This window comes from Humulus lupulus, chromosome 9 (genome assembly GCF_963169125.1).
Source record: "Humulus lupulus chromosome 9, drHumLupu1.1, whole genome shotgun sequence".
Taxonomy (NCBI): domain Eukaryota; kingdom Viridiplantae; phylum Streptophyta; class Magnoliopsida; order Rosales; family Cannabaceae; genus Humulus; species Humulus lupulus.
The window spans coordinates 155807257-155879345 of record NC_084801.1 but is presented as its reverse complement, the minus strand read 5'-3'; the positions used below and the strand labels follow the sequence as shown (position 1 = coordinate 155879345).

The following is a 72089-nucleotide window of genomic DNA, read 5'->3' as shown; positions in this document are numbered from 1 at the left end:
TGCCCGGGTTACAAAGGTGGAGATCTCTATCATTTGAACCCAGGATTGTTGCTGCCTCCTTCTCCTTGGGGTTTCTCTGCTCGATACTTTTTCAACTTTCCGGATCGGAGAAGAAATTCGATCTCATCCTTGAGGTGATTGCATTCATTCGTGTCATCACCATAATCTCCATGGAAACGACAAAACTTATTCATGTCTCTCTTACTCTTCTCTTTCCTTATGGGTGGAGGTTTTTTGTAGGGAACTTCTTCATGACTAGCAAGATATATTTCCGCCCGGCTAGCCGAGAGAGTTGTGTAATGAGTGAATGGAGGCTCATACTTGGTTGGATTTTTGGTTGAACTCGACTTAGCCTTCTTTTCTTCATGGCGGTCAGACCCGTTATTCCCACGTTTCTTTCCACCATTCTTAGGTGGGTCAGCTAATCCGCCCGGATTATTTATGCCATTCTCCTCTTTCTCAATTGCATCATCCAATTTCATATACTTGTCCGCTCGGTCAAGATATTATTGAAGTGTTGAAATTGGATTTCTACGTATACTATCCCACAAAGGGCTCCGGTAAGTGATTCCAGATGATATGGCAACCATCTTCCCCTCGTCTCCTAGAGCAGTTGCTCTATTGGCTTCTCTCATGAATTCTCTGTATATAATTCTTCAAAGACTCATCCTTTCCTTCTATGATATCTACCAAGTGATTGGCATAAACTGGTGGAGTCCAGGCAACGCTGAATTGTTCACAAAACTCATTCCTGAATGTTTCCCAAGAAGTAATGGAATTCAGCTTAAACATCCAACACCACTCCTGGGCAGTGTCTGACAATGTATTCAGGAAAACTCTACATCGATAATCGTCAATTACCCCGAGCAATTCCATCTAGGCCTCAAATTTCCCAACATGCCACCTTTTCTGTATATACCGGCAGCACCAATGCTTTATATTTTTCCGATGACTGGACTGCTCTAATCCGGGCACAAAATGGACTGCCACTCCTGTGGTCTACCACATCAATCCCGAAAGGTCGTTTTGACAAACCTTGCACTACAGCCGTTAGTGCATCAAGCTGGGTTTGGATGGCTGGTCCAAGTGACGAGGTTCCAAAATTTTGACTTCTCAATCGGGCATCTCCATCTGGTGCAATGTCGTCAAGTATTTCTACTTGATCGGTAGGGCGGGTCAGATCTTGCCCTTCGATCGGGATGATCTTCCTCTTGTTGGTGATAACGTCCCTTAGATCCTTCTGGGAAGTATGTTCTCCTACCCGGTCAAACACCGTGCTCTTAGATTTTTCAGAGGGCTTTCTATGCGGGACCAGCTCTCTCCCACTACACTGATGGCCGGGACGTAGTGGCGGCTTTTTGGTACGTCCCGGGCAGTCTTTTACTCCTTGTTGGTCGTTGCCCTCTTTTTCTTTTTCTTTTGACCGGTCGATCTGATGACTGTCACCCTCGTCTCGACCATGTCCATCTTTGTAGCCAGGAGTTTTTTTATCTCGAGGAGCTTTTGTTTGGTTGTTTCCAGGGGGAGTGTGCTTACTATCTGACCGATAACTCTTTGATCGTGAGGTTTCCGACCGGTGACTTCTGGAAGGGGATTTAGAGTTCTCCCTTTGTATTGATGCAGTTCTAGAGCAGACTTCGTCATTTGTCCAACCAGTCTGATTTCTTTGACTCTGGTCAGGTCCCCGAGAGTCCGTTCTTCCAGCAAGGGACTTCCATCTAACATTGTCCTTTCATGCTTCTTGGGTGGTTGCTCGTGCCGCGATTTGAGCATTGGGTTGGGCTAATTCAGTAGCCGCTTCTAGAGCAAGTGCTGCTTTACGATGTCTCCGGTCGACTTCCTCCTGTCGTTGTCAGATCTCTTCACTTCTGGCCTCCATATCGCGCCTTTGCTGTTCTGACGTAGCTCTCTTCCTGGCCATCTCTTCAGCGAAAGACTCTTGTTGGGCGTTAAATTGCATCATCTCCTGCTGGAATGCCCCTTGGCTTCTTGGATTTGTTCGACCTCTGGAGTCGTCTCCTCGAGAAAGACCTTGGGCTCAGTCTCAGGGTTCTGAGGTCCAGGACCTTCTGCTCCAGCAAACTCTTTTGATGTACCTGGCTTTTTGGAGGCCAATGCTAGTATTCTTGGGACCCATATTGGTAGGATAGTAGTGTATTTCTTCTATTAAGGCTCTCAATGAAAGCACCAAAAATGTTGACCACGATTTTGGCCAACTACGAGTAGATACAAAAACGACAATAAACCTTGAATAGAAAATAAATAACACAAGTAATTTTATAGTGGTTCATCCCCAATTTGTTGGAAATAGTCTAATCCACTTGGAGTAGTGATATATGTATCCTACACTTTAGATCATGAACCTAAGCCAACTGAGTTTCTTAAGTGTAAGTAGAAAAATACATACTTTCTCTCTCTAGAGAATACAAGCTTTCTCTCTCTAAGCTCTCTCAGAAAATGCCCCAAGAATGCCCCAAGTAATAGTCCCAAAGTCTCAAAATTAGAGAGTCTCCCAGTCTCAAAAAGATCAGATCCCCCCAAATGATGCCATGAGCCATTTATTTATAGGCTCAGGGATTGTACATGAGAAATATCCCGCTTTGACGGGGTCCTTGGTTGTTTCAACAACTTTAATTAATGAATAATAAACAAATTCAAATTACAACAACATAGCTATTATTCCAGGATGTTTGAGATATTCCCGCGGCAGTTGCGAATGATTCGGGTTGAAGATGTAAGTGAGGCTTTACCGAAAAGTCACTTAGATGGTAACTTCTGAGATTCTGATCAGTCGACCAAACAAATTCATCCCTGAAGTAACTAGTCAACCAAGAAACCGCCAAGCACACCACCAGTCGGCATAGGCAAAGCACACCTCTGGTCAGCAAAGCACACCACTGGTCGGGCATGGAACACCACCGGTCAGGCATGGCACACCACCGGTCGGCTAAACTTATTCCTGACCAGTAATATCACAACTCCTCAGGTCAATTCTCAACATTTTCACCTCTTTAAATAACACATTTACTGACTATTAAGGTGTCATTTATTGACCATGCCCTGCCACTTGTCCATCTGATTGCCACGTCATTGAACAAAATTTTGGGGATAACATACACCATAAGGGAAGATTGGTCGTTGCAAATATCCTTGATCGTAGAGAGTCTGTTATGATCGAAGATCTTAGGTATAAATTTACTGTACATTCTGGAAGCACAAAGATGTACCAAGACTTGAAAAGACAATACTGGTGGGAAGATATGAAGAGAGATGTGGCTAGCTTTGTAGCTGGTGGGAAATTATGAAGAGAGATTCGACTTGCTCCGGCGAGCCATCAACTGTTCAGAATTGTTAATCAAAGTTTTGGTCCGTCAACATTGACTGTGTTTTTCGGCCAACTCCGACCACCTCTCGACGAGTGGTTGGTTCCTTTGGAACCAGGGTGGAGAGAGGAACAAGACCCACTAAATCATTTCGATCAACTCGTCTTTTTTCTCCGACGAGATGTTTGGGTATCTTCACCACTTTCTAGCGACTTTCCGGCGAGTTTGAGAACTTTTAGGAAGGATGGTTGGAATGATCGTGATCTACTTTCCGATATGTTCATTTTTATATATGCCATGCCTACCTTCGTCGACATTTCTGATACACAGCTCATTGCCGGCACTATTCATGGCTTGGGTGAGCTTCGGAACTCGAAATTTTAAATATAGTCATATTATATGTCATTGGACACGATTTTGAATAAGGAATGCAATGATGATAATAAGCTCATTTGATGCACGTAGGAAAATCATGATATATAAAAAGGACTAAAGCACTCTAGGATCATCGTTAAGTTTAAGAGGCTCGCTTTGGACTCGAATTGAAAATTCTAAGGAGGTAGGGACTCAACTTGCCTATTGGACTTATTTTACTCGTATTGAATTGCATTAAACATATGCCAATTTTGATATTTATAAAATGTTCAAAAATTGAAATCTTAATCCACATGTTTTCTGATCTGTTCTAAGGGCACTGAGTGCCAAATATATTTTTGTTCACTTATTTATGCAGGTTATGATTTTTGGGTTTTATTCAAATGTAGCTGTTATGCTGGCCAATTTTCTAAAATGTAAAGAGAATATGTTTCTTTCTTTTCATGATCACATGCATTTTGTTATACTGATGAGAGCAATAATGATCATGATTTATGCATGTTGTTGTTTCACGACCTAGTCTCTGCGTCCTCATAGGTAGATCAAGTGTCCACTCACCTGTAGGTGTAAAGACCTAGCATCTGTATACATGAAGCGTTTTGAGCCTCCCCCTTATGGTGGTTATCATGTTCGACTACTCGGTTTAGGATGTCGATTTTCTATGGTGGGTAACAAGAACTAGGGATCTAGTGGACGGTGTGATGTGCATGTGTAGCAATGCTCTTGTGATCATGTGTGGCTTATCTCTGTTTTGGTTTATGCATGATGGTGTATGTTTTGTTTTCATAGCCAACCATGCAGGGGTTTCATTAAACTTTTTGGGTCCTATGTTATTAGTTGCTTTCCTATGGGGCTTCATAAGCTCACCCCCTATATCTCTCCCATTCCAGGAACCCAGTGATGCGAATGTGGAAGGTGAATTATTGATGGAGCCATTGTGTTTAGCCTAGTTCTATTTAGTGTCGTAGTCCTATCTTTTGAACATTATATATGTATTTGATTTGGAACCTTATGGTCTGTATCTCTAAATTAGCTATCTAAAAGTTAGGAATAAGGAATGATGGATGCTAATTATTATTTTGGTGTTTCATGACTTATTAAATTTAACTGTTTGGTGACTACATAACTGTAGAAATATTACTGATCTATGTACATTGATAGATGATATTGCTTTTATCACTAATATTTGTATATATAATTATAGGAGTTAATACATTATTTTTTATTTATAATTATAGTACTATTTGGAATAAACTAAAGGATCATTTATAATGATTATTTTCCAACAAGGGTTAAAGTTTGATATTTGACCACCCATATTTTGGATATTACAAATCTGCTACAGCATAGGGCTCAGGTCGTGACTCTTGTTCTTATCTTGTTCCTCTATTTCTTTTATTTTTACTTCTTGCTTCTTCTTCATATATTTATTTGTATTGTTATGCTTAGGGTTATATTTTCTATTTACTTCTTTTATTCTACATCTCTCTAGTTTAATATTTCTTTAATCATTTACTTTGTTCATTGTATTCTTTGCATAAAGTTATTTGGTTTTCACAATTTCCAAGCAATATTATTGTCTATAACAATATCAAGTGTGAAGAAGATATTATTTTCGTACAAGAGTTCTCAACACCTATACTCCCAAGAAAATTTCTGCTCAATTTGTTTAATCTTGTCAAAATTAAGTAACTTTCGTGGAAAAAATCGTGAAAGAGATTTTGTTGTCATAAATTTTTTTTTTTTTTTTTGGTCATGATTAATAAATACTCACTAATTAGTATGAATCAATTCAAAGCACTATTAAGATGGATTTAGATTTCAGAATGAATCATTAGTTCCCAGCCAGAAAAATATTGGTAAATATAAGTTAATAATAACATTTTATTTGTGGTGTTGGTCCCTAGCTACATACGAATATATGTCGACTCTATAATATTAAATTATTATGTAGGTGACATGTTATATTAGTTGGTGCCTCTTAGTAATTTCTGAATAATAATAGTTTAAAACAACATCAAACATGTTGATGGAACTAATTTCCAAAATGAAAGTAACAGTTAGTTAGTATATACTGAAGGAAAAAATGAATTAAATTAATTGTGTTTAATTTACTTTGTGAAAAGTTAGAAATATTGTTTGATCATTACAAAAATTTGTTATTATAAAATATAATCATATCTACATAATCACTAATAGAAAATGTCGGTGATTATAAATTTTAGTCACAAAATTATAATTTTATAGTGTGATTAATATGACAATGTTTGTTTATTATATATAGAAAAACGTTGCCACTTTATATTTATTATAATTTATGGAGAATTTTGATTTTCAATCACAAAAGAAAATTTTAATCATGAAAAAACTATGACTTGAAACTAGATCAAGTGATTTGGTAGGTTTGTGTAATTGGTGAGGTATAGCGAATATCTACCAGCAAAATATAATTTGAAATACAATATGAACATATTAAATCATATTAATTAATACACAGCTATTTATTTTCCCCTAGCTAGGGATTATTAATGCATGAAACACTACATATTTTACAAGCATAAAATTATGTCATCATGAAGCACTATGATGACATAAGTATCCAAAGTTTTGGGTTTGTAAGGAGCATAGATCTTTTTTTTTTTTTTTCACGGAGAAAGTATTCAAATGTACAGTAAAACTTTAATTCTGTTAGAGCTCCACCATTAGATCTGTAAATGAGCTGATTGGGAAGACACATGTCATGTTTTTATTAGTCTAAATCTTAATTTTTTTAAATTAAAAATACATTTAAATTCATATCAAATTAAATATTTAAATAAAAAAAGAAGAACAAATTTAAAATAATTGAAACTAAATAAAGATTTTTTTCAACAAAACTAAAATAAATAAATAAATAACTAAAAAGATGGTTCAAGAGAAATCAAGTAACAGAGGAACACAACTTGATCAAGAATGAGAAGGGAAAGAGAGATTGAGTAATGGGGTTTCGGGTTTAGGGATGGCAAACTCAACGTCGGCAGTGGGTTTTAAGTGACGGAAAGATTTCGACGCCAAGCATGGGGTTTAGGGTTCAGGGACAGCTTGATTTGGTGAAGCTCTTGGGTTGGGGCATCATGATTGTGCGAGATTTGGTGAAGCACTTGAGAGATCTGAAGCCTAAAAAGTCGGCAAGCATGAGCGGGGGCTTTAGTTATGACGTCACTGGCCTAAGTAGTGGCGGTGGCGCTAGGTATCACGAGAGTGGTGGTGGCGCTGGGTTTCAAGGGCGATTGGGTTGGTGGATGGACGGGAATGATTGAAGTCTGGGTTTATTTGCCTCTTGCTATAGTTTTTAGTCAAACTAACTAAGACTCATAATGCCAATATCTAGTTCGAAAAGCAGTCTTTGGTAGGGCTGTGCAAAAAAATTTACAACCCGCCCAACCCGAAAAAACCGCCAAAAAACGCAACCCGAATAAACCGACCAAAATTTAAACTGCCTAATTGTTACATTGGACGGGTTGAAAATAATTATCAACCCGCCCAATTAAGAATTTATTATTTTTAATATATTCAAATAAATATATAAATTAATTAAGTTTTGTTTTAATTTTTTTACTATAAATTTAAAATGTTGTTTTAAGCTTAAAAATATAAACTTTACACTATTAGTACTAGTATTTAAAAGAAAAAAATTACAAAAATGTTAAAAAAAAAAATACCACTTTTGTTTGGGCGGGTTGACCCGACCAACCCGCTAAAAAAAATATATAATTTTGGTTTGGGCGGGTTAACCCGACCAACCCGCCCAAATTATTGGACGGGTTAAAAAAAAATTTCTTAATTGGGCAAGTTACGGGTCACTTTTGCTAACCCGATTATGACATTGGACGGGTAAAAATGCCTTGTAACCCGACCAACCCGCCCAATGCTCAACCCTAGTCTTTGGTATATCTCCCTCCTTGGCTCTTAGTTGATGATAACCATATCAAAGGTCTATCTTAAATAATACCATTTTACCCTGCAACTGATCAAACAAATCATCTATCATTGGCAGATGATACTTGTTCTTAATTGTTAACTTATTCAGTTCTCTGTAATCAATACACATCCTTAGAGAACCATCTTCCTTCTTCACAAACAAAACTGGTACACCCCACGGTGAGAAACTAGGTCTGATAAAACCTAAGTTTAACAGCTCTTGTAGTTATACTTTCAGTTCTTTTAATTCTGCTGGGGCCATTCTGTAAGGTGCTCTAGACACTGGCTTCGTCCCTGGTGCCAATTCAATCACAAATTCAACCTTTTTGTGTGGTGGCAACCCTGGTAAATCTTCTGGAAACACATCCAGAAACTCACAGAATAGTTTGGTCTCCTCTGGTCCCACTGGCATGACCTGGGTGGTATCAACCACACTGGCTAAGAATCCTATGCAACCTCCTTGCAATAGATTACTAGCCCTCAACACATATATCATAGGTAAACAGGGTCCATGCACAGTGCCAACAAACACAAAAAGATCATCACCTTCAGGCTCAAAGGTTACCATCTTCCTTCTGCAATCTATAGTTGCCCCATACTTCACCAACCAATCCATACAAATAATCATGTCAAAGTCGGTCATAACCAACTCTATCAAATCAACTGATAACTCTCTGCCTTCCACTGTCATTGCTAATGATTTGACCCATCTCTTGGATACTCCCAACTCCCCAGTGGGTAATAAGGTCTCGAACCGCACCGCATAATAATCACATGGTCTACACAGTCTATCAATAATTCTTCTAGCAACAAAGGAATGTGTAGCACCAGAATCAATCAAAACAGTATAAGGGGTTCCAGCACTAAAAAGCTGACTTTTAAATACGGAGGGACAAGCCTCAACTTTTGCCTAAGTCAATGCAAACACGCGAGCTGTGGCCGAGCTGTCCGCCTTTCTTGGCTCTTCCTTTCTTGCTCTCGGGTAATCATTCTTCAAATCTCCCACTACTCTGCATAAGAAAAAAGCTCTTGCCTGACACTCCCCTATATGACGCCTCTTGCACCTAGGGCACTCAGGAAAAGTCCTCCAGACCTCAATGCCGCCCTGGCGATTGTAATACGTGGTCACCTGTCAGGGCCTGGAGCTGGAAAGGCATCAGGAGCCTTCCTCTTCTGATCACTGGGGCCTCCGCCCCTACCTGAATCCACAAATGGAGGTCCCACCCTCCTAGTGTCTCTCCTGGCTACATTGTCATGCCATATCTTGTTCTCTGCACTCTCAGTTGTGAGTGCCTTCTCAACCACCTGTGCATAATAAGTAACTCCAGACACAATAGTAATACATACATCACCGGCTATCCTAGGCTGCAGCCCCTGGAGAAACCTCTCCCTTCTGGTCCCATCAGTGGGCATTAGTTCCATTGCAAAATTTGCCAGTCTGTCAAACTTTAAAGCATACTCATTCATTGACAAACTTCCCTAAAATAGCTTGTTGAGCTCTTCAGCTTTTGCAGCTCTGATGGCATCATTATAGTACTTCTCATTGAACAGAGTCTAAAACTCTTCCTAACTCAGGGAATTAACATTTCTAGTCTGGGACATCACTTCCCACCAAATTCGGGCATCCTTCTGAAACATATATCTGGCACAAGCCACCCTCTCATTACCAGCCACCCTCATAAAGTTTAGGATGGTGGTAACTATGCTCATCCACTACTCAGCCTTGGCCGGATCTGCACTACCCTCAAAGACTGGAGGGTGTTGTTTCCTAAATCTTTCCTAAAGAGGTTTCCATTTACTTCCCGCCTCTGATGGTTGCTCAACTGTTGACACCGCTACAGGTGGTGCCTATGGTAAAACGTTCCCTGTAGGAACCTGTTGTTGTCTCAGGAGGTGAATTTCTTCTTCCTGCCTCGTTACTCTGGCTTGTAAATCAATAAGCAGCTACAACCAGTTATCAGGAGCTAGCTGAGGGGTCTGACTCTGGTCATTTTCCTGACCCTATCTATCATCCTGGCCCTGATCCTCTTGGCCAGCTGATGATTCTATCTGCCTTGGAAGCATACTTTCAACCTATACCTTGTTGCAATAATCAATGCGGCTAGTTAGGTAGTGATAACTAAACCTCTTGCTGCCTCACGGTCCAAGATCAAACAGAAGCCATCCTTGATGATAATAATCATGTCGATTCACGATCACAACATTTAACATTTAGCACTTAACAGTTGACAATTAACAATGCTAATAAGCATGTTCTAGCAATATCAATGCTAATAAGTACTGTTGACCCTCGATTTAGCCAACTGACACGGAGTCAAAATATGAATGATATAGACGAATATGTATAGATAATAACGTAATGACAAAAGTAAAGAAAACACAGTAATTTATAGTGGTTCGGCCCCAGGATCTGGTAATGACCTACGTCCACTTAGAATGATATTGATATGGGATCAAAAGTGTGATCAGAGAACTTGGGTTCAATGAGTTTCAACACTCCTCATAAACAATACAAGTCTTCTCAGATAAATTCTCTAATCTCTATGATTTCTGGGCTCAAAAAGTCCCCTTCTCATGAGCCATCCCCTGCTATTTATAGGCTCATGGAGGGTTGCCCAATATTGTTACAGATATTATCCCCTGAATCGTGGGATATTCAGAAGATTACATGAGATAAGTTCGGGATTCATAAGATCTTTCCATAAATGTTGCTTTGCCAGCGGAACCACCGACCAGTCTGGTCGTGGTAAAAACAGGTCTGTCCTGCTTCTGGTGTGTCTCCTGGTCGATACTCTAGCAGACGCTCCAGGTGTCAGCCACGTGTCAAGAGATTATTCGCCACGTCACAAATGCTAATTTATTGGATAACAAGTACGTTCTTGCTCATCATGCGGTAGTCAAGGGCCAGCCCTATTAGTGTATCTCATGTAGGCATATAGAGCATTTATATTCTATTTAAGCAGTTAAACCCATAATCACATGAATAGTTACCGAACCATGAGTCAAGCTTGTCTTCAGTGGCGAGTGTACATGCCCAGCCAGTCTACAGGAACCCTAAACCTTGGCATGCTCTGATACCAAGTTGTAATGCCCTGGTTAGCCAAGACCATCACATTGTGTACTTTAAATAATGCTTAACTCGATAAACGAGTCATTAGGCCATAAACGTGCATCTAAGTGTTATTAATGGGCCAGGGTGAAAATCTCGGTCAAAAGGAATTATATTTTACTAAAAACATTAAAATGTACGTGGGATCCCATAAAAGTGTTTACAAAGTTGTTTATAGTCCAAAGTGGTCATTACATTTCAAAAGATACAATCCACCGACCTAATCGGCAAAATTAAGGTTAAACCCTAATTCCCCTGAGAAACACCTTGGATGTGGTGGTCAAGCGGTCGCATATGAACACATCGCCACCTAAGCTCTCCACTCAAGGCTGGGTAAGCTTTTCCTTCCCTTTACTTGCACCACATAGAACCCATGAGCCAAGGCTCAGCAAGAAAACTTATTACTGCATGTATACAATATAAATAAATGATCATGTAATTGTTCTGGGGTCCTGTGCCCTGGATTGTTGACTATTAAGTCGTTCTAGGGACATTCGCCCTAAATAGATGACTAGTAAGTCATTCTGCTATCCTGCGCCCTAAATAGACGACTAATGAGTCTCTCTGGGGTCATGTGCCCTAAATAGATGACTAATAAGTCTCTCTTTAAGGTCCTGCGCCCTAAGCCATGTGACGTTCCAATCACATGAGCCTTTTAGCCCTGGCTCTGAGTAACTAGCCCTAGACTAGCAAAGTGCTTTAGTTTTCTTCGACCAATAGGTCAGTCAAGCATTTAATGCTTATGTTGATTAGATCTAATCATTTCGGCCTACGTTTAATATGCTAATATCGCTCTTAACTCATAAGTCAATTCCATACGAACAGCGCTTAGTACCATTGTTGATGATGACCAATAAGTCAGAGCTTCACGACCAGTATTAAACACCATTGTTGTTTCTGACTAATAAGTCAATGGCATTCACAAGTAAACAATGCTATCAGGCATTTACTATGCAACCAATTTCCATATATAGAGCACTCAACATGCCTCATCAATAATCATGTATGTCACATATTGGGTGCAATTTTCTTACCTCGGGTTCGAGCGTAAAATAAATAAAGAACGACCCTTGAGAATGATCATGTCTTTAGGTCCTTAGCGGTCACCTAATCATAATCAAATAGGAAATCCCATCAATAAAATGAGTAATAAAGGTTCATGGACTAAAACCCAGAACTCGGGACCTCGAATCCTACTAAAATGGTTAGTAGATTCGATCCTGAGCTTTGAGATTTGAAAACCAGCGCTCGAAACTGACTAAAACCCATCCTGGCTCAGAGAGGACAGACGAACCGCGACCTGCCCCCCAAGGGCTGCGACGCGCCCCCAAGAAAGAGAGCCCCCTGTCTGGGTGCCAGGGGTAGGCCGCGACTTGCCCCTAAGGCTCGCAGCACCCCTGCCAAGCAGAGCCCAAAGAAGGCTTTGGGTTCACTCAAGTCGCGACTTGCTTGAACTCGGTCTCGACTTGACCCCGGGAACCCAACTCCCCTACATTTTTCTCAATCTAAACTTCAACCAAAACTCATCAAACCAATCCCAATATCACAATCAATCATCACCACAACATTATCACTAGTTTAACAACAAAACCCAAGCTCTATAACACTTAAAACATCACCAAACTTCCAATTACACAATCAAACTCCCAAGCCTTCAACCCACATAAAAGCAGAGCAAAACCTTGAAATTTCAAGCTGAAAACCTTACCTCAAACACAAAATTGAACCCTTCCAGTTGTTGAACATAATCCTAAACTCTCAAGCTTTAATCCTCAAGTTTCAATTCCGTAGCTTGCCTCAGAAATCCAACCCAAAAGAGAGAGAGAAAAGTGATCGACAGTGAGAGAGAAAGAAAAAACTCAGTTTTTCCTTAGTTTATTCCACAACCTTCCTTGGCTGAACATATCCAATGGTCAAAATGACCAAAATGCCACTAGGGCCAAATTAATCCTTCAAAGCTAAGCAAGGGAAAATTTGTCATTTCTCACCTATCCCGTTAATCATAATTAATGTCCTCCAATTCCTATTATTCCCAATATCCTCAAATAATTATTAAATCATATGTCATTACCCGCTCATTCCCGGTAATGTACTAAACACTAATTTTCCCCTAGGCTCACCGCGAGTTCGGTATTTAATCCTGTTATGACCAAACTGCTAACTTGCATCCTAGAATCATCTCATGCCACTCAAAAATATCCACATAATAATGTGGTCTCACCCATATATCACATACATGCACATAAATATACAAATACGCCCTTAACAGGCCAAAATTATGAAAATGCCCTTCTAAGAAGAAGTGGGCCCACATGCATGAAATTATCATCATATAATAATATAATTCACATAATCACATATTAAATCAATTATGGCCCTCCCAGCCCCATAATCCAGGCACTAAGCCACATTAGGGAATTCGGTACATTACAACTATCCCCTCCTTACAGAAATTTCATCCTCGAAATTTACCTAAACAACTTGGGGTTCTGGCTCTGCTTCTATGACTCCAATTCCCAGGTCGCTTCCTCGACCTTGTTGTTCCTCCATAACACCTTAACCAAAGGTATAGTTCTATTTCTCAAGACCTTGTCCTTTCTGTCTAGTATTTGGACTGGATATTCCTCATAGGAGAGATCTGCCTCAAGCTCCAGATCCTTGTAACTTAATACATGAGTCACATCTGATACATACCTCTGAAGAGCTGAAATATGAAATACGTTATGCACGGCCAAAAATGTCAGTGGTAAGGCCAACCTGTAGGCCACTTGACCAATCCTCTCCAGTATCTCAAATGGACCTACAAATCTAGGGCTCAGCCTGCCCTACTTCCCAAACCTTCTCACCCATTTCCATGGAGAGACTCTAAGGAAGACATAGTCTCCCACTTGGAACTCCACGTTCCTGCGTTTCGAATCGGCATAAATTTTCTGTTTGTTTTGAGAAGCGAGCATCCGAGCTCTAAACTTCTCAATGACCTCATTGGTCCTTTGAACTGCCTCAGGACCCAAATATCTCCTTTCTCATGTCTCATCCAAATGAATGGGAGATTTGCATTTCCTTCCATGCAGCATCTCATAAGGAGCCACCCCAATGGTCGACTGATAGCTGTTGCTATTGGAAAACTCTAGCAAAGGTAGATATTTACTCCAGGACCCACCAAAGTCTAGCACACATGCACGCAACATGTCCTCTAATATTTGGATCATCCTCTCATATTGTCCATCTGTCGAAGGATGATAAGCAATACTGGACTTCAAATATGTACCCATGGCCTTCTGTAAACTTACCCAGAACTTGGAAGTGAATGTGGGGTCTCGATCTGAAACGATCGACCTCTGTGCCCCATGGAGGCACACAATCTCTCTCACATAGAGATATGCGTATTAATCAACTTTATAAGTAGTCTTCACTGGTAAGAAGTAAGCTGACTTTGTGTATCAATCCATGACAACCGATATTGAATCATGTTGACCCACAGTCCTAGGTAACCCCACCACAAAATCCATCGTGATGTCCTCCCATTTTAATTGTTTAAGTCTTTGATGTCTCTGAGTGAGGTCACTCTCCGAGGCCCGTCCTGAGGATAGGGATCTCTCTAGGTGAGGCCACATCCGAAGGAGATCTCTTCACTCACTCGTCCCCCAGGTCTATGATTCTGGTCCTCGGACCTGGGATAGTCATCGTATGTCAATCATTGTAATTATGGACCACCGGACGATCGTCTGACAACTTTTAGTGAGCCTCAATTAGTGGTGTCGAGTTCGTACACTTGACAATCAGCATATCCGACATTGCCGCCTGATAAGTACGAACGTGCGCCACAACTTGACAGCCACAGGCATGTTCCCCATAAATTTGGTGCTCGACTTTCTGCCATGGGCCCCGAAGAATCTGCATGGGCCATATTCTTTATTTTAGCACAACCCTTTTTGTATTAACTTAACATTAATACCCCATAGAGGGGGAAGTCTGATATTAATGAGAGATGAATAGCATTAATGACCCCAGCTTCTATAAATAAGGATAGGGCATCTCCTTGTAAAGGGTTCAGTTTTGAGAGAAAGAAATAAAAACTCTGAACTCAGTGCAATATATACGCTGCTTGAGAATCACCATTGAAGCTTGCTACTACAAGCTTAAAGCTCACTAAATAATAGAGACTCGTAGACGAGGGCTCTTTTATAGCCTGAACCATGTAAAACCCTGTGTTATTTCCTTGTTTGTCCTTTGATCTCTCAGTTTAAGTTGGCAGCGAAAAATGCAGTCAACAGCAGCCTTACGGACTGAGGCTCATCAAGAAGGAATTGAGAAAAAGAACCCAACCAGAGAAAAAGGAAATGATAGAAAAATGAACAAGTAGAACCAAGGGCGATGGTTATACCAAGGACAACAAATTAGGGGGTAGCAATAGTAGCAGATCTTCAGGAAAGACTCGAATTGGGTCATATGGGTGTTTCAGCTGTAGCCAACAGGGTCATAAGAAGAAACATTGCCCATAACAACAATAGAGGTTCCAACAATCAAATGGAGGACCCATAGGGATTTATGTTAGGTATACTCCATTCATAGCACAACCTAGGAGTAACCAGCCTCAGTCTTCATCCTATGGTTTCACACCCGCACAAGGGAAACAATCCCAATATCAACATCATTTCAAGCCCCAAGAATCAATATTCAACCAGGGGTACTCACAAAGTTTCCAAACTCATATTTCTTATTGGAGTCAGAGAGGGTACAATCAAGGAGGAGGTTCTGGTGCAAGCACAAGCAATCCTGGTCAAGGAAAAGGGAAAGCAAAAGCCTCTGGTCAAGCCTATGCTCTGTTGGAAATGTGCCCTGAAAGCATATGTAGTAGACATTGTTTTTATGAAATAAATAAATAAATTGAATTTGTTATGCATATATTTTATGGACTATATTATTCTATGATAATATTATGTAAATATCAGGAAAATTCCTAAGTTCATGAATGTAATCTCAAACACGTATTAGTACGAGAGGATTGTGTTTGAGATAAATGAACTTGAATAGTTCGCAGTGAAATAAAGTTATGGAATCTTTAGATTAATTACTGCAAGTATGGTCCACTAGTATTATGAATACATGTGATCTAGACCCAGATCACTAGTGTGGTAGGACACTTTAGTGGATGTGCTTTATATATTAGAGAATATATAGAACTAGACCAGATATGTTTATTAATACTTAGTTAAATACCGTTTCGAAGTATTAATTAAATATATCAACTGATGATCATATACAAATAGATCTTAATCCTGAGGTTACTATGAACTCCTGTTTATGTTATATGAGTTCTTTGATTCACTTGTTAGGGTCTGTCAGAATGATCAGGCTAAAAACTTTTGTTTTGGGAACTCATTAATATAGATGGCTGGGGACATAGTATACAGATATGGAATCTATACCTTCTCGCAAGAGATTGAATGATGGTTCTCTTAAGGGTTGACTTTTGGGACTGAAAGGTTATTGAGCTCAAATTCATAATTTAGTTATGAATTAACCTTCACTAGTAGAGTCAATGGTACTTAAGGAAACAAGACATAATTAAAAGGGTAAAACGGTAATTTTATTCCCGATTAATTATGAACCATTATTAGAGGGTCAAGTTGTATGCAATGATTAAATCAATGGACGCTTTATGATAATAAAGTACTCAGTAAATGAAATGTCTATAATTACAAGAGTTCAATCTCATATTTATAGTGGAATAATCATGAGATTAATAAATTAAGATTATTTAATTAAAGAGTTTAATTAATAATCTCAAATTTATTGGAGCTTGGAATTATAGGTCCATAGGTCCCCATAGCGGCTCTATCAACACTGTTCAAGGTAAGAGTTAAAATGAAGGGAAAATAGTTTAAAGACATATTTAGGAAGAAATTTGTTCTTCAGGCCAAATATGCAATTATATGATAATAGTGATTAATTAATTAATTACAAATTAGTTGTAGTTAACCAAATTAATTAATATTTAATTATTATATAATTTTCGAAATTATACTAAATAATTAAATTAAATTTTGAAATTTAATTAAATAATTAATTAATTGTAATTTTCGAAATTATGATTAATTAAATATTTATTTTCGAAAATTTTGGGTTTAATTAATTAGTAGAATTAATTAAATATCTTTATTTGAGTGGGAGAAAATAATCTGATAAGTTTAAATTGGATTTGAATTTAAAAGATTAATATTTATTCAAATAATTAATTATATTTGATAATTAATTTGAATTCAAATTTGAATTAGTTATCAGGTTGTTAGATCTTATCTGACAAAGAAATTTGAATAAATAATTAAATAAAATTTGAAAAACTAATATCCCTATAAATTAGGAAGCTACACGTTCACACACAGTCCATAGACTGTGTGTGTGGCGTGTAGGACAGTATTTTTCAGGGATGGGGTTTTCAATTTTATTTATTTAATTAATTAATTAATGGATAATTCAAAAAATTGGTTTTTGGATTTTTTTCATTAATGGAATAATTAATTAATTAAAAAGTAAATTGTAAAATGGTTACAGATTTATTTTTTAAATTTTGAATATTTTCTGTTAAGTAAGACTGATCAGATTATTATTCAAAAAGAAGAGAAGTGAGTGTGAGACATCTCAGATTATTCGCTCTGTGAAAAATAGAACGATAGTTTTCTCTCTCCCTGAAAATAAAGAACCAATTCTCAGGCCTATTCTCTTGATCTCATGAGTTGAGTACATCAAGAAGAATCACAAATAAACTATCCTTCATTCTCTAAGTGCCCACACATTACTTGAGGTGTAGAGAATGCTTTGGAAGATCTTGGTGTGAGTACGTGGGAGCGGCTTGGATAGGAAGATCGTTCTAAATACGAAAAGATAGCAAGGACACTTGATAGGCTTCAAGAGGTATGATTTCTATTAGTATCTTGTTTATGATTAATGTATGTATATTAATGGATCCGCATATTTAAAGGTAGTTTAAATATGTTACAAAAATTTTGTTGTACACTGGGCCAACCATACCACCTTTCCGCTGCGTATTAGGAAACTCGTTCCTAACATGCTCTTGGTGGTGGTGATGTGCAAGGAGGAACAGGGCAAAGAATTGTGGATGGTAGGGTTCTTATCTCACACTCTTGGACTCATGTATTATTTGATACTGGTGGATCACATTCTTTTATATCATTAAAGTTTGCTAGCATATTGAGTTTGAGTTGGGAAACTTTTTGTCCTACATTGCAGTTGAGTGTACCTATGGGAGGGCATGGTGAAGTATCAAACATTAGTAAATCATTTTGTATTGTGTTTGAAGGTCATAAGTTGTCAGGAAACCTGATAGTGTTACCTATGAGACAATTTGATGTGATTCTTGGCATGGATTGGTTGTCTAAGTACCAAGTCATTGTAGACTGCTAATGCAAAAAGGGTGACTCTTTTAACTGCAAGAAAAGATTTCATTGTATATCAAGCCAACATGAATTCATTAAGGCAGAATCCTATCCTTAAGGCTTGTTTAGGTGGGAAAAGAAACTTAGAGTGTTATGGGAGTTTGTTTACAATTGAGGATGAGTGTAGGCCTCTAGACAACTTTCCTTGGATGTCAGTGGTTAGTGGCTTTCCATATGTGTTTCCTGAGGATTTGCAAGGACTACCACCTGATAGAGAGATCAAGTTTTGCATTGATTTGATTCCCAAGACTCAACCAGTTTCTACTACACCTTATCTCATGTCACCTACATAGTTGGCTGAATTAAAAAAGCAATTGAGTGAGCTAATGGTCCCCATGGGGAGCTCCATTTTTGTTTGCAAAGAAAGTCGATGGGTCTTTACAACTGTGCGTCGATTGTAGGTAATTGAATCATGTGACAATTAAGAACAAGTATCCTTTCCCAAGGATAGATGAGTTGTTTGATCAGCTCGGAGGTTCAATGTGTTTTTCTAAGAATGGTTTGAGGTTGGGCTATCATCAATTGAGGATTAAGGAAGAGGATATTCCTAAAATGACTTTCAGAACTCGTTATGGACACTTTGAGTTTTTGTTCATGCCAATTGGATTAACAAATGCACCTGCAGCATTTATGGACCTTAAGAATAGAATCTTTATACCCTATTTGGATAAGTTTATGGTGGTTTTTATTGATGACATTTTGGTGTATTCCAAGACACCTGAGGACCATGCAGAAAATTTAACAATTGTGTTGCAAACTTTGAGAGACCATCAATTATATGCTAAGAAAGATAAATGTGACTTCTGGATGACCAAGGTCAAATTCTTAGGGCATGTAATATCTCAAGAAGGCATTATTATGGATCCTGCAAAGATAGATTATATCTTGAAGTGGGAAAGACCAAAGAACGTTACTAAGGTTTGAAGTTTTCTTGGGTTAGCAGGTTACAAATGTGTCTTCGTGGGGAATTTTTCTTGAATTTCTATGCCTTTGACAAAGCTAACAAGAAAGGAATTAAAGTTCGTGTGAGATGACAGTTGTGAAGAAGCTTTCAGAGAACTTAAGCAAATATTGACTACGGTGCCTGTTCTCACTGTGCCTAATAGTGATGAACCGTATGTGGTATTCACTGATGCTTCTAGTACTGGTTTAGGAGGAATTCTCATGAAAAATGGCAAGGTTGTTGCCTATGCTTCAAACCAATTGAAGTCACATGAGAAGAACTACCCCACACATGACTTGGAACTTGCAGCAATGATTTTTTCCTTGAAATTTTGGAGATGTTACTTATATGGGGCAAAGTTTGAATTATATTATGATCATAGAGTTTAAAGTATCTCTTTACTCAAAGAGACTTGAATATGATGCACAGAATATGGGTTGAGTACATGGAAGATTATGATCTGGCTTTGCAATATCATCCTGTTAAAGCAAATGTGGTGGCTAATGCATTAAGTAGAAAACCTCGTGGCACTTTGGCTTGTTTTGCTCTTGAGGATTCGAAAAGAATGATCACGGTGGGTGATTATGATTTGGAGTACTATGAACTAAAAGAGATTGCTTGCGTTTCAAACGTTGTGGTTACACCAGTGCTACTTCAGCAAGTTAAGCAATGTCAGCAGCAAGATGAGAAATTAAGACTTATCTGGAATCGAATTTGAAACGGTGAGTAGTTAGATGTATGGACAGTAAATGCTGAAAGATTCTTATACCACAAGGGAAGATTGATTGTTGCAAATATCCTTGATCTTAGAGAGTCTGTTATGATTGAGGCTCGTAGGTCTAAATTTGTTGTACATCCTGAAAGCACAAAGATGTACCAAGACTTGAAGACAATTCTGGAGGGAAGGTATGAAGAGAGATGTGGCTAGCTTTGTAGCTAAGTGTATGGTTTGACAACAGGTTAAAGTTGAGTACCAGATACCATCAAGGTTGCTTCAACCTTTTCCTATACCAGAATGGAAGTGGGACAAGATCACCATGGACTTTGTGACAGGATTACCATTAATACCATTAAAGCATGACACTGTCTGGGTGATTTTCGATCGTTTGACCAAATCTACTCATTCCATTCCAATTTGGAAGGATTATAAGGTTTTGAGACTAGCTCGACTTTATGTGGATAATATACTTCAACTGCATGGCTTGCCTTCAAGCATTGTTTCAATAGAGATCCTCGATTTACATCAATGTTTTGGTGAGCATTGACAAAAGCTTTAGGAACTGAACTTAACTTGAGCACCGCTCACTACCATCAGACAGATGGACAGTCTAAGAGGACTATCCAAACTTTGGAGGACATGTTTCATTCTTGTATTTTGGATATTGGGGGTGGCTGGGGAGAACACTTGTCATTGGTAGAATTCACTTATAATAATAGCTACCAGGCTAGTATAGGCATGGCTCCTTATGAGGACTTATATAGGAGACCACAAAGATCACCTTTGTATTGGGCAGAACCAGATGAGCATGTCACTACTAGACCTCAAATTATTGCTAGTACCATAGAGAAGATCGAAGACATCTAAGAAAGACTTAAGGTTGTTCAAATTCGTCAGAAGAGTTATGACAATCTCCACCAAGGAGAAGTTGAGTTTGAGGTTGGTGACTATGTTTTCTTGAAAGTTACTCCTATGCATGGTGTGACGAGATTTGGAGTGAAGAGTAAGCTAGCCCCATGGTATATTGGACCTTTCAAGGTTATTGAGAGGGTTGGGGAGGTCGCTTATTGATTGAACTTACCAGCGCAGTTGGGGCATGTTCACAATGTGTTCCATGTGTCGATGCTGAGGAAGTATACTCCAGACCCATCGCACATCATTGAGTATGAGGCTATCCCTCTTCAAGAGAACGTGACATATGAAGAACAACCTATCAGAATCCTGGCGAGAGAGTTAAAGGTGCTAAGGAATTGAGAGATTCCAGTAGTCAAGGTCTTATGGCGGAACCGTAGAGAAGACGAGGCTACTTTGGAGTTAGAGTCAGATATGTATGAGAAGTATCCTCATTTGTTTAACTTTCAGCTTAAGGTTGTACTTTGAAAATTTCGGGACGAAATTTCTCTAAGGAGGGAAGAACGTAAAGACTTGTTTTCTTAAAATACACTAAATAATTTTTTTTTTAAATTGGGACCCACCATGTCAAGGAGACAAAGTCTATTTTTTTTTTCGTTCTTTCTTTTCTTCTCCCCTTCCCTGACTGCCCTATCTCTCTCTTCCTTTTCTCTTTCTCTTTTTTTTTTCTCTTCTCTCCATGAAAACGCACCACCACAAAGATCCAACCACCAGCGACCTCCATTTTCGATACTCGACGGCTCATTGTATTCGCCTTGCTCCAACGACCTCAACCTCCAAGCAGCGCCGTCAACTGTTCAGAATCACCAGTCAAAGTTTTGGTCCGTCAACTTTGACTATGATTTCTGGCCAACTCCAACCACCTTTTGATGAGTGGTTGGTACCTTTGGAACCAGGTTGGATAGATGAACAAAACCAACTAAATCATTCCGGTCAACTCACCGTTTTTCTCCGACGATATTTTGGGTATCTCCGCCACTTTTTGGAGACTTTCCGGCGAGTCTGAGCGCTTTTAGGATCGATGGTTGGAATGAACGTGATCTACTTGTTGATGTAGTCATTTTGATATATGCCATGCTCACCTTCATCGATATTTCCAATACACCGCTCACTACCAGTACTATTCACAGCTCGGTTGAGTTTTAGAACTCAAAATTTTAACTATAGTCATATTATAAGTCGTTGGAAATGATTTTGAATCAGGAATGCAACAATGATAATCAGGTGCTCATTTTATGCACGTAGGAAAAGTGTGATATATAAATTGGACTAAAGCACTCTAAGGAGGTAGGGACTCAACTTGACTATTGGACTTATTTTACTCATAGTGAATTGCCTTAAACATATTCCAATTTTGATATTTATAAAATCTTTGAAAAATTTAAATCTTAATCTTTATGTTTTCTTATCTGTTCTGAGGGCACTGAGTGTCAAATATATTTTTGTTCACTTATTTATGCAGGTTATGATTTTTTTGTTTTATTCAAAATGCAGTCGTTATGCTGGCCAATTTTCTAAAATATAAAGGGAATATGTTTCTTTCTTTTCATGATCACCTGCATTTGGTTATACTAATGAGAGCAATAATGATCATGATTTATGCATGTTATTGTTTCACAACCTAGTCTCTGTGTCCTCATAGGTAGATCAAGTGTCCACTCACCTGTAGGTGTAAAGACCTAGCATCTGTATACATGAAGCATTTTGAGCCTCCCCCTTGTGGTGGTTATCATGTTCGACTACTCTGTTTAGGATTTCGATTTTCTATGGTGGGTAACAGGAACTAGGGATCTAGTGGACGGTGTGATGTGCATGTGTAGCAATGCTCTTGTGATTATGTGTGGCTTATCTCTGTTTTGGTTTATACATGATGGTGTATGTTTTGTTTTCATAGCTAACCATGCAGGAGTTTTATTAAACTTTTTGGTTCCTATGTTATTAGTTGCTTTCCTATTGGGTTTCATAAGTTCACCCCCTATATCTCTCCCATTCCAGGAACCTGGTGATGCGAATGTGGAAGGTGAATTATTGATGGAGCCATTGTGTTTAGCCTAGTTCTATTTAGTGTCGTAGTCCTATCTTTTAAACATTATATATGTATTTGATTAGGAACCTTATGGTCTGTATCTCTAAATTAGCTATCTAAAAGTTAGGAATAAGAAATGATGGATGCTAATTATTATTTTAGTGTTTCATGATTTATTAAATTTAAATGTTTGGTGACTACATAACTGTAGGAATATTATTGTTCTATGTATAATAATAGATAATCCTGCTTTTATCACTAATATTTGTATATATAATTATAGGAGTTAATCAATTATTTGACTTATAATTATGTTAGATATTCATACAACATCTTATTAATAATATTGCATACAATTTAGAAACAATAAAAAATTAAAGAATATAGTAAACATATCTGATTCAGCCATAGAGAAAACATGAATTGTTATTGCAATACTAACCAACTAAGTCTTCCTCCCTATGACCTCTATTTCTGAAGCAGATTATTAGACTACAGAATAGCGATAATACTATTCATATATATAGAGTTAGGGAGGGGACTTAGCTTATATTAACCTAGTTGGACTGGGCTTCCTCATCAAAGGCTTCAGTTAACTAGAAAACTCACACTTCTACCTCAACTAGACTACTATACATACTAAGTCCATAAACAAGAGATTACTAAAATTAAATGGGCTAGATCATCAAAGAACTATTTATCAACCCATATTTTATAAAACATTAAAATAAATAATGTAAGCCCAAATAAAATATTCTCCCACTTGGACTACATTAATTTTGTAATACATATATATATATATTAAAATAATTTTATTTTAAAATGACTCATGGGTTGATTAACAAGAAAAATATTGTGGCCACTTTTTAAAACAATAGTTCTTTGATAGTATCTAAAACAACCGGTCCAATTTAATTCTTGATATTGAACTATGATTATCAATTTGTTTTCCAATCAACAAAAAACATTCATAATTACAAATACCAAAGTATTAAATCGACATGGTCAAAAAGTCTAGTAGTGTGGTAAGAGAGTATGTCCAACATGTGATCAGTTATATGACATAATCTCTTTATCGGCCCTCATTTCACTGATATCGTGATGCCTAATAAATAAGCCAATGAAATAACCAAAACGCTGCTTAATAAATAAGGCAGTGTTATATCATTAACTATGCATAAAACAGTATGATATTCACGCCATTAAGCAAATAAACTTAAATGATGATAACAACAATATTATGAACTATATGCTTTCTACTCAACATTCTCGAGAATATAACAAAATATAAATGAAAGCATCACTATTCATTAATCAAAAGAAACCAAAAAACAAACTTTGTAGTTCATAAATTCAATAAAGAAATTACAAATAATCATAATTCTTGGTGGATAAAAAGAATACAGAAAAGAAAACTCCCACTAACCAAAAAAATCGAAGGATTCTAAAATGCCCATATCAACAACATGTTTATTAAACAATAACGCACTTAATCCTTTGGTTAGAGGATCTGCCAACATTAATTATGTCTAGCAATTCTCTATAATAACATCTCCTTTCTTGACTAGGTCTCTGACAGTAAGATACTTGATCTCTATATGCTTCGAAGCACCACTGATCTTATTACTCTTGGCAAAGAAAATGGTAGCACTATTATCACAATAGATCGGCATAGGTAAGGAAATAGAATCAACTACTCGTATCTCTGTAATCAGATTTTATAGCCACACAGCTTGCAAGGATGCCCCATAACAAGCTACAAACTTAGCATACATAATAGATGAAGTAATCAAAGTCTGTTTTACACTTTTCCAAGAAATAGCTGCGCCAGCCAAAGTGAAAATGTATCCAGAAGTTGACTTTAAATCATCCACAGAACCACCAAAATCTGAATCTGAATAACCCATAACTCAGAGATTCTCAACTTGCTTATAAACAAGCATAAAATTCTTGGTTCTCTGTAAATATCTCAAAACTTTCTTTGTAGCAACTCAATAATTACGCCCAGGATCAGACAAATATCGTCCAAGAATATTTAAAACAAAAGCAATATCAAGTCTAGTGAAAACATGAGCATACATCAAACTCCCTACCACACTTGCATAAGGGACGTTTGACATTTCTTCTCTCTCTAAGTTGTTCTTAGGACATTTTTGCTTACTAAATTTGTCCCCATTCAAAATAGGGACATAACCAAGTATACATAGATCGATGTTAAACCTTTTAAGCACACGATGGATATACGCTTCTTGAGATAAACCAAGAACTTTTCATTTCTTGTCACGATGAATCTCAATCCCCAAAACAAAAGATGTTTCTCCAAGATCCTTCATATCAAAATTTGTAGACATGAAAAGTTTGGTCTCATTTAGTAGTCCCAAATCACTACTCGCTAGTAAAATGTCATCCACATAAAGAACAAGGAAAATATAATGACTCCCACTGAACTTCATATGAATGCATTGATCAAACTTGTTCTCTATGAAACCAAACAATGTCACAACTTTATCAAACTTCAAGTACCATTTACGAGATGCTTGTTTTAGACCGTAAATAGACCTTTTCAATTTGCAGACCAAGTTCTCCCTTCCACTTTCCTTGAAACCTTCAGGCTGAAACATATAGACCTGCTCATCCAACTCCCCATTCAGAAAAGCAGCCTTTACATCCATTTAATGCAACTTTAAATCAAATGTGCAACTAAGGCCATAATAATCCTGAACGAATCTTTTGTGGAAACTTGTGAGAAGGTTTCAGTGTAATCAATGCCTTCTATTTGAGTAAAGCCCTTTCCCACTAGATGTGCTTTGTATGTTTCAATTTTACCCTTATTAACCTTTTTGGTTTCGAAAATCCATTCACATCCTATTGGTTTAAAACCAACAGGCAACTTACCAATTCTCACATATCATTATTCTTCATGGATTCAATTTCATCGTTCATGGATTCCATCCATTTAGAAGATTGTTCACTTTTAAGAGCTTCACTATAAGTCACAAGGTCAACAACATGACCAATATCAAATTCTCCTTCTCCAAGATAAACCAAAAAATCATTAGAAATTGCTGACCTCTTTGCCCTCTGAGATCTTCTTAGAGGAATTATTTCTGGAATTGTTGCTTGTTGTTGAACGCCATCTTGAATGACGTCTTCAGCTGTTGGAACTTCTTCAAAGACAAGAGCCTCATCCATAATGGGAGCATCAACAACAGGAGTAGGAATATGATCATTATGAGTATCATATGTCTGTAATATATCATCTCTTGAAAGAGATAAAGGAATGGAAATTCCTCCAGCTGACTCCTCTGTTTCAAGAGATGGAGTAGAAACTTTCTCAGCAATATCAAATTCCATAAATTTTGTAGTCTGAGATTCAACAATTCTAGTACCGTGAGTAGGACAGTAAAATCTATAACCTTTTGAATGAGCTGGATAACCAATGAAAAAACAACGAAATGTTTTGGGGTCTAACTTTTTCAAGTTAGGATCATAAATCTTCACTTCAGTTGGACAACCCCATACACGAAAATGGTTCAAACTAGGCTTTCTACCAGTCCATAACTCAAAAGGTGTTTTGGGTACAGATTTACTTGGAACTCGATTCAGGATGTAAGTAGCAGTCAAAATAGCTTCACCCCATAAGCTCTGGCATATTAGATCTACTCATCATACTTCTGGTCATGTCCATGAGAGTACGATTTCATCTTTCAACAACTCCATTTTGTTCAGGAGTATCAGGCATAGTGTATTCTGTAATTATACCACTATCATGTAAGTACTTAGCAAAAGGCCCCATGTTTTGTCCAGTCTCAGTGTATTTTCCATAATACTCACCTCCAAAATCCGAATGCACAATCTTGATAAATGTCCTAATTGTTTCTCAACCTCAGTCCGAATACTTTGAATTTATCAAGAGCATCCAATTTTTCTTTAATCAAATAAGTAAAACCATATCGAGAAAAGTCATCAATAAAAGTGATAAAATATTTCTTCCTACAAAGAGTAGTAGAATAAGGCCCACTGATATCAGTGTGTATAATATCTAATAGATTCTGGCTGCGAGTTGCACTTTTCTTACGAGTTTTGATTAACTTCCCTCAAGCACAATCAACACAATTGTCTAAATCAGAAGCATCCAGAGGAGGAAGAATATCAGCTTTAATCAATATATCAACTCATTCTTTGGAAATATGACCTAATCTTTTGTGCCACAAGAGTAAAGAATGTTCCTTTATACGAGATCCCTTAGCCATAGTATTCTCAACATTAAAAGAGGAAACCAAAGGAGCCAAAGATAATTTGTAGGGATCATCAGAATAAAAACAATTTCCAATAACTTTTGAGTCAAACATAATGTCAAGTGTAGAATTTGCAAAAAGAAACGAATATCCTTGTTTAGCCAAAAGCGGAAGCGAAACTAGATTTCTCTTAAAAGTAGGAACATAAAAACTATTGTTAAAAACAAGCTTAAAACTGGTCTGTAATTCAAGAATAAACGTGCCAACATAATAAAATTCAACTCCAATATCGTTTCCTACTTTAAGTTTTGACTCCCTCTGATTTGGTTTCCTGAGATCCCTTAGCCCTTGCAAGGTAGTAGTAAAATGAATTGTGGCACCACTATCCAACCACCAAGAGTCAATAGGAACATCAACTAGATTAGATTCAAAACAAACACAAGCTAATGGAGTACCTGGTTGTTTTTTCTTATTTTCTAGCCAAATCTTAAATTTGTGATAATCAGTTCTTCTATGGCCCATTTTATCACAGAAGAAACACTTAACATTAGCATACTTCGATTGAGCATTCTCCTTTTTCTGTCCATTGTTATGCTCCTTTTTATAATCAGTGCTCTTAGGAGTGTTGTTCCTCTGATTTTTGAATCTCCCTTTTCCTTTATTTTGCTTAAGTTGAGAAACGTAATGAGCTGACTCATTCTTCTCCCTTTTCAGTTTGTTTTCCTCGGCAACACACTTCGAAATTAAGTCATTTATGCTCCATGTTTGATTATAAGTGTTGCAGGCTGTCTTAATGAGACTGAATGATGCAAGAAGAGCATTGAGGGCATGATGAATGATATAGGAATCAGGTAGAGGTATCTTACGATCTTTTAGCTTTGACTGAACATTGGCAATTTTCATAATGAAGTCCCTTACTCCTTTAGTTTCATCATACTTGATGGTTTGAATCTCATCCATAAGAGATCCAGTTTCAGCATTCTCACTAGTGTCATACAATTTTCCCACATTAGTTAAAAATTCTTTGGCATTAGTTGTCTCAGGCATACCACTCAAAAGATGTTCACGAATCGATCTTTTCATAACTAGTAGACTGAGACGATTTGACTTTTGCCATTGTCCATGGAGAGTTCTTTGGGCAGTAGTGCTCACATCAGTAATAGCAGCAGGTTGATCTTCACGCATGCATAGGTCCAAGTCCATGATTCCCAAACTAAAATCCACATCTCGTTTCCACTTCTTGTAGTTGGACCCAGTCAGAATTTGAATTGAAGCATTATTGTTGTTCACAGAAAAAGAAACTACAGGATAAAAGGAAAATGACAAAACTTGATTAAACGATGAGCATATCAAGAAAATATATAAATAGAGTCAAGATGATCATCATAAACTCTCATTTGGGATGAAAATATAACACACATATAATCTATTTCCCTGAAGTTTAAATAGAAAAAAATATATATAAATTAAAATTTTATTACCTTTGGGCAAATAAATTCTGAAATCATATATATTAATTCAAACCAAACAAAATACACATAAAAAACTATTACCTTTGGGCAAATAATTTTAAACATGCATTATAATCAACACACTTCATGAGGCATTAATTAATATATATAATTACCTCATTTGGGTAAGAAATTATACATATCAATTATCCAAGAAAAATATTTTCTATGAACTAATGAAATTTGGCGATAAAACAATCATTGAAAAATAATATAATTAAATCACTTGGATGGTAATAATTATAATATTTTCAACCAAATTCCCAAAAAAAAATGCTTATTAAATTTATGAATGATCAAAACAATGTGTCCCACCATAACACATTATGTAGTCATCAAATAATCATGTTTGTCACTTTAGAACAACAAAGAATGTAGGATTTATTTATGAAAATTAATACCTTTTGTTTGAGTAGAGAGATATTCATACAACATTTTATCAATAATTTTACATACAATTTAGAACACAATAAACAATTAAAGAATATAATAAACATACCTGATTCAGTCATAGAGAAAACGTGAATTGTTAGTGCAATACTAACCAACTGAGCCTGACTCCCTATGATCTCTATTTCTGAAGTAGATTATCAGACTACAGAATAGTGATGAGACTATTCATATATATAGAGTTAGGGATGGGACTTAGCTTATATTAACCTAGTTGGACTGAGTCTCCTCATCAAAGGTTTCAGTTAACTAGAAAGCACACACTTCTATCTCAACTAGACTACTATAGATATTAAGCCCATAAACAAAAGATCACTAAAATAAAATGGGCTAGATCATCAAAGAACTATTTATCAACCCATATTTTATAAAACATTAAAATAAATAATGTAAGCCCAAATAAAAGTCTAACAAATTATAGTACTATTTGGAATAAACTAAAGGATCATTTATAAAAGTTATTTTCCAACAAAGGCCAAAGTTTGATATTTTGACCACCCAAGTTGTGGATATTACAAATCTATCACAGCCTAGAGCTCAGTTCGTGACACTTGTTCTTATCTTGTTCTTCTATTCTATTATTTTTACTTCTTGCTTCTTCTTCATATATTTATTTGTATTGTTATGCGTAAAGTTATATTTTCTGTTTACTTCTTTTATTCTACATCTCTCTAGTTTAATATTTCTGTAATCATTTACCTTGTTTATTATATTCTTGCATAGAGTTGTTTTTTGTTTTCACAATTTCCAGGGAATGTTATTTTTTCTAACAATATCAAGTGGGAAGAAGATATTATTTTCGTACAAGAGTTCTCAACACCTATACTCCCATGAAAATTTCAGCTCAATTTGTTTAATCTTGTCAAAATTAAGTAACTTTCGTGGAAAAAATCGTGAATGAGATTTTTTTGTCATAAAATATATATATTTGTTTTGTCATGATTAATAAATACTCACTAATTAATATGAATCAATTCAAAGCACTATCAAGATGGATTTAGATTTCAGAATGAATCATTAGTTCCCAGCCAGAAAAATATTGGAAAATATAAGTTAATAATAACATTTTATTTGTGGTGTTGGTCCCTGGCTACATACTAATATATGTCGACTATATAATATTAAATTATTATGTAGGTGACATGTTATATTAGTTGGTGCCTCTTAGTAATTTCTTAATAATAATAGTTTAAAACAATATCAAACATGTTGATGGATGACTAATTTCCAAAATGAAAGTAACAGTTAGTATATACTGAAGGAAAAAAGGAATTAAATTAATTGTGTTTAATTTACTTTGTGAAAAGTTAGAAATATTGTTTGATCATTACAAACATTTGTTATTATAAAATATAATCATATCTACATAATCACTAATAGAAAATGTCGGTGATTATAAATTTTCGTCACAAAATTATAATTTATTTTGGGATTAATATGACAATGTTTGTTTATTATATATAGAAAAACGTTGCCACTTTATATTTATTATAATTTATGGAGAAATTTGATTTTTCAATCACAAAAGAAAATTTTAATCATGAAAAAACTATGACTTGAAACTAGATCAAGTGATTTGGTAGGTTTGTGTAATTGGTGAGGTTTAAGTCTTGTATACTCAAGCTATTAAGCAATATAAGAGTTTTTATTTCATTGTTGTTATGCATTTATTTTTCCTCAAGTCCATTCTTAGTAATTCTCTTACTAAGCTTTGAGATTTTCGACCTAACATCGTTGGCGAGTTCTTACCGTTAACAGTAGTGAGTTCCACAAAGGAAATAAAAGATTTAAAAAAATGAAGCTACCTTATTTGCCTGAGTTTGTAGCAGCAACTGATATGGCCAATCCAACCTATAAACTGAGATTATCCTTTCCATCAGGAAAAATGTTTAAGCAAGTAATAAGGGAGTATGCAATACAAAATAGAAAGGATATATAATTTAAGAAGAGTGATCCACATAGAGTTAGGACACAATGTAAGGGTGTTAACTGTCCTTGGGTATGTTTTGCATCTAAGGTTGATGATACTCCTACTTTTATCATCAAAACATATGAAGTTGAACACAAGTGTTCTTGGACAAATAATAACTGGTTTGCAACTTCCCTGTGGTTGAGTGAGAAACACTTGGAAGAATTCAAGATTAATGAAAAGATAGGTGTCTCCACATTTATGCACAAGGTTAGTAAGGACCATGTTCTTGAAATATCAAGGGATAAAGCTTATAGAGCTCAGCTGATTGCAACAAAAAATATTGAAGGGAGCTATGAGGAACAATATGTTGCTCTTTGGGACTATGCGGAGGAAATTAAGTCAACTAATAGGTGCTCAATAGTTGAGTTTTTGACAAAAATGGCAGAAAATGAGGTGCCACAGTTTAAGAGGATGTACATATGCTACTCTGGGTTAAGAGACTGTTTCAATGAAGGATGCAGAACCATCATTGGTTTAGATGGGTATCATATTAAAGGTGTATATCCAGGACACCTACTTACAACAGTTGGAGTAGAAGGAAACAACCAAATGTTTCTTGTTGCCTTTGCAGTGGTAGAAATAAAAAATAAAGAATCTTGAAATTGGTTTGTGAACCTGCTGAGGATAGACTTGAAAATTGAGAAATCTAACCACTGGACCTTTATCACAGACAAACAAAAAGGGTTGGAACAAGCTTTGAAGGGGATGTGGGAAGAAGGGACACTTGAAGCTAAGCATAGACATTATGCTAGGCATTTGGAGAAAAATTCCATTAAGGTGTTCAAGGCTAAATCATTAAAGACCTATTATGGATGGCTGCTGGAGAAGTAACTATTCGAATGTTTGAAGTTGTTATGGAAAAGATTAGAATGATCAATAACGAAGCTTATGAGTGGTTGATTGGTGTAGGCCAAAACAATGGTCTAGACCACACTTTAGGACTAACCATAAATGTGATATTATGTTGAATAACATGTGTGAGGATTTTAATGGAACAAAATCAATATTGGCTACTAGAGACAAACCAATATTGTCAATGCTAGAATGACTCAAGATGTATTTGATGCAAAGAATGACCAAAAATAGACTGACTGCAAACATATGAGATTCTAACCTTGCACCAAAAATAGTGACCATTCTTGAAAAAATCAAGGTTGAAGCTAGATAACACTTGCCCACAAAGTCAGGAGATTTGATCTACCATATCAAAACTATGTATGGGTCCATGTACACTGTGGATTTGAAAGCGTGGGGCTGTTCATGTAGAAAATGGGAACTTACTAGCATTCCATATAGCCATGTCGTGGCTGCTATTTGGCATAATAAACAAGATACTGAGTTGTATGTCAATAAGTGGTACACGAAAGAATACTACATGAAGGCTTACTCTCATCAAATTTTTCCGATTAGAAATCAAGATGGGTGGCCTAGAAGTGGGAAGGTTTCAATGGTTAGCCCTATTTGCAAAAAATAGTTAGGCACGCCAAAGAAAATAAGGAATTTGGAGCTTAATGAAATGACTTCAGCTACTGGAAAGAAATTGAAAAGAAGATATATCACAATTAAATGTTCTTGCTGCGGTGGAAAGGGGCATAATTTTATAATATGTGTAAGAAATGTAGCAACTTCGGTATCCTCTTTTAATTTATTTATGTACTGTTTCCATTTCAGTTTTGAAATTTCATCAATGTTGTAGATTTGGTTGCTTTAACTTGTTTTATAGGCTAAGTAGAACCCACCAAAGGATCCTGGAACTTATGCAAGAAACTATATTCCAATGCCTCATGATTCAGTAAGCTCATCAACCCAAAAGAAAAGTACATAAGAAACCACTCAACAATTTCAGGTACTTCAAACAACTTATGAAATCATTGATTATTATTAGCTTGATTTTTTGCACATTTATAACCTGTGAACTTATTGATTTTCGCAGAATAGAGCATGAGCCAAGCAATCTATTCGAAGGAAACTAGCAAACAACCAAGATAAAGGTGGAAACATTGTGAGGAAGAACAGGAAGGTTGCATCAATGAACAATGACCCATGAATATGACCACTGGAAGCTTTTTTTGGGATGCTTTTCACCATTTTGAATGTTGCTGAATAGTGATCACTTATTTTTCTTTGTATCAATTATGTGTATCAGCAAGAATATTGGAAAATCGTGTCTTTATTTTTTATTAGTTTATGTAAAAGGATGACCTGGAACTTTGAGAATTTAGATTTGTCATTTTGATTAGTTTATGTACATCATTCCAGCATGAAGGTTCTTATTTTGTGTCTGCCATTTTGATTAGTTTATGATTAATGTGTAAAAGACCTTTGTGGAACTCTTTGTAATTATGTTTCTTATTCAACCATAAGTGTTATCATGAGTTCACATTATTATTTGAGTTTCTTATTTTAACATTTCATAACAACAAATGATACAATTCTTCACTAGTAACCATTCAAAAAAATCATTTCTTTTAGTCATAACAACAAAATGATAATTGCTTGTGATAATTGCATTTCGCAAAAAGCTATTACATATATCAAACTATTGATACCATTTTTCGTCAACTTAAACAGTAGAGCAATTAAGCAAATGAAAAATGGAGCGAATGAATTTAAAGAGGAAGACAAGAAGGTTTTTATGTGGTTCTGCAGTTAATTCTACCTAGTCCACGAGTCTATATTTATTAAGACTTTGAGTTTTCTGGAAATTCTTCAAAGATGAATTACCCAGAGCTCTCTCCCAAGAAATTAGAAGTCAGAATTCGATCCTTTAAAAGTGGTGATTTCTTCTCTATTTATAGGGAAGGTGTAACTCCCATTTCTTTTTACAAATTATAACAATTATGAAAGATAAGAGAAGATGTTTTTATTCATACTTTTAAGTGCATTACAATGCTAACCGAAGGCTAGAGCTATTAAGTAAAGTGGAAGAATAACTAATGAATATGCAACTATAACATTCATGGGCATTTCATTAGTATAATACCCATAGAATGATGCTAAATACAAGCAAACAATCACTAAAGTTATGAAAAATAAAGAGAAATTCATGATTTGATGATGAATTTTTATAGAAGGTTAAGAGGTGAAGAAGTTGTGCAAATAAATGGTTGAAGGAACAAGTATTTATAGGACAAAAACTAGCCGTTTATGACCGTTGGTGAATAGTGATCATGACCGTTGGGGGTATAGTTGTTTTCTATTATGGGATTTTAACAATTCTAAGTTGTTGAAGTAACCAACAGGTGGGAATAATTAATTTATGGGTGTTAGAGAAACTTTTTCAGAAAAGTTTGTGAGTCAAAAATGCTGGACTAAGTCATATAAGAAGATTGGGAAATTTTCATTTTTTTACTATTCACCGGGTACTATTCATAGTGGGTCCCACAGTAGGGTCCGTAAGGGTCCCACAGTAGGGTCCACATGGGTCCCACAGCGGGGTCCACCCCATGGGTTCCACATGTTGACGCAGTAGTGACACATTGATGACTTAAGCAAATTACTATGCTTGATATTTTGAATATGTTATTATTCCACTATGCTTATTATTTTTAATATTTTATTAGAATAGTATCCCAAGTTTTTCCTATAAATAGCCCTTCCAAAACTCATCTTGAAATCACAAAAACCTCATTTTTCTTTCTCTTACTATACCTAAAAATCTTCATAACATCCTTCTAAAGTTCTAAACCTCGGAGATCTAGGCGAAGTTCTGTCCGTAACGCTAGCCTACGAAAACCTTTTAGGTAAGCTCTTCCCGAGCCTTTCTTTTCAGTTATTTAGTTATTATATATGCATAGATTATTTTACTATGCCGTTATAATGCCAAAAGTTATATATAGATTATTTTACTATGCCGTTATAATGCAAAAATTTATATATAGATTAATTTACTATGCCGTTATAATGCCAAAATTTATATATAGATTATTTTACTATGCCGTTATAATGCCAAAATTTATATATAGATTATTTTACTATGACGTTATAATGCCAAAAGTTATATATAGATTATTTTACTATGCCGTTATAATACAAAAAAAATTATATATAGATTATTTTACTATAATGCCAAATTTATATATGGATTATGTTACCATGCCATTATAATGCCAAAATTTATATAGATTACTTTACTATGCCATTAAAATGCAAAAATTTATATATGGATTATTTTACCATGTCGTCATATTTTACAAATGCCAAAATTGAAATATAAACTATTTTTTTTATGTATCTTTATAATACTAAACTTATATAGGCTATGGTCACACTTTGGACTATTTGGACTTTTATTATATGACCTCATTCCCTATTATTATGGACTGATACTATGACCTGGACATTTCCGTATGACCATGACCATGACTTTTAGACCAGGATCTTGCCATGGACAATTATAGTATGACCATATGCCTGGACATAAAATAAACAATAAAATAAGAAGAAAAGAAAAATAGAATAACAACAATTATAAACTAAAATTACATCATGTAGATTTTATGTAAGTTAATAGTTTGTGCTTTTACCAGGAAGCTAACAATTTCGGTTGTTTTATCAAGACGCAAGGTAAGTAGAATCCTCATCTACAATACAAGTATTTTATGTGTCTTATGTGCATTTATATGCTTTATATGCTAATCTGTCATATTGTTCTTATGCATAAGTTATTTTCAAGAATGTTATATTATGCATAAGCACGCTTAATGTTCACAGACAAGTTATTGAAAACGTTAAAGTAGAGGTGCTGCTTGGGAGACCTAAGTCCCAAAAATGTAAGGAGGGAGATGTACGTCCCTATATGATGAATGTTTATGAGGGAAATTCCCTATTATCATGTTTATGTTCAGGTGGGAATGTGATTCCCTATGTAATGCCGGCAGCAGCATCCTCTAGGGCCCAAAAGAAAGGAAAGTGAAAGAAAGAAAGAGAATACATAGCATGTTGCACGTTTATTTTAATGCATATGAGGTAGTTATTCTGCTTACTGAGCCTTAGCTCATCAGTTAATGTTTTGTATTGTAGGTAAGAGGCCCCAAATATAAATCGTTGATGAGTATACGTGGAGCCAACATGACTGTACATATGGGGCTGACCTGAAGGGAGTGGAGTTCTGCTATGCTATTTTATAAATAAACAAGAAACTTGGTTTTATTATATTTCATTAAAAGTATTTTGTGAACTTTATCATTTACTTAAAACTTTAAAAGTATTTCATGAACTTTGTAATTTACATAAAGCTTTTCAATTTATCAGTTGGATACATTTTCATTTCTACGTTAAGGTGTAGTAACACCACGAAAATGATTTATAAAAGTATTAAGATTTGTATGTAAGATAAAGTTTTTATTTAGTTCTGAGTATTGTGTGGTTTAAGGTTATAAACATTATTTATGTATTGTTTAATAAAGTTTTTGTAAATTCAGAATTTCAGTATTGTCGTATTTAGGTTAAAATTTGTTTTTACACTATATATGTATGTTAAGAAAGGAGGTCGTTACAGAAGGTTACAGAGTTCATTCCCACATATTTCGGGAAGATATTCTGTATATCAATTGAAATAATGATATTAAATGCAATATCTCCTATTTCGATGGAAACGTCCCATGGAAATCGGGAACGGATAACAGATTAAATGTTATCCCTTAAATATTGGGATTACACAACAATAAATATGTTCACACGTTATGGGCTATCCCAGGTGACTCATCAGGTCTTCGAGATCAGCAATCGGCATTGTGACTGTCAAGATTTACGGAACTGTTACGAACTTGTCAGCCGACTTCAGGCCATGCTCGAGATAAATAGGTACCATCGGGGCTGTCACACCCAAGCTTACACTTTCCAAGTTTGGACTACCTTATCTGAAGACAATCGGTAAAAGATATATCCCAGTGTCGTGCCATTTCGAACTCAGAAAATATCCCGAGGTTACACATCTTCGAGGTCGTTGTTTTACATCAGAGATTTTACGGCTGGACCATATGATGTTTTCATACATTTCGAGCTTACACCTGACGAGCCCAGTCTTCGGGGTCATAACCTCTTGTCTCGAAATCTGGGTGTAACACAAACACTACCTATTACATATATAAAACACTGTCAAAAATCAAATACAAAATAAAAGAAAATATTACAACACAAATACATACACCAAATTTGGCATTTTTCAACAACTTCAACATTCTACTAACTTCTTCATTTCTTTCTTCGACCAAAATTTGCAGCTGCTTAACATTGGCCTCAAACTTTTCCAACCTTCTAAACAACCCTCCTAAATCATTCATATTTCTTGCACCATGTATTGGGTCTACCCATCTAAGAAATCGACAACCATCATTCACATTTCTTTGCAAAACAATAAGAAAAAAATGGCACATTACAACAATCCTTAACACTATAACCCCATTTAAAAGAAAAACAATTAACTAACAACTAACCTTGCAATTTGGGCAGCCATAAAACCTTTTACCTGGATTATCAACTGTCCAAGAAGTGCGGATTACAAACTCGAAACTACAATCACAAATGGGTTTATTCAATTGAAGATCTTCCTCATACCTTATACCACTATTGATTGAATTGTTGGAATAAAACATATCTGCTGGATGCCCATGAAAAATGAAGGTCTTTGCTGGTGTAGATTGAGAGAAAAACATTGAGAATAAGCCAACTAAAAGGAAGAACTAGGGTTCCTAACAAAGACCCTAAAAGCCAACTAAAAGGAAGAACTAGGGTTCCTAACAAAGACCCTAAACCAGTATATAAAGAAATTCTTTCATCATTTTATTTTTGGTATTATTTGTAAATAAATTTTTCAACTACCTCTAACGTGTTAGGCCACATAATAGAGGTAAATTCTAGATCACAATTTTGTTATAAATATTGAACGAAACTGGAAGGAAGTCTCACAATTCAACACACTCAATAGTTGGGGGGGAATTTTTAACAGGCTTAAAAACTGAGGGGGCACGATTGGTATTTTCCATAGTTCGAGGGGGAGGGGGGTATCCTAAATAGCCAAATTTAAAATACGAAATGAAATTAAACATAATTAAACAACAACAACAATTTTTTTTATAAAAAAAAACAATGACAATAAAATAGTTAGATCCTCCAATATCATTAAAATAATGAACCATACTATTAGAAGTATGATGAGATGATTGGTACTTCGCGCTTTGAGATGCACTAATTGATCATTTGTGAGAGGAATATGCTAATTTGCAAAATTAATGTATAATTATTATTGTACTTTTCATCTTTTTTAATTTAGATGTAATGTTAATTTTTTTTAAATGTAATGTTTAATTTTCATAATGTAGCAATTTAAGTTAAGTCCATTAATATTTTTCTTAGTGTTAAAATTATTATTACTTAATTATATATGTTAATGTATAAAATTAATATTTAGTAATTAGTTAAATTATTTATTGATGAATAAAAATAATACTTTTTTTTATTTTTCGAAGTAAAATTTAAAGTAATGATTGGAGATGAAATAGTAATTTAAAGTGAAAATAGTGAAAAATGAAGATAAAGTTTATTTTAAATGAAGTTATGGTTGGAGATGGTTTTAGTATACATAAGATATAATTATAATTATATTTAAACAATAATTAATTAATTGATAATTAAATCATTTATTCAAATTAACTAATTATAGTTTGAACATTGATTTAATATTATCTATCAATTTGACATCAATTTGTCATAATTAATAAATTTGGCTAAATTTCTCTTTTCTTCTCTAAATTCCACATCTAAGTAAAATTGTCCAAATTTGACACAAAACAATTTTGACAATCCCAATTGATAATTGAATCAATTAATAGAGACTATCTAGATGATTTAATCAAATGCATTGTGGGGACCATGGACCCATGAATTCAAGCATCAATAAGTTACCATAAAATTATTATCGAATAATTTCACTACCTTATTATCGAAAAATTTCACTACCTTATTAATTTCTTGTGACTCCACTAAAGACTAAGAATTGCACTCTTGAACTCAAAGAACACTTTTCACTTAAAGTAAATGTGTTATCCATTATTACAACCATAGTTGTCATTCAATCATCTATAGATGATCTACAACTGAGTCTGGTGTAAATTACCATTTTACCCCTCATTATATTTTATCCTTAAATTCCACTAAGTTTCTTGTAAATGATATTTTCGTGAAATTTAATCACAAAAAATGAGTACTCAATCATTTAACGTGTTGAACCAAAGTATAAGGTGATCATCATTTCACTTCTTAATCTAGCCCACTCAAGTATACTACCAAGTCCCCAAGATGTAAGTATAGGCTAGTTCGTAGGGTAAGCTGGTAACAAAAAAATCCAAAGGACTTGAATTATACAATCTGTTAGAATACTAGTCACTCAGAATTGAGATTGAATTGACCTATGGTGAACTTTATGATATGAGTATCTTAGATAATAACGATACATTTACTTGTCTATCTAAAGTCAATATCGGTCCAGTCCGATATAACAAATACATCCGATCTTATCTACTGTGCTAATGTTCCGGAAAGAACATAACACTACAATGTGTAAGTAGATCATATCATAGATTGCCAAGTCAGTGTAAATCCTGTGCACTGACTAATCTTAGGACTAACTTATTTTGAACATATAATCATACTTATATTCTACTGTTATTACGTCACTATAAATATGATTAGCCATATGCTCGATGTTTAACCCAATTTTGACTGGATGACATGGCTGCTGCGTAAAAGACACGTGGCTTCATACAACATTAAATTTAGAATGCTTGTTGGAATGAGTAGCTGCTCAAGAAGGCTATGTCAGAATATAAAATGTTGTTTTGCAAAGAGCCAATAACCTACTCGATGATGGAGCATACTAGTGACATCTCATGAAGCTGCTCGGAGTACAAGACTTGCTTGTTAAGCAGTACGCTTTACCCAAAGATCTGGGTTTCACGAGACACTATCAAATATTCCAAGATATTTATGAAACTGATATTTAAATTGTATTATTCCTATAGTATTTGAAAATGTAAATAAATGTATTGATCCCACACCTACACATGTAGGACCTAGATTTGCTTGTAAGGGCCAATAGCCCATTAAGACTCTCTATAAATAAGGGGTTTATTCAATCATTAACCCTAAGGGAAATAGAAGGGAAAAGGAGGAGAAAAAGAGCTAGATATTTCTTTTGTAAGCACTCTACGTACAAAGCCTCTTCGAATTGTATTCTTTTTTCAGGTTAAGAAACTTAGTTGAACCCTGCTTCTTCTTGATCTTAAGAGTGACGTTTTTTTTATAAATAAAAGCGCATGTGGACGTAGGTCATTACCAACTCTTGGGGCTGAACCACTATAAAATTATTTGTGTTGTTTACTTGATTCCAATTCATTTAATTCTTATTCTGTCGTATAAATTGACTTAGTGTCGTTGACTAAAACGGTGGTCAACACTCGGGATTTGAAAAAATTGGTAGAATTGGTTCCCTTAATTTCATTGATTCACCCTTAGGGAAATATATACAACCTTAACTATTAAGATTAGGGTCTAAGCCCATAGTAAATATACACAAAATACAGCTCATATACAAGTATTCCTTAATACCCCCCCCCCCCCCCTCAAGTTGGAGCATGAAGATCACAAATGTCCAACTTGCGAAGTAAATACAAAAATTTGCGCTTGTGGAGTGCCTTGGTGAAGATGTCGGCGAGCTGATAATCAATAGACACATGAGTGGTAGAAATAATGCTGTCACGAATGGCATCACGAACATAATGACAATCAACTTCCATATGATTCATAAACTCATGGAAGACAGGATTATGAGCAATATATAGGGTGGACTGACTATCACGGAATAAGCACATATGAGGCTGATGGGCGACACCCAGACTAGCAAGCAATGCCTTTAGCCATTTCAACTCTGAAGTGAGTGTCACCATAGTACGATACTCGGCCTCAGTAGAAGACTGAGAAATCATATGTTGTTTCTTGGTTTTCCAAGAGATTAGGGAAGAACCAAGAAACATTATCCAAGCAGTAAGCGATCATCTAGTCAAGGGGAAAATGGCCCAATCAGAGTCACACCAACCTGTCAGTGACAACTCACAATCAGCACGAAGAAGAATGCCTTAACCCAGACATCCTTTTAAGTAACGAACAACATGAAGTGTTGTATCCCAATGATCTTAACGAGGATATTGTATAAATTGAGCCAAAATGTGTATAGTATAAACCAATTCAGGACGAGTGAAGGATAAGTAAATGAGACAACCCACAAGCCATCTTTACCTTTCTAGATCAGCAAGCAAATGACTGTGGGCAAGAGTCAGATTGTGTTTTTGCTCAATAGGAAAACCAACGAGATGAGCTCCCAACAAGCCAGATTCGACAATAATATCAAGAGTGTACTTCTGTTGGCATAGAAAAATACCTTCAGAATTCTGAGAAACCTCAATGCCAAGAAAATACTTCAGGATGCCCAAATATTTCATATGAAAGCATTCATGCAAATAGGCCTTGAAATGATCAACATCGGAAGCATCATTACCAGAAAGAATCAGATCATCAACATATACATGGACATTAAGTTGGATCAATCCATGATGGAGAGTAAACAAAGAATAATCTGAATTGGATTGAAGAAACCCATATTTCTTCAAAGCTAACTTAGCAAACCAACACCACGAAGCTTGGCGTAAGCCATTCAACGACTTCTTGAGGCGAAAAACTAAAGCGGTGTGTTGACGTTGAAGCCAGGAGGAAGTTTCTTGTAAACTTCTTCATCAAGATCATTATGCAGAAAAGCGTTATGAACATCCATCTGATGTTAGGCCCAATTTTTTACTGCAACAACTGCTAAGAACGCACGAATAGTGACCATTTTTGTAACTGGAGCAAAAGTTTCATTATGATCAACCCCCTCAATCTGATGATTGCCAAAAATAACAAGTCGAGCCTTAAGTCGCTCAACCTGCCCAGCAACATGATATTTGTTTTTGTATACCCATTTAGAGCCAAAAGCCTTTTTGTGTGAAGGTAAAGCTGCCATTTCCCATGTTTTATTAGATTCTAAAGCACAAATCTCATTTTGGATAGCCTCACGCCAACCTTCATTTTGCATAGCTTCTTTAAAAGAATGAGGCTCAATGCCAGCAGTGATAGCTGCAAGAAAAACACGGTGTCATGGAGAAAGCTTATTACAATTCACAAAAATGTGCTATAGGATAAGAAGTACCCGAGGAGTTGAAAGAAGGCGATGAACATGTAGATGGACCCGAAGATTGTACAGTGTGGGTAACAAAATCATGATGAAGGAGCGAGGGGCACTTATCACGCAAGCCTTGGCCTAATTCATCGGCAGACACAGTTGGAGGCACTACAACAGCAGGCAATGGAGTCAAAGCAGGGAGCGGGTCCTATCTATCAGAGTATCATTCCCAATCTCAGTCGCTGCTTGGTCTTCAACCAAAACAGACTCCAAATTATCCAAATAATCAACAGCAACCCCCACATTGGGAGCAAGTTTCGTCAAGGAAGAAGCAAGCATGGGAGAATTAGTGACATTCTCATAAGGAAATTCATTTTCATGAAACTTTAAATCTCGTGATACAAAGATGTCACCTGTCTAAAGATCATACAACTTCTAACCATTTTTCCCATGCAGATAACCAATAAAGACACACTTCCTACTCCGTGGAGCAAATTTATTGCCTTTGGCCTTTTGATTGTGGGCAAAAGCTAAACAACCAAAGACCTTTAGTTCAAATAGAATTTCAAAAGGAGTTTTATTTTGCAGCAAACCAGAAGGAGTTCTATTAATGAGATAAACTGAACCAAGCACACATTCACCCCAAAAAGTGATAGGAAGATTGCCTTGGAACATCAAATCCCGACCAACATTAAGAATATGTTGATGTTTGCGTTCAACAGGACCATTTTGTTGAGGAGTCCCAACACAGGATGTTTAAAAAATAATTCCATTAGCTTCAAAATAATCCAGCATGCATTTAAACTCATTACCATTATCACTTCTTACTTATTTTACATTTGTCTCAAACTAACGTTCCATCATAGCAAAAAAAGAACACAAAACTTGGTAAACTTCTATTTTTGAACGCAGTAAATATACCCATACAGCACATGAAAAATCATCAACCAAAGTCAAAAAAATATTGTGCTCCACACGAAGAGGGTATCTTATTTGGTCCCCACAAATCACAATGAATATGTTAAAAAATTCTACTAGTTTTACTATCACTAACAAGAAAACTATCACATTTTTGTTTTGCTTGAGGACAAACAGCATATGCTTTATTCAATTTCTTTCTTGTAGTATTGGAAGTAATAGCAGGAACTAACTTGATGACTCTATCTGACGGATACCCCAGGCATCGATGCCATAACTTAAACTCTAAAATATTTGGAATCGTTACCACACGCACTGTAAGAATCCGCTGAAAGTAATAGAGTCCATCCTTACGTTCACTGGCTCAAATCAAACTCTCCGAGTGTAACGCCCTAGATAGCCAAGACCATTACACTTTGTATTTTAAATAGTAATGGACTTGCTAATCAAGTCATTTGGTCGTAAACATGTAACTAGAAGTAATTAACGGATTAGGGTTAAAAAATTAGTTCGAAGGAATATTTACTTTCATTAAAAGTTTAAGTTCATACATGGATCCCAAAATAAACATTTAAAAATTCATTTGCAATCCAAAAGGGTGTTTATAACACAAGTTGGGCTAAGCAACAAAATTAGGGTTTAACCCTAGTTCCTCTGTGAATCCCCGACTGTGCTGGTTGAGCAAGCGGCATATGTACAGGCCGCCACCGAAGCACTCCAATTATTGGCTGGTCCAGCTTCCATTTTCCCTTACCTACACCACATAGCACCCGTGAGCCAAGGCTCAACAAGAAATCTTAAACATACTCATAAACAGTTAATAACATATTATAACCCTACTTATGCATGCATTCAATCCAGATAAGTGACTATAGAGTCACATCAGGGGCTGTTGCCCTAGGATAAGTGACTGTAGACTCACCCGGGGACCCATTGCCCTAGGATAAGTGACTGTAGACTTACCCGAGGACCCATTGCCCTATCCTCTATATAACCAGCCTTAGAGCTGGCCAAACATACCTAGCGCCTTATTTTTTAAGCGATAGTAGGATTGGTCAAGCGTATACCACGCTCCTTAATAGGCCTCACCATATCGGCCAGTGCTCAGCGCGGTATTGCCGCCCTTGACTCATAAGTCAAGCCTTTCAATCAAGTAAAACAGATAAGCATACATTATATATTACAAGTATGCACAACACAATTAACATGTCTAATAAAATGGGCCAAGCATGGTCATAACCATGTTAAATAACCGAGCCAAGCGCTAATCACATACTGGGTGTAGTTTTCTTACCTTTGGTCCAGGCACTGAATAGATAAAAACGATCCTCGAGCACGATCTTGTCCCGAGCCCTAGCAGTAGCCTAGTCACAACCATAAATAATATCATCATTATGATTCAATCACATAAACAAACTCTGGGACCAATCACGTGCCCTTGTAACCTCCAATTCCACCCAATGGGGTGGTGGAATCATCCCCCGAGCCCCCAAGTTCTTCCCAAGCTCTAAACATGAGGCTTGCTGAAATTGACATAGGGCAGGGGCGCCCAAACAAGTCAGAGAGTCCCCATGAACTCCCCTCCATAGTGCAGGGGCGCCCAAGCAAGTCAAAGAGGCCCCAAAGCCCTTCCCTGCTTAGCGTAAAGGCGCCACCTCGCAAACCCATAATTTATGGGTTTCCACCTGCGTTTTCTCCGAGCACAACTCATCAAAACTCACCCCAAGTGCCAACCCCAATCAGAATTGAGTCCCAAAATCAATATAATACAACTTAAGCAACACAGTAACGCCAAAAGCTCACCCAAATTCTCACTAAAACTCCAAACCAAGAACACCTCAAGAAAACAAGAAATCCATAGAAATCAAAGGAGAATTCGTACCTCAGCTGTGTAATTCGACCCCTAAGCTGCTGTTAAACTTCAAAAACTCCAACCACCAAATCACACCCCAACTTTCCTTAAGTACACCATAACAACAGGAAAAAAAAAACTCAAGAAAAGCTCAAGATCACAAAGAACTCAAGAATGGTTGGACAATTTCTTACCTCAACTGCCAAAAATGAATTTCCAATGAAGAAGATGGCTCGGCTAGTATCAATCTCTGCTTCCCCAGCCCTTAATTCTTCCCTTCAAATCTCCAAATTCCAAGTGAGAGCTCAAGTTGCTCCTTAGCTCCAAAACCCTTCCAAGAAGGTAACCAAGAGAGAGAGAGAGAGAGAGATAGGGAGTCACGTATGTAATGCCCCGGATTCCCTATTATGGTTAATGGCTGGATTAGTAGGCGGGGAGGGCCATAACTGTTTAATTATGCCATTAAATGTGTTTATGCATGTTTATGAGAATTATATTATAGTATAATGTTAAATGCATGCATGTGAGTCCACATTTGTTTATAGGGGTATTATGGTAATTTGGCCCGTTGAGGGTATAATTGTATATTTGTATGTGCGATAATGATATATTGTGAGACCACATTATAATGTGGATTGGTTCGAGTATTTCGACATGAGACGATCTTTAAACGAGATTTATCGGTTTGGTCATAACAGGTTTGAGCTCGGGGCTCGGGGTGAGTCTCGGGGTGATATTAAAGGTTATCGCGTTACCGGGGATTTTAGGGTAACGGGTTATGAAATATTGGTGTTTGAGGATATCGAGATTAGCGGGAATTCAGAAGCGTTAATTATAATTAACGGGTTTAGCGGAATGTACCAATTTTGCCCTTGGGGTGGCTTTGGAGGCTTAAGATGACATAGGGGCATTTTGGTCTTTTTAGGGGTGGATATATATGAACTTAAGTGGCTGAAGACTGTAGAATAAAACAGAGTAAAAACAGAGTTTTGCCTCCTCCATTCCCGTACATCACCCTCTTCATTGCTTCTTTGAGGTTTTGGAGCTCTAGTTGTGGATTCAAGCTAAAGGAACTTAGGGCTGGGTTGGAGACTTGGTTCTGATTGTGTGGGAAGTTCAAAACAGGTTCTAAGGTAAGCTTTGACCATTGAATTCAAATTAAGCTCTGTTTTTGTTCTAGCTTTTGATTCATGGAGTTTGATGTGGGAAGTGAGAATCAAAGGGGGTTTTGGTGTTGGTTTGTTTGAGGTTTGATGTGAGTAAGCTAAGGGTGTTGTTTGGGGGTTCAATTATGTGTTAGGAAGAGGTTCTATGAGGGTTTAAAGGTCTGGTTTGAGAGGGAATTGCACAGGGAGAAAAACTGGTTCGTGTGGCCGACTTAGCCATTCTGGGCTGGGCGCCGCGGCGCAGCAGGGGAGCGCCGCGGCCCTTGGCGTTTGGCAGGCAGGGAGCCTCTCTGTCTGGAGGTGCGCCGAGGCGCAGAAGCAGGGAGCGCCGCGGCCCTCAAGGCCAATTTTGCTAAAATGAGGTTTTTAGCTTGGGGATTCAAACCATAGGCCTCGGGGTTGGACCTAGTACCCGGTTGGGTAGTATTTGATGTCTCGGGGGCTGGGATTTGGTTTGGGAACCCTTGGTTATCATTTTTATTGATGAATCCTATATCTTGGTTATGACCAGGTGACCGTCGAGGAAGTTAAAGGTTGATCGTTCTCAGGGGTCGTTCATATTATAATACTCACTCGAACCAGAGGTAAGAAAACAGTATATGAATACAGTTGCACCCTGTATAGAAATATGGCATGCGTGGTTTGATATTTGAGGCATGCTGGTTGATATATGTGGACATGGATTGCATATTAAATGCTATTGAACGCTGATTATCTGCTTAAGACACTGACTAGTCAGGGACCGACTCTAAAGTCGAGAATCATGCATTGAATGGCTCTATGGCATTAATGCTAGACCGACCCTAGGGTCGAGGAACTTATAAGCGCTTGCCTGGTCTACGACCAGATGATTATAGCCAAGGTATATGACCCCGGTGACCGTTTGTCACAAGGCTAAGGGACGTTGTCCATAGTTTCGACTCTAGAGTCGTGAGGAAGGTTATGTTGGTGACTAATCACCTTGCACCTGTCCTAAACAAACTTATAAATGAAACACTTATCGATTAAGCCCTGGTGACCCTATCGTCACATGGCTAGAGGGAGCGATGCTCATTATTGTGACTTTTGGCTATTGTCACCTATTTGTTGGACTGATAGTCCTGAAGGAATAACTATGATCGTTGTTGATATTATATCATGTCTTGCTATGTTTTCTTGCTGGGCCTTGGCTCATGGGTGCTATGTGGTGCAGGTAAAGGAAAGGAAAAGCTTGGCCAGCCTTGAGTGGAGAGCTTGGGCGATGTAATGTACATACAGGGCCGCTTGACCGCCACGGTCAAGGAGTTCTCAGAGGGACTAGGGGTTTACCCTATTTTTGCCGCTTAGGCCGGCGGAGATTGTATATTTGGAATTGTAGCAACTCTTTTGTAACTTGAACTACTTGTAAACATTTTAAAAGGCTCATGAGCAGTTTATATACTTAATGAAATGTACCCTTTCCTTTTTACTGGTTTTATACCTTAACCTGTTAATGACACTTAGATCACGTTTGTAACCAAAGGACTCGGATAGCGGGTCAAATTTCCGGTTCACCGTTTACCGTAACTGTTATGGGGTAACCAGGGCGTTACAACGTAAATGAGCCAAGTGTTCAAATTTTGGCCAACTTAACTTAGCCCAAGGGTCCAAAATGACCAATTTACCCTCACCCAAGCCAATGACCCTTTAACCCAACCAAGGGCACTTTGGTCTTTTGCCACTATTTTCCACTAATCCTCAATTAACATCATATTTCCCAATTAATTCCAATATTCTCAAACGATCACCAAATAATTCCCATTACCTGATAAATACCGGTAATGTACTAAATTACTAAAATACCCATGGGCCCACCCCAAGCCGGGTATTTGATCCCGTTGTGACGTTTCCGCTAACTTGGTCACTAGGATCGTCTCGTGTCGAGTAAACCAAATATATCCACATAATAATGTGGTCTCAATTACAAATTACATATATTTACAAATATACCCTCAACGAGTCAAAATTACGAAAATACTCTTCTAATAAGAAACAGACCCACATGCATATTTAATACACTTAAACATCCATAAACAGTCATATCATAATATAACTCATGTAAATATGCATATAATCATAGAAATGCACATAATATCCATTTATGCCCTCCCAGTACACTAATCAAGGCACTAAGTCTGATTAGAAAATTTGGGATGTTACACCGAACGTTTGTCCTGTATATCACATAAGAATCAGTAAATCATAAAACGAATTTAGAATCATCAATTAATTGTGACATTGAGATTAAATTGCAATGTAATTGTGGTACAAATAAGACATGCTCAAGTATCAACCCATAAGCCAAAAAAACACGGTCGGTCTTAGTAGCAATTGCATGAGTTCCATCAGGTAACCCGGCAGAGCACGAAGAAATAGTATTAGCATTGGTGAAACATGACTCATTCCCAGTAACATGGTGAGAAGCACTTGTATCAATAATCCATGATAAAGAAGAAGACTCACCTATGATCTGATCATGGTGGCGATTAGTAATCATATTTAATAAAATTTGAACCTGCTCTGGTTTCAAATCATTCAAAGAAGTGCTAGAAGGCCTATGAGAAAAGCCCATAGAATCGGTCTCGCCACCAGCCACGGCATTGGCGGCCACAACATTGGCTGCCACGGCTTTGGGTCGACCATGAGGAACAGTCAGCGGTGTGACAAGTGGTGGTGGTGCATTGGGTCGCGCACTACCCTTTCCTCCACGGATATGATCTTCCCACTAATCCGGTTATCCATGCATTTTGAAACAAGATCGGTCATCATGGCCCAATCGCTTACAAAGAGAACAATACAATTTGGATTTATCGGGAGGTTCAAAACGACCTTTGGATTGATCAGTTTGGAGGGCAAACGCATGGATTTCTTCCTTGTCTACTTTGTCTCGAGCAATACCCCAAGAATGCTCCTCCTGAATACATGCTTGATAAACACGATTGAGATCAGGTGGAGGAGAAGTGGACAATAAATTCAAACGTACCATTGCATATAGCTCATTATCGATGTCGATGAGAAATATTGATGGAGTTTCTCCTCCTCCTGATTAGCGGCAAACGGATCAGCAACATCACAAGTACTGTCACCACATACACACGCGTGGAGAGGCTTGAGACGAGCTGGTTCATCATACAATCCCATCAAACGATTGTAATAATCATTAATAGACATACTCTTAGTTTGCTTACAATTAGTAATATCGGCCAGCAACTATTGGAGACGAGGACCATTAGCCACACAAAACCGCTTCTCAAGATAATCCCGAAGAATTTTGGCTTCATCGTAAAAAGGGAGGGAGGCCGCCAATTTTGGATCAAGAGTCGACAAGATCCATGAAACAAGCATGGAATTAACAACTTCCCAATCAAGTTTCTTCTTCTTCTCCGTGGGTTTGGAGATCGTCTCATCTATGAACACAAACTTTTGGCGAGCTTTCAAGGACAAAGTAATTGCATGTGCCTATGCAATATAGTTATCGGTAGAAAGGATCACGTGAGTGATCAGATTTCCAGGTTGATCCCCAGACCCAAGATAGTATGGAGAGTGGGGATCGATTTTACCATACTCGACCATGGAGGAGAAGGCAAGGCAGCAGCGACAATCGTGGGCGGGAACGACGACTGGGAAAAATGGAGATTGGCGGCGAAAAAAAAATGAAGAACAAGGGCGGCTAGAAAGATTATCGGGTAAGGGAAGGAAATCGTAAAAAAAATGATAAGAACTTTCTAGGCTGCTAGGGCTCTGGTACCATGAAAAAATGTGTAGAATTAGTTTCCTTAATTTCATTTTTCACCCTTAGGGAAATATATACAACCTAAAGTATTGAGATTAGGGCCTTAGCCCATAGTCAATATACACAAAATACACCTCATATACAACTATTCTTTAATAGGATTTAATAGAAGTTTATATTAATCAAATAATCATGAAAATAAAGCATGTGAGCAAAGTGATTGACCAAGTCAAAAAATGATTTATATTATTTTATTGATAATAAAATGAGATTACAAAGAACTTAGGTTTTAATTAGAGCACAAAACCCTAACAATCATAGTAGTGATCCTTGCGGCGTAGCTCGCCTGAGGACAACCTTCTCTGGGGGTGGTGCATGAAGATGGGAAATGACTTACTTTCTGAGAAGCTCTAGGCGAGCTCACCAGGGATTCCTTAGCGTACGCGAAGTCTAACTCTCTAATGATTGTCGTGTGCCAGTAGATGGTGAAAACACAGACAATACATATTGCATAATACTATACTTTCTTGTTGTTGGTTCAAAAGATGAGGATATATGATATTACAAATGTCCTTATAGGAATAGGATTGAAATTTATTTTTATTTGGGTGTTGAAATTTTTAAGTATGGTGTTATTGAGATTCAATGAAAATTGTTGATAAAAAACTGCTTGATTCATATCTGTATAATTTGTTTTACGCTATAATGAATGTGAATAAAATATGTTGGTGCTCTTGAGATTTAATTTTTTTTCTTCAAAAATATATATTATATTTTTATGAATTTACATGTATTTTTAATTATTTTTTTGTTTTAAAATCAACATTTAAAAATAATTATTATTTGGATCAATAAAAACATGACATGTGTTTGCCCAATTAACTCATTAACAAACCTATTACAGTTTTACTATGTTTTGGTACTTTTCCCGCAAAAGAAAAAAAATAGATATATGCCGTGTATAAACCTAAAACTTTGGATAATTATGTCACAAATATCTTGTACATATATAACAAATAATCCATAAATATATATATTTATTTATCAAACATGACAAAAATTCATAACTATATAAAGAAAAATTAATAGTAGTGTAATATTACTAAGCGTAAAAAGTGCATTGTAGCAAAATATAAAATATATCTTATTACACCTAATTTTTGAGGGATTAATTACATAAAACACTGCATATTTATAAAAAATTTGAAATATACGGTGAATACAAATAATTACAATTATACGGTGCCTCAAATAATACTCAGAGATTAGTAAAAAGAAAAAAACAAGAGTACAGTTCATTAATTGATGAGCTTTTATATTTTGGTGTACTCATAAAAAGAAATATTATTAATTGATGTAATTTAATTATATTGATGTGATATAATAATATTCAATCATTTTCTCTTCAATTTTATTTTTATTTTTATATATTTAAAATGAATGTATTATTAATATTAAACAAATATTTATGCTTGCATAAATTATTATATTTAATAAATATAATCTATTTTTATATTAGTAGTTATATATTTTTTCTAATATTTGTTACTTGTTTTATGCAATCTAACATTTTTGTATATATTAGTTACAAAATAAAATAGTATATTTTAGTAAGAAACTTAGTTTTATAAATTTTTGTTACAAACATGCACTAAATTCACAACTTAATTTTATAAATCTCTATAACAGTCATGTTAAATAAATTTATAAACATATATGTAAATGTTAGTTACAAAAATAAACTTTTTTGGTTGTGAAATTAGTTTTGTAAATTGTTGCTACAAAATTGTAAAATTTGTTTAAAAGAATATTGTATTTCACCTCTATATATATATTCAATAAAGTGTTTTATAAATAATGAATATTTTAAATTTATATTTTTAAGTTGTATAGCATAAATATGAATGTTCCTGTAATTTGTTGGTACAATATTGTAAGAATATGGGAAAGTATAATATTTTTATGTATATTTTGTTTATGATTTCTTAACTATAAAATATTTTTGTAAATGTTAGTTACAAAAATATCTTTCTTAGTTGTAAAACTATATTTGTAAACTATTGTTATAAAAATAAAAAATTTAGTTATGAATTTGTTTGTAAGTTTTATCTAAAAAAAAATCTACAATTCTATAACTGATTTTGTAAATATCATTTACAAACATGTAACAGATATTTACAAGTTTGTAACAGATATTTACTAGTTTGTAAACATTGATCACAAAAAATTATATTTTACAGATTTTATTTATGATTTTCCCACTCCGTATTTACAATTTTGCCATTCCGTGTTTTTATCCAAAAATTCCGTATTTTTTGTAATGTACCATATTTTTCATATTTTTTTTAACTTTAATGCATTTTTGTAGATTACCTAATTTTTGAGTTGATTTCTCCAATATTGCAATTGAGGCCTGATGAAAGAGTAGTGTCCGAAACCAGGTTGAGTAGTGTTAATCGAGTTGACACTTTCTAAAGGATGGAATAACAAGTCAAGTCAAGATGAATAAGAGGATATGGCTGAGCTGGTTCTTCTGAAGAGGTTTATAGCTCGAATTCGAATTGGTTTTCATAGATATTTTCGAGGTTAATTTAATGATTATTATATTTGAATTTGAATAAGTTTCATCTTTTTAGGAACTAAGTATTAATTTTGGAAAAATAGCAATTTTTAACACAGTTTATGAAATTAATATTTTGAACCACAATGCTCGAAATAGATTAAAATAACTTATAAGAGAATATATGATATACAGAATTTATGCAAATTATTAAATATACTTCAAGTTTGCATTGGAATGACATTCTAATATTCTAAAATACAACTAAACAAATGAATTAAATGAAAATTGATTCATTTCTATTCTATTGTATTATCTCCAACCAAACATCACTTTAGTTTAGTATGTGTTTGATATGTAGTTAAATATTTGAATTCATATATGCTTAAATATAATAATTTTTGTTTGGGTTGGTTACATTATAAATAGGATAGATTTGTACGTGGTCATTCAAGTATATAACCACATTTATACATTTACTTCTAGGTTTTTTTTATTATTATGATTTTTGGTTATACTAAATTGTTCTTATCATACAACTTTGATCCTACAAATGGTTTCTGATAATTTATTATTGTAATTACCCAAAAAATAGTTAAAATAAATTTCAAATAGGCCCATTATTGTGTCATATGGTAGGGTTAGAGACGTACCTCTCCAAATCTTTTCTTATTGAAAGCGAAATTGCTAAGTGTTAAATCCCAATATTTGTTGCTACACACTTCTACCACATACATGGCATACAAGATACAAGATACAAGATACAAGATATAAAAAATTTGTTGGTTCATTCAGAAGAGAGTGACATAATCACATACATTGGGACTACAATGCATGTGGCCCTTATAAGGGTTCCACATGGACATGTCAGCCAAAATAATAACATTTTTTTTCTAAAAAATATTAGTCTGTGATGTGATGTGATGTGATGTGATCTGATAAGGACTTCCGTTAACTTATCGCCCATTTATTAATATTCTTATCATTCCATTAATGTTAATGTCGTATTACACCAATTTTTATATGTTGTAAAGTTTTTTTTTCTTCATATTTCTTATATTCTTTAAGGTGCATTAGGTGCAGGTCTTACTTAAAACTATAGTAGTATTTTCTTCTTTCTTTACATATACTTTTTCTTTTTTGTAGTTTCTTTTATTGATGATGTTCACAAGAACAAATGTAATTCATTTATATGTTATTGAATCTTATACTTCTTGCCTTCTACTAACCAATACATATATTTTACTCTATTATTTATTGTGACCAATATTTTATGATTAATAATATGTAGATTCAAAATATATACATAAATATTATATAAAATAACGTAATATTACATTTTTAAAATAATAGTTTTAATTTTAATAAATATGTAACATTTATGTGAATATTTTAAGTCTATATATCATTAATCTTAATTTATATATAGTATTATATTTACAATTATGCTGTAAAAGTTACACCAAAGACAGATATAATAATTGGAGATGATTATTATCATGGAGCCTTCATGAAAGTGACACCAAAGACATATATATGCATCACTTCTTTCTTTCCCAATATAAATATATATATATATAAGTGTATATTTATATAAGCATATTAGATATAATCCAAATTTGCGCATGTAAATTTACATTGGATTATCGGTACTTCAGTTCATCACCTAGACTTTTATACATATATATATATTTATGGAAAACATAATGGATTTCTTTATCTAAATATAAAAGAATATTTTTCTCCTAAGTGACAAAATTTGTGTAATACACCTCATTTTTTTTAATTAGGTGAACATTTTTTTAATAAATAATTGTTTGGATTCTTCTTAGCAATAATGTGATAGTCCAACCACAAAGACAAGTAGACAATTTAAAACTTGATAAAGATTTTATGTCTTTATTATTTACCAACATTTCTTTCACATGAATTTGCAGGCTTTTAATGATTATTATTAATTGAAAAGTAAAACTAATTATCATTTCATTTGCTCACTTTGTAAGTTTCATATATAGTTCCGTGGAGTAGTCTAGGATAGGACTTCATTATCTGGATAGAAAATGCACTCAATTTTTTTTTTAGCACTTATTATAAGGCAAAAAATGAGAAGAATAATGATTATTTTGCCATAATATATTTTGGTTTTTTATTTTTTCTCCTAGTTAAGGTTCTGACCTACATCGGATTATGATTTGTTGAACTAAATAAAAAAATATTTTATATATTCTTTTTCTAAAAATAAATAATTTAATAAAAATTGTAAAAGACCTGAAATTGAAAAATTACGAAATTTACTTCTAAACTTCAAGAATTATATTGTTTTACAAATTCCCAACTTTCTTGGAAATTTTTTTTAGTAATATTAGTTCCGGGAAAAAACTAATAAAAGTAAGTAAACCCGGATTATTAATATATATTATTTACAAGAGCAGAAAATAAAAATAATATAAACAGTGGCTGAGTTTTAAGCTTAATATATAGCTTAGTGACCGGAGACTGACGGTTCCGGTTGACTTACCAAACCTTCGAGTTTGGGTCTCAGCTTATCTTTCCAAATTTGTAAGCCTACTCCAACCTCTCTCTCTCTTAACTTGAACTCGACCAAAACGAGTTCCTCCGTTAACCGGTGAACCTCCAACCTAGCTACGAAATTACCATTATACCCCTCCAGTTTGGCCCACCAATCATCAGCGCTATTCCTCTTCACACTCAAGTTTGCCTCCTTGGCCACCTCTTCCACTCTCTCCACCACTCTCCGGGGAGTCTCCGCCGATACGAACCGCTCCTCGCTTTCCGAAACATCGGACTCATTGAACAAACCGGAGAGATTGAAACCGGACGAGATTGAGATTATATCGAACGCATTAAAGCTCTTAATATTGTTGTAATTCTCTCCGGTTCCCATGAAGTAATCTTTTGCTGCCAAGTCTTCCATGTGAAATTTTCTCTCTCTGTAACCCTTTTTGAACCACGGGTCCTTCACGATTTCATCGACGGTGATCCTCGTCTTGGGGTTTATATCGAGTAGCCGAGAAATGAACCGTTTTAGCTCCGGCGAGGTCCATTTCGGGTACCGGAACTCTCCTTTGTAAATTTTCCGGTACATCACCATGAGGTTAGCATCGTTGAACGGTAAGTAACCGGAGGTCAGGACGAATAAGATTACGCCACATGTCCAGACGTCCACCTTGGCGCCGTCGTAGCCTTTCTTTGAGAGAATCTCCGGTGCCACGTAAGCAGGTGTACCGCAAAGAGTGTGGAGCAATCCGTCGGGTTGGGTCGAATCCGATACGGCGCTGAGCCCGAAATCAGACACTTTGAGTTCCCAATTCTCGTCGAGGAGGAGGTTCTCCGGTTTCAGATCGCGGTGGAAGACGCCGCGGGAGTGACAGTAACCGACGGCGGAGATCAACTGCTGGAAGTACCGACGGCTCAGATCCTCGCTGAATCGTCCTTTCGCTACCTTAGTGAAAAGCTCTCCTCCCTTGGCGAACTCCATCACGAAGTAGATCTTCGTCTTCGACGCCATGACCTCGAGAAGCTTCACGATGTTAGGGTGGTGCAGCTGGCGCATGATTGTAATTTCTCTCTTAACGTGCGCTGTGCAACCGCCCTTCTCCACCTTCGACTTGCTCACAGCCTTGATCGCCACACTCTGACCAGTACGGATATTCCTGGCGTGGTAAACCTTTGCGAAGGCTCCGACGCCGAGAAGCTTCCCGAGCTCGTACTTACCGAACAGGACTTTCTCCGACGAAACTTCACCGTCCGGCATGTGAGTACGGTTGCCGGCATAACTTCCGAATTCCGGCATCAGCTCAGAATAGCTTCACTTTAAAAAGAATTTCTTCTCAAAGCATATGGAAATCTCCGATTGGGCGCGAATTGACGAAATCAAATTATCTCAAATTCGAATATGGATGCGATGGGAAGAATGAGAAATCCAAATATCCAAGTCTTTTTTTTCTTTTGGAAAAGTTAGTACTCTACTCTACGCCAAACCATATAACTTGTCCATAGGGGAACGAACTACAGTTTTTAAAGGGAGTGGATTTTGGTCCTTCTCCCATGGCTTGAAAATAAACGCCGTTAGTTTAACGAAGTTACACGTAATCGCATTTGATACTAACTGTAACTAATCCCTATTTTGATAAAATAAATACGTTGTGACGGTAGTCAGCCACGTGTGTTTGCGGAGTTGAGAATAGATACTGTTCGAAATATTAGTTTGTATTCAATTAGAGAAATGCTAAGGCAACATGGGATGAAAGGTGACATACCGTGCAATCTAAAATTTGGCCATACGATTTGAATTTAATTAATATGGCTTATTACTAACCATATCTGATAAACCGTGGTGTTATAAATTGTCAAATAGCAACACCCTTCCAAATAAAATTGAGAAAAACAGGTAGGAAGAGGATACTGTACAGTTAGCCTAGTGTATGTTACGGTGCACATGAATGAATTCTTATTGTGTAATTACGAAAATAGCCTCCGTGGACAAATCTTTTTTTTTTTGTATGTTTCACGCGGAAGTTGAGAACTTTGAAGGAGAATTCAACATGCTTTCCCGCCCTATATTATTGGAGAAGAATTTAATTAATATATATATTAATTAAGTTAGTTAAGTGCTTAAATAACTTAGTAAATATTTTGTTTTATTAACAAAATTATTTTTTAAGATTAGTGGGTTTAGTATAGGAAGAATAAATATGTTATAAAGCCATGTTATTTGCATGGCCAAAACTTAATTAGAATTTGATTAATTAGTAGGTAAACATTCAACAGTAATAAATAGTTAGTTGAAAAATTGAATTGTTATGCGTAATATTAGACATTTTGTGGGTACATATCACTATCCATATCTTATATTATTATTGTTTTATTATTTCAATATATTTGTAGGTAATCTTACCCTATTAAAATGAAACAATTATGTTTAATTAATGAGAACTTGAATTTGATAAGCATTAGGGTTTGACTTTGCAACGTGTGGTGTATTGCGTGCCATATGGAAGAGAAGAGTGTCAGGAGAGACTGATTCAAAAGAATATATATAATGGCATCCATGTAATTTGCTTCTCTGAAAAGCCTACGTACATAATTAACAAACATAATCGATACGTAACAGTATTTACTATTTCTCAAGATATGTATGCAAAAATATATGTAGTTTCTTTGTTTTCTTTTTTGGTATATATCTTGGAAGGCAAGATAGTTTAAATGATTGCTTTAATTAATATATAAAAATGAAATTAATAAATAAAAATAAATATATATATCCAATATTACGTTTATATAGCTAGCTAGCCAACATTCATTATTGCCAGCTCAAGTCCAAATTACTTGAATGATTTGATGAGTATATATATATATATATAAATAATTGAAGTGAAACATAATTGCATGTACTAATGCGACTTATCAAGACATCACACGACCAAAAACGCTCTAACAACCGCATCCATCAACATGTTAGCCCACTTTCTCTCTATTCATTTTGAGGTTCAAATTAAACTTTAAATAAACATTATAATAATATTAAAACATTAGCCATTTTATAATTTTAAAAAATGTAGATTTACTAAAAAGAAGACTATTATTTTGTCAAACATTATAAAATTATCCTCAATTATGTACCTTAATTACCATAAAAAAAAAAAGAAGTTATCATTGGTAACAATTTTTTAGTTAATGTATAAATTCTTCGTGTAGCTAAATATTACGTTTATGAAATTTACTGTAACTAAAATCACAACAAATTATAATTTGTGTAGCTAGTTAATAATTTTGGTCACATTTTTTAGTAATGACATAAATATGATGTTTCTTCAGTAGCACAAATTTGTTGTAGCTAATTTTTTTTTTTTTTTTTCAGTGCGTGTGCCTCTGCTTTTAACATGACATTTTATTGCCTTTAAGTAATACATGTTATATAATTTTCTACTATGATTATAATATATAGTAGTTATACTTTCTTTTCTACCTTTTTAATCTTAGACCTATTTCATTTTTGTTAACATTTAATTATTAGTATTTTTGGTTAGCTCATCGTAATAAAATTGTTTAAAAAGTTCAGTCGTACGTAGTTGTTAAACTTTTTTCAACAATGGCTGTATAATTGTCATTAATATGTTAAAACCGACATATAATGTCAGGGTTTCAAAATAATAATAATAATAGCAATAGCAATTTAGCACGTGATTACATGTGAGAAAACCCAAAACAATTTAAAACTTAAAAGTAAAATAAAAACAGACAACAATATCTCTTCTATATAAAGATGTTTAGATAACAAAAAATTTTAGTTTTAATTGATTTTTATTTGTTTAAGTTAATTTTAATAAAATATTCTTATATTTAATGATAAATTATAAATATGCATTAAACTTAAATAAAATAAAATAAATTAAAATAAGATATTTTCCCAACATAATTATTTAAAAATAATAAAATTATATATTTTATAATTTGAATAAAATTTAATTAAACTTAAACTTAATGTTATATTAAACATATAATATATAATCTTTTGTTATCACTACCTGATTAAAAAACTAGAACAAACATAAACTTAAACAATAATAAATAAATTAATTAATTAAAATAGAATATTTTAAAGATATTTTATGATAATTTAAATAATTAAATCATATTTATTTAAAAATAATAAATGCATACATATCATTTTTTATCTTATAAATTTGTATGATACTTTATTTTTTTTATCAAGTAACTGAAGCTCTTTTTCTTCATCAAATTCACTAAAAGACATTGTGAGATACATTAAAAACTAAAAATAGTTGAAGCATGTATACTAATGTCTACACTATGACTTTTTCTATTATTATTTCATTTCTATTAATTTCATTTAAAATATTATAGTGTATTTTATATATATGTCATGTAACCATGTAAATATATATCTATGTCAACGTTATGTTTAGATGTCATATATGTAGATATAATTGATATAAATATTTATATATACTATAAAAACTATAATTCATTTTATTATATATATATATATATATTAAAAACAATAAATCAGTTTTTATTAAAATTATAGATAATATTTAAAACTTTAAAACTAAACAAATATACATTGCACGTTGCTTCTATCTAATATATTATGTTAAGCAGAATGATTGATTATATGTGTATTTTATAGATTGATTGAAAATAATACCAAACAAATTAAGTTTTTATTTTTTTATTTTTATTTTTTCATTGTCATATGAATTAGAATTCCCATGTCGGCATGTCCCCAAATTTAATTTACGGTGCTAATTATATGCCATTTATCACTAAATGTCTTCACCCTTATATTGACATGTTTCAACAAATTAATTAGTATAATTGAGATGGAAGCTTCAATTTTTTTGTGGATTATATACATAACATGATCATACATCATTAAATTAGTTTTCTCTCAAATTAAGTTTTTGAATATGTTGAGGCAAGGTTTCGTATCAATAAGAAACAAGGAGAGATTAAGCTATTAAAAATGAACAAAAATAAGAACATCAATATTTTTTTTTTACATAGTTTCTCGTGAATTCTTAGGTAAGTTTTACAGAATTTAGTATAATAAACTGGCTATATCCAATATGTGAATTGAATTCTTATTTATAGAGAAATTCTGCTAAATATCTTCTTCGAAATCAGGAAAATTATATTGTATAAATTCAAAATATTATTACAACAAGATATTTAAATAAAATATCTATTCCTATCTGAATATCCTATGGATACACTCAACGCAGTCCGACTAGGTTGATCACAAGCTGACCATAATACCATTATGCTCACCTGCTCTCATTACCCATAATCCATCGAAATTTTTTCCATATCTAACAACTTAGGGTGTGGTTGAAATATAATTAGGATACAACTTTATGATTTTAGATTTTTAAAATATGTGGATCTGTCAAAATACATGATTGGTAGACTGTATTTGAAAATTAAATTCAAATTAGAATTCAGATTTTATGAAGGAAAGTAGAAAACAATAAAACTATATTTTCTCTATTTTTAGAGATTCAATTTTTTAAAACTTATAAACAGTTTACAGATATTGAACTAATCACATTTTCATAAACATGTTTTTAGTCACTAAATTCATATTTTCATTTCAGAATCTCACTTTTCAAAAATACGGTTTTCTAATCGCCAACCAATATTCAAACCCTTAGTTATTTTTTACTTTTTTCTATCGAGCTGCACAAGATCACTTCTCATCAATAGCTCTAAAAATGGTACATCATTCTATAATTACATAAGTGAACATTTTAAGGGGTAAAAGTGGTCGAAGTATCCAAATATTTGTTATAAATTTAACAATGTTACAATAATTTCTAAGTATTATTTTTAAATTTAAATATTTGTTATCAATAAATATAATTTAATGATTTAATAAATAATAGTTATTTTTTCAATTTCCATTTATTCAAATGGAAATACTACTATATACAAATAGAATTATGAATTCATTCTAAAATTAATTGGTGATCGATAGTAAAGCTATCCACTTACATTCTTATAAATGATTCAATAATTTTACACATTTTTTTATATGGAACATTATATATATTTTAATAACTAAGGATAATTAAATGCTAAAAATGAACATATAATTATCTATTCTATTATAAGTGGCCTATTATCTTTATCTTTATTTTGTAAAATCATATTTGGACGTCCGCAATACAAATTAATATTACGACTTAATTCAGATTGCCAGCAGTGACAAATGTCTTATCTATCTATAACATATGTAAAAGTGTGGGTGAAAGCGACAAATTTTGGTCAAGTTATTTTGTCATTTTATTACTATTCATTGGTGAAGTTATTTTGACATTTTGTATCTAATATCATCATATAATTAATGTATATTCAAATATACATAATTGATTAATTATATAAAATATATATATATATATACTAAATGATGAATATATAAGTAATACTATTTACTATAATTAAATTTATTACTTAATATATAATGTGTATTTTATTTTAAAATGTATGATTGATTAAACATAATGCATATCTACATGTAATACTATTTATTATAATTAAATTGATCACTTAATATATATGTCATAATTTTATTATTGAAAGAAATATTACAAATCATTAAAATATGCTCACCACAAATTATATTTACTATAATTAAATTTATAAAATAATCTATTTTATTTTCTATTCTCTTTATTTAAAATACAATTTTGGGAAACAAAAGTATACTAATTAGTTTTTCTATTATTTTTAAAAAAAAAACATAAACATTATTTCTACAAATGTTTAACCATTCACTTCATATATTGACAACAATAAAAATTATTTACCATTATTATTTTTCAAAATACAAATTTAATTAGAAAAAATAATAACTTTGAAATTAATCTTTTTCATGAAATGATTCATATATGACACTCTATAATTGTTTTCTTAATTAAATAATTGAAATTTTGACTATTTAAGTGAATCTTTTCTAATAAAAAATTATCATTTTGTTACTATTTATTGGTGAAGTTATTTTGATCAACATATAAATAACTATAATGTATATTTAAATATACATAATTGATCAATTATATTTAAAATATATATATTCATTGATGAATATATAAGTATACTATTTGCTATAATTAAATTTCTTACTTATTATATAATGGATATTTTTTTTAAAATGTATGATTGATTAAACATAATCCATATATCTATAAGTACTACTATTTATTATAATTAAATTTATCACTTAATATACATGTCATAATTTTATTATTAAAAAAATATTACAAATCATTAAATTATACCTACCACATATTATATTTACTATAATTAAATTTATAAAATAATCTATTTCATTTTCTATTCTCTTAATTTAAAATACAATTTTGGAAACAAAAGTATACTAATTAATTTTTAAAAAAAATCATAAACATTATTTCTACAAATAATCACTTCATATATTGAAAAAAATATATATATTATTTACCACTATTATTTTTCTAAATAAAAATTTATTCAGAAGAAATGATAACTTTGAAACTAATCATTTTAATCAAATGATTCATATCTATGACACTCTATAATTTTTTTCTTAATTAAATAATTGAATTTTTGAATATATAAGTGAATCTTTTTTTAAAAAAATTTATGATATAAAACATAATAATGATGTACATTTTAGAGTTTAACGTAATATAAAAGAATTTTCATTTTGAATTTGAAAATTATATAAAATAAACATGTTTAATTTATAATTTTTATCACTATAATATTAAAGAAAATAAATAAAAAATTATAAGTATCAATTTTTTATTTTAAAAATATGAATAACAATTTAATCCATTTTGTTATTTTATTAATTTAAAATTGTACGCCATGATTTTCCCACGGGCTGATTAGCAAGCCGAGCTGCGGCCTAACCATGATTACCTCATGATCATCCCTAGGGCCGGAGCTTCTGTCGTAAGGTCGTGCCTTCTTAGCTCGAGGAAGCCCCAAGACCGGGGCAGGGATTCCGAAGGCTGAAGACCGAGCTAAGTATGAAGCTCCTGGTACGAGCTGGGTATGGAGGCTGTGCCCCTTTTTGTGAAGTCAACACACGCAAGGTAAACGTGCATATATCAGGCATCACGTGTCTGATATCCCCCTGACTTCTCGGACACACAGCAGGAACGTGCATATTCAGACACCCACGACTGGGTTGGGTCGTGCGGCCCATTACCTCCTTACCTATCGATTTGACCACACTTCTGTGTCAGGTTTAAGAATTAATCATGAATGTCACAGAATTGATACGACAAGTAAGAAGGTCACGGGATGACCTTCTTACCAACTTCCAGTGCCTTCTCCTATAAATATGGAGACCCTGGGAGTTGATAGAAGTTTTTGGAAAAAATAATCTCTTGTAAGAAATACTCTGTAATCAAATACCCAGTATATATCAATAATATTGACTAGTGGAGTAGAATGATTTTAACCTTTGAACCACTTAAAAAAATACGTCTTGAGTCACCTCTTTCATCCTCTAAGATCATATATCTGTTTCGGTTCTACATTTGGCACTAATCATTTTCTCTTCTTCTCTTAATTATCTGTTGGCGAAGAACCGCGTCAACAAAAATAATATGTTAAAAAATTACAAATCATTAAATTATGTATACCACAAATTATATTTACTATAATTAAATTTATAAAATATTCTATTTTATTTTCTTTTCTCTTTATTTAAAATAAAAAGTTTGAAAACAAAAATATACTAATTTATTTTTCTATTATTTTTTTTCAAAAATACATAAACACTATTTCTACAAATCCTCAACCAATAAAATTCATTATAATTTTTTTAAATATAACTTTAATTAGATAAAATAATAATTTGAAATTAATCTTTTTAATCAAATGATTTATATATGAAACTCTATAAATTATTTTTGATTAAATAATTGAAATTTTGACTATTTAAGTAAAAAATTATGATACAAAACATGATGTATATTTTAGAATTTAAGGAATAGAGAAAAAATTTGTATTTTGATTATATATTTAATTTTTTTAATGAATTTATTTATAATTTTTCAAACTGATAACGTGTCATTGACACGTGCCTAACCTAGTATGTATAAAAAAGAGTAGCAATAATAGCAGTACGTGACGTACTAATTTCTTAATTTTGAGATTTGATAAAAATATTAATATTTAAATAATTTATTGTAAATTATAATAATCGTAGGGTTCTTATATTCAGACCCCATACGAGTCAGATTTAGAAATTATTCATGCACTCCTACATACTTTTTGTTCCATATTCCTTTTATAAGATTATCTTCTTCCTAGTTTTCAGAGCACCCAATATTACTAATAAGTCATACGAATGGTCCCACCAGTGTACCAATATTCTACGATTAGTCTATAATAAATCTTATAATTTTTTAAGTTTCTTTATTCAAAATTCAAAATTCAAATTTTCAATTTTTTTTTCTTAGTTTTCTTAATTTATTTACTTTAACACTTCGAACAACAATTTCAAATTTACTGACCGAGTTTTTTAAATTTATATTTAAGATATGTATCATTTTTGGAAATGTTCTTCCCCATGTTATGAGTTAGTTTCATTTAAGTAAAATTCAAATATAAGATATTAATTTTGTTACACCCGAAATTTAAGAATAAATAAATAGTCTCGAAATGTAGCAAACTCGTAAGTTGTAAGCTCGAAATTAACAAGTATTGACATTATACTTGCACAAATAAACATCTTATCAATAATTTTGTATCAATAAAATAAAAGAAAATGGTATGTAACGAAGTGTTGTCGAAGTTGATTTTTAAGCAGCAGGGATATGACAAGTTGAAATGAATTAAGTGTTAGATATTCATACAACATCTTATCAATAATTTTGTATACAACTTAGAATACAATAAGCAATTAAATAATACAAAAAACATACATGATTCAGCCATGGAGAAAACGTGAATTGTTAGTGCAATACTAACCAACTAAGTCTTCCTCCCTAGGGCCTCTATTTCTGAAGTAGATTATCGAATTATAGAATAATGATGAGACTATTCATATATATAGAGTTAGGGAGGGGAGTTAGCTTATATTAACCTAGTTAGACTAGACCTCCTCATCAAATGCTTCAGTTAACCAGAAAGCTCACACTTCTACTTTAACTAGACTACTATAGATACTAAGCTCATATACAAGAAATCACTAAAATTAAATGGGCTAGATCAGCAAAGAACTATTTATCAACCCATATTTTATAAAACATTTAAATAAATAATGTAAGCTCAAATAAAAGTCTAACATTAGAATCCCAGCAACGACTCCCTCCATCCCTCATATCATGTTTGTGGACGACACTATTCTCTTTGGAAGGGAAAATGTCGATGAGGTGACGACCCTAGACGAGTGTTTGGAGACCTATGAAAGGTGGACGGGATAGAAATGTAGTAAGGAAAAATCTAGTGCTCTTCTGTCAAGGAATCCTGACAACTCACTGAAGAACGAAATATTGAGCAAGCTGCAAGTTGAGGAGATAAAAGGGAACGAAAGACATTTGGGTAATCCATTTGTGTTCAAAAGAAGAAAGACACAAGATTATGAGAGGAATAAGGAATCAATGATGAGGAAACTAGAAGGGTGGAAGTTGAAGACACTGTCCTACGCGGGAAAACAAACAATGATCAATTTAGTCGCTAGCAACATCCCACTCTACACTATTTGTAAACGTCCTACTACCTTAGAGTCGTTACTATGTGATTTTAAAATGTCATTAGCTCGCTAATCGAGGTTTTATATCAAAAACTATGATTAAATCGGAATAAAGATTCATTTAAAAGAAATTAAGTATAAAAAGTTTGGACATTTATTAAACTCATACACTGGGATCCCAAAACATTGTTTCAAAATGTATTTATAATTCAAAAGTTAAGATACAGTCAACTGAAGCGACAAAATCAACTGTTTATAGCATGTCCCTCAGAACAACCCCGACCATGGCAGCCAGGTAGAGTGAATATGTACGCACTACTCCATGCCCTCCAACTCATGCTTGGTTAGCTTTCCTTTGCCCTTACCTGCAACATAGAGCACCCGTGAGCCAAGGCCCAACAAGAAAATTCAACAAATAGCATATGACAACTCAATCCAATAATACACAACTTAAACAGATAACAGATTATTCACATAGCAGCCTATGCCGACCTAGGTGCTTTACCAAGCACTGGGTTCACGGTCTTCACCGAACGGGTGAGTAAAACACCCTAGATGGCCATGCCATGGCAGCCTGCATTCAGCATGCTTATCGCTATTCCCTGCCTTCACCAATCTCGGCCAACGCCGATCTCGGCCCTTGCTGATTTCGGCCTTCGCCGATCAAACATAACCATGCAAACATAGCATAACAACTACAAATATTCACACACAACATTCAACACAATTAACCGGTCCATGCCCTGCTCTACGTGCACAAATAGTTTTCTTACCTGTGTCCCGAGTTAACTGACTAGTTTGATCCCGAGCACGATCCCCTAAACCCGAGCCTTAGCGGTAAAACCTAGTCACAACGAAATAAGAATAACATCCATCAAGTACTAAACCAATTAAGAACTTCATAATAGTATTTTAGCCTTCGAGACCTCGAATCCTACTAAACCAGGTAGTAGGATCCTTCCCGAGCCCTCAATTTTGGTTCCCAAGCTTAAAACCCTAAAGGTCATTTTCCTTAATTTGAGTTGCAGTGCACTACAAGTCAGAGAGCCTTGGGGCTCTCTTTTGGGGAACGCGGGCCGCAGCGCGCCCTATTTGAGCTGCGACACCTGGACAATCTCAGAGGGTTCATGCAAGTTGCAGTGCCTGAAGAACATGGTCACTGCTCGAGCCTGCGAACGCAGTTTTTTTTCCAGCTTTTCATATTTCTAAACTCCCTGAAATTCAGTCTAAAGATGCTCTAAGGCCATAATTAAGTCCCTCAACAACTTTACTACACTTAAAGCAATACAAACACCTTAGAAAGATAGCTAAATCCCCCAATTCATATCAAACTCAATCTCAGCAGAAATTACCAAAAGAAACACAGATAATCCATACCTCAACGTCGAATTCAATCCCTCACTTGCTGTTAACCACTTCTAGACTCCACTTCCCTTCAATTCTCAAGTCCTTTTTTCCACCAAAATTCAGAAAAGAAGTAACACACATAAGCCTAAGGGGGAGAAAGAGAGAGTAACGTGAAAGAGGGAGAGAGTGAGGTTTGAGAGGTTCTAAGTGTTTTCTGGTCAGTTCTATTGTCCAAAGCCAAATCTAAGTCTACCCCTTAGCCACAAAATGACCAAATTACTCTTATGCTAACCTTAGCCACTTAATGCCTACAAGGGCAATCCCGTCATTTGCCACATCCCACTAATTCCTCGAGTATTCATATAATTCCCCAATTAACCCCGACATACTTAAACAACTGCTAAATAGCTACTCGTTACCCTCTAAATCCTGAACACGAGCTACATTTCCAAAATACCCCTAGGCTCACCCCTAGCCGGGTATTCGACCATGTTGTGACTATTCTGCTACTGTAATGCCCCGAATTCTCCATTGTGTTTAACGGCGTGAACAGTAGGCCGGGAGGGCCATACTTGCTTAATTATGTTATTAATTGATAAAATGCATGTATGTGTTGATTATATTATGATATGATGTGAAATGCATGCATGTGAGTCCATATTTCTTATTACAGTGGTGTGATGGTAATTTGGCCCGTTGAGGGTAAATTGATTATTTGTACGCATGTTGGTGATATATTCTGGGACCACATTATGATGTGGGTTTGTTCGAGCCATTTGGCATGAGACGATCAAGGAATGTTAATTATCGGTTTGGTCATAACAGGCTTAAGCTCGGGGCTCGGGGTGAGTCTCGGGGTGTTTTAATGATTAGAGTGTTACTGGGCATTAAAGGGTAACGGGATGCGAAATATTGGTGTTTGAGTATATTGAGATTAGTGGGAATTGGGAAGCGTTAATTATGATTAACGGAATAGGTGGAAAGTGCCAAAACTACCCTTGAGTTGGATTTAGAAGCCTTAAATGACCTAGGGGCATTTAGGTCATTTGGCTAGGATATATGTGAGGTTGAGTATTGGCTGTGAAGCCGTGACTTATCAGTCAGGTTTGGCAGTGGTACTGGGCACTGGTCACGTTGCACTGACTCGTCAGTCAGAATTGGCAAAGGTGTTAGTATCAGCTGTGAAGCTGTGACTTATTAGTCAAGTTCGGCAGTGATACTGGACACTGGTCACATAGCGCTGACTTATTAGTCAGAATGGCCATAGCGTGGATCACGCAAGCCAACAGAGATTAGATCTAATCGACTATTAGCATTGAATGGCTCAAAGAGCATTAATGTCAGTCCAACCCCGAGGGTCGATGAATGAAATAAGCGCTTGGAGGCTAGTGGCTTACCTAGCAGCCACTCTCCCCCGCTAAGATCATGTGATGTTCACTCGTTTGTTCGAAAGCTTTATGTTCAGTGTGATTATAATGATAATCATTTGATAATGTTATGAAAAGTATTATGTTTTCTTGCTGGGCTTTGGCTCATGGGTGCTATGTGGTGCAGGTAAAGGGAAAGAAAAGCTCACCTAACCTTGAGTGGAGAGCTGATGTGGTGATGTGTACATATGCGGCCGCTTAACCACCACGGCCAAGGAGTTCTCAGAGGAACTAGGGGGTTTACCCCATTTTTTCCGCTTAGGTCGGCGGGATTGTAAATTTTAAACTGTAATGACCATTTTGAACTGAGAACCACTTGTAAATGTTTTGCTTAGCTCTGCAGAGCGGTTTGTAATGAAAATCTCCATTTCCTTTTTATTGGTTTTATACCTTAACCTGTTAATTACACTTAGAGCACGTTTTTGACCAAAGGACTCAGGTAGTGAGTCAAATTTCTGGTCCACCGTTCACCGTAACTGTTCTGGGGTAGCCAGGGCGTTACAGCTACTCCTCTCCCTAGGACCATCTCGGATTACACATCTCAGTTATATCTCCAAAATATTGTGGTCTCTAACACAACACAAACATAATCACATTTATGCCCTCAACGGGCCAAAATTACAAATATGCCCCTATTAACAAAATGGGCCCACATGCATATTGAATTTACCTAAACATGCAAAACTAATCATATAACCATTTAATCCACGTAATAACATAATTAAATCAATTATTGCCCTCCCAACACGCTAATCAAGGCACTAAGCCTTATTAGTAGATTTGGGACGTTACACTATGCCAACTCTTAAGGCCCCAATCACGTTATGTAGAGAACTGGAAAGAATTGTAAGAAGGTACTGGTGGACGTGAAACATAGACAAAACCAGATTTCTAGCCACGAGGAGTTGGGATTGAATTTGTCCACCAAAAAGAAGCGGAGGATTGGGTTTCAGGAGATTTGAGGATGTGAATTGTGCTTTTCTGTCCAAATTTGCATGGCAAGTGGCTTCGGAACAAGAGAGACCTTGGGTGAATTCTTAAATCAAAGTACTACAAGAAGAAAAGTTTCTGGGGGGTTAAAGCTGACACAAGTGATTCCCATACTTGGAATGGCATTTTGTCTGTAAGAATTGTAATCCTTAAAGCAAGTTGCAACATTATTTCATATGGAAGAAAGATAGACTTATGGAAACAACCATGGATACCATGGATGGAATACAATGAATTCATAATGTACGTACATGGAAAGAGTACAACTGTCAGCACCTCATCTCTCCAAGGTGGTGGACCTCTTGCAGCAAAATAGTAGAGAGTGGAATACGCAGATGCTAATTGAAGTATTTGGTGCAGAATTGGCAAAAATAATTGCAATGATACATATTATGTCAAATGGAGATCATGATTGAGTCATCTTGAAACCAAAAATGAATGGCCAATTTTGCGTAAAATCAGCATACATTGAGGATCAAAAGGGAAGATTTGGTGAAAAATACTCAATGTGGCAGAAAATTTGGAAACTAGGAATTCATCCTAGGATGAGTATGATTATGTGGAGAGCAATTTCAAGAGCTTTGCCAACACAAGAAAAATTGGAGATTTTCCAGGACAAAACTTCCTGTTTCTGTGAAGATGGTCAAGAGAATCCAGTGCATTTGCTTTTGTCAGTGCCCCTTTGCAAGGGAAATTTGGTTCGCCAATCCAGCAAGTATATTCACAAATCGTTTTAATGGTGATTCCATCAAGAATTGGTTCACAGATGTATTCACTAGTAAACACAGTCTATGGGATAGAGAATTGATAATATACTTGGCTTGTGTGGTGGACTCAATTTGGAAGGCAAGAATAGGTGTTGTATGGCAGGGAACAAAACATGTCCAACCATCCTGATAGAATAAATCATATAGGGATTCCATGAGTTATTGAAAATTATGCAAGCAAATGCTATGACTCAACCTCCAATAAATTTAGGCACTAGTGAGCTCTTTGAGGTTAATCATGTGGAGATGGTGCTATTTGTTGATGCTTCATTAAAAAATAATAATGCAGGGATCGTAGTAGTGGCAGACTATCACAACTAGGAAGAATGGCAAGCCAAAATAGAAAAAACTCTGGTGCAAAGTGCTTTGCACAGTGAGATGTTGGCTATAAAAACGGGGCTGCTTTGGGCAAAGGAGCAGGAATGGAGGCGATTGGTGCTGTCTGCTTTGGGCAAAGGAGCGGAGGCTGCTTTGCACAGTGATTGTCTCAACTTGGTAAAGCCTCTTAATGGAGAGGGCTTGGGACCTAACTGGAATTTGATGAATGCTTATGAGGAACTAATTGACATTATTAGTAGTTTTAGTTATTGTATTGTAAAGTATATTAGTAGGAAAAACAATGTAGTATCAGATAAATTGGCAAAGGAGGCTAGAATTTCTAGCAATTCCTGCAATTTTTTCCAGGGGGAGGGTACCCCTTGTGGTTCCCATCTGGGATTGGTAGTCAATGAACATGAATGTTCCTTTTAAAAAAATGATGTGTAAATTCCATTTTTGGAAAATTATATTTGACAAAATACTTCTTGATTTATTTATTGTAATCTCGGCTCAATTGAAGATTATTTCATTTTTATTCTGTTCACATTTATGTTCTGATTATATAAAAAGCTATATCAATCTATTTTATTTATAGAAGGTTTGACAATATACTTAACTTTTAACATATGAATCAAATAATAAATGTTGATTTATTTTATATCTAGCTGATTTCATTTGACAATCTGATTCTTATGACCAGATTTCAACAGATAGGATCAGATTGATCCTCATTAAAACCAAAGACAGGATCTTGAAATGATAGCTCAGATACGGACTGATCTGTAGCTACAGACAGTCTGTCTATTTCCTCAGATCTCGGATGATTCATTGTAATTGATTGATTATTTAAGGAAACATTTCCTAGTGAGTTGTGTGCGTTCAGACCTAGTAAAGGCGGTCTTATGTGAGTATATTTGTGTATAAATACTTACCATAGCAGCCTTGTCTAGGTTAACTCTTTGGTCTATTCTTTTACACCTTTAGAAAAAGAGTGTTTATTTTGTAGAGATTAGTGGTTCGACTATACCTTTGTTATTTTGTGTCTTTGTATATGTTTTGTGTATTGAAATAATTCAACAAAGAGAAGAACAAGAGCAAACCTTCGAGAGAAGGTTCATCCTAGTCTTGCCTCAGAAGGAAGCAAGCACTCTTCAAGCAAATCGAAGGGAGTTTGAGTTCTTAAAGTTTCGGCAAGGTTCATTCATTAAGTGGAAAATACATCAAGCTTGCGGCATAAAATTAGAGGGAGTCTAATCTTTGCTTAAGTCAAATACCTTGTATTTTTTAGAAACTTTTGTAACTCCCTAAACTCCAAAGACCGTTACGGTGCGCATTTTAAACAGTGCTAAACTCGCTAACCGAGTCATTTAGCCATAATCGTGTAACTAACTATGATTAGCGGTTTAGGGATTACAATTTTTGGTTAAGATATAATGTTTCATTAGAACATTTAGTGTATACATTGGGATCCCAAAAATATAATTTAAAGGTTTATTACAAGAAAATATTTACAACCAGCCGTTCTAAGCGGCAAAATAGGGTTTAACCCT

General features: G+C 34.9%; 1 protein-coding gene and 1 long non-coding RNA gene across 2 annotated transcripts; one reads left to right on the top strand and one right to left on the bottom strand.

Moving 5' to 3' along the window:
- Positions 1–34630: 34630 nt before the first annotated feature.
- On the top strand, positions 34631–36321 carry LOC133802255 (uncharacterized). The gene is made up of 3 exons (XR_009877223.1): positions 34631–34737; positions 35524–35560; positions 36017–36321. It is a non-coding gene; the product is annotated as an uncharacterized LOC133802255 (long non-coding RNA).
- An 18406-nt stretch (positions 36322–54727) lies between these two features.
- Positions 54728–56453, bottom strand: LOC133800728 (CBL-interacting serine/threonine-protein kinase 14). The gene has a single exon (XM_062238755.1). The coding sequence runs from the start codon at positions 56265–56267 to the stop codon at positions 54936–54938; it is 1332 nt and encodes a 443-aa protein (XP_062094739.1). The 5' UTR covers positions 56268–56453; the 3' UTR covers positions 54728–54935.
- Between the last annotated feature and the right edge of the window lie 15636 nt (positions 56454–72089).

What these genes read in the sequence shown, in the direction of transcription:
- LOC133800728 (XM_062238755.1), bottom strand. Translation starts at nt 56,267, where the DNA reads ATGCCGGAATTCGGAAGTTATGCCGGCAACCGTACTCACATGCCGGAC.